A 60,948-nucleotide genomic window follows, 5' to 3' on the forward strand; every position below is an offset into this window, starting at 1 on the left:
ATCTCTCGCTGGACCGGTTAACTAGGGAACACGGGTGTCAAAACTATGCAAAATAAAATCCGTAAATTACGGATATTCGTAATTTTATACAGATTAAGCATTTATTTTGAATTTTTGTTTTTTTTCTGTATATTTTTTTCCCATTAATTTTAAGGAAATATTCTTTTGAAGTTACAGTACATTTCCTATCCTACTAAGCCTTATTTATTTCTGTTATATTATAAAGAATTTTGGCTATGAAACCCCTTTTATTCTTGGAGAGAGAGAGGGGACAATGGGCTGTGAATTACACTAGTCCCCAACGTTTTAAAATAACGTCTTCTTATTCGTTGGATTAACAACTTTGGGGACTTTAATTGAATTTTGATTGGTTGATTTATTAAGTTTAGTGCCCAAACGGTTCAAACATTAATTGTGGTCGACAGAGGGGGTAATTTTTTCTATCATCATTGGGGATGTACATCAATTTATTGGCCATTGTCTTATACCTTTAGATCCCTGATATTCTCTTTTAAAATATGAACTTTAACTGGTCAAAAAAGTATCTTTGAAAACAACAAAATATTTTAAACAGCAAAAACCTTTTTATATTTAGACTAGCGGCTGCGCCCCTAGCCTCTAGGGGCTCTATATTTAAAGGGGTGAGGAGGGGCATATAGCCTAAAACCATCTCAATACCTATTATAAGAAGCTTCCCTGTAAAGGAGAACCATATTAGTTCGGCGGTTAGCTAGATCCTTTGCTACAGACAAAAAAGCTTTCTACTTTATAGTTTACTAGCGGCTACGCCCCTAGCCTCTAGGGGCTTTGCCCCAAGAGGTGATCAAAAAAAAAATTAAGGCGAAATTCGTAAAAAGACCAAGGAAATCTTCACCAAAAAAAAAAAATGGGGGGAATTTTTTTGTTTTTGGGGGGGTTGGAGGTGTCCCATTCCCCAAGAAAATAGCTTAAAACCACCACAGGACTAGTAGGTATATTCCCTGAAGAGTAGAATTCGATCAGTTCAGTGGTTACCGAGATCTTAAGTGACGGACGGACAGACATCGTTCTACTTTGTATTATAGATGTAATCTGTATCTAATCAGAAGATTTAAAAAAAAAGAATTAGAAGATTTTTTCAAAATATTTTAGGAAATTTTTCAAAACAAAACATTTAATTTATCATTAAACAAGGATGACAACATCCATAAAAGCGAAGCAAACAAACATTAACAAATATTAACACTTGTAGAGTGTCAGGACTGAATAAACTTTATATTAAGTCTATACAAAATTATAAGTAGAATTGTTGCAAAACTGATTAAATACACAATACTGTTTAAGGACATACTGACGTTTTTAGGACTCGATTATAGAGATTCTTCGCTTATAATATTGTACCTTGTTGTAATAGGAATCAGTCTTCAAAAAATCAGATGAACAGGATAATTTTAAGATAAAAAAATTTGTTGTCAAAAAAATAAAAAATCTGCTTGTTTTAAATGAATGTAAGGACTTTCTGGTAAGGATTATAGAGTTTCTACGCTTTCTAAGTCGTGCATAACTGTTATAGGAATCAACATGCAAAGTTTGAAATCGATAGACGTTTCTAACCTGTTCAAATTAACGATAAGAGCTAACCGTTACGGACGTACGGACAGACCGACCGACCCTAATTATAGAAAAGCTTCGCTTTCAAAAATACCAATTTTAAACAGCTACTTTCTCAAGTTTCTTACATTTTGTCAAAAGCTTTACATTATACATTAGAAATTTTTACCCAAGAAAACATATATTTAGGGCCCTGTAGGGATAAAACACTGCACTGTAGGAAAATGATCCATGTGACGCCATAAAAATAAGGGAGATGAGAGGAGAAGTGGGAAAGAAAACCCTTAAAAAAGAGATGGACAATCCCTCATTTTTATGATGTCACATGGATCATTTTTGACAAAATTTTGGGCTCTGTCGAAAAGACATCCACAGGGTTTGGTTATATATATTTTTGAAAGTGAGCTTTTATATAATAAGGTTCGGTAAGTGCGTTTGTCCATATTTCATAAAGGTTAGCTCTTTTCGTTAATTTAGACATGTTATAATTACAATTTTTCAACAAATTTGTGTACAGCTTTGTTTCAACTTACAAATTTATGTTCTGACACTCTACAAGAGACATTGTTCGTCTGGTCTTCCTTTTAATTTTAGAGCTTCGCTTTTATGGATGTTGTCATCCTTGTTTTTATTAAGAGAGAAAGAGAGAGACAATGAACTATTTATTACACTAGTCCCCAAAGTTTTATAATAACTTTCTTTTATGCGTTGGCTTAACAAAATTGGTTGATTAATTGAGTTGAGTGCTCAAACTTTTCAACCGATAATTATAATCTACATAAGGGGTAATTTTGGGTATCATCATCATTGGGGATGTACATCAATTTATCGGTCATTGTCTTATCCATTTAGAACACTGTTTTTGTTGGTTTAAGTAAGAATATAATAGTTATTTTTCGCATCGTATTATAAACAGCTTTCCGCGGATATAGAATGTAAAAAAACTGTTTTAATCTTATGATTGTACATTTTATATTCGTAGAAAGCTGGATATTATACGATGCTAGACATAGTTTTTTCGTATGGATGACAACCGGTTCCTATCCAATGGATTCGAATGAATACGAGAAAAGTTTTTTTAAAAATTTTCCCCTTTTTTGGAGGTAAAATAAAAACGTCAATTCTAAGAAAAATAGAAAGTTATAATAGAGAAGATAGATAGATACACAGAATAGATAGACATGATTCTTAGTCATAATGCTACACATATAAAGCTAAGGATCTAAAGGGATAAGACAATGGCCCAAAAATTGATGTACCCAACAATCTATGCAATTAAAGTCCCCAAAGTTAAGTCAACGAATAAGAAAACGTTATAATAAAACTTTGGGGACTAGTGTAATAAACATTCCAGTGTCTCCTCCCTAATTGATAAATCTTGGTGCTGCATATTTTTAAGAAGAGGAGGGTTATTTAATGTTAAAAACGGGGATGATTATGTCGCTTAGCATCTCCGCCATAATAAGAATTTATGTATTAGTGACTAAAAGACAGACAGATAGATATATAGACAGACAGTTAGACAGACAGACATAAAGACAGACATATAGACATACAGACATAAAGATAGACAAACAGACAAATAGATAGATAGAAAGACTGACAAACAGACAGATAGACTGAAAGATAGACAGACAGATCGATAGACAGATAGACACACAGATGTAAAGACAGATAGACAGACATATAGACAGACAGATAGATATACAAACAAACAGACAGTAAGATAGGCAGACAGATAGACAAACAGACTGTCAGATAGACAGACATACAGATATATAGACAAATATACAGACAGACAAACAGATAAATGGACAGACAAGGAGATATACAACAAATAGACAGACTGACAGACAGACAGATAGACAGTTAAACAAAAAGACAGATAGTTACATAGAAAGACAATCAACAGACAACCAGATAAAAGGGCAGACATATAGATAGATAGATAGATAGACAAACATTGTATAACAACCAAATCTAAAATTTTGTTTTCTTTATCTCTATTCATTAATAGCCGTCCAGGGAAGGGAGGAGACATTGGACTGTAAATTATAATGATACCCAAAGTTTTATAAACACGTTATCTTAATATTGGCAAAAAAACTTTGGGTACTTTTAGTTTGTTGGTTCCTGAAGTGTCCAAACTTATCAGCCATAATTGTTATTTACAGGAGGGGTATTTTGTTTATAATCATTATCATTATCATTAGAGAGAAAGAGAGATAGATAGATAGATAGAGGGAGATAGAGAGAGAGAGAGGGGGAGAGAGAGATAAATAGATAGAGAGATAGATAGAGAGAGTTAAATAGATAGATAGAGAGATAGATAGATAGAGAGTTAGATAAATAGATAGAGAGATAGATAGATAAAGAAAGAGAGAGAGAGAGAAAGATAGGGAGAGAGAGATAGATAGAGAGAGAGAGAGAGAGAGAGAGAGAGAGGGAGAGAGAGAAAGAGATATAATCATTAGGGGTATATGTATTTCCAGAGAAGGGAGGAGACATTGTAAATTACAATTGTACCCAAAGTTTTATGACCATAATATCTTATTCGTTCGTGCAAAAACTTTGGGCACTCTTAGTTTGTTCCTGAAGTGTGCAAAAATTGTAATTTACATAAGGGGTATTTTGTTTATAATCATTATCATTACAGAGAGAGAGAAAGAGAGAGAGGTAGAGAGAGAGAGAGAGAAAGAGAGAGATAGATAGATAGAGAGAGATGAGATAGAAAGATAGAGAGAGTGAGAGTAAGATGAGAGAGAGAGAGGAAGAGAGAGAGAGAAAGAGAGAGAGAAAGATGAGAGAGAGAGAGGGAGAGAGAGAGAGAAAGAGAGATAGAGAGAAAGAGAGAGAGAGAGAGAGAGAGAGAGAGAGAGAGAGAGAGAGATAAGAGAGAGAGATAGATAGGGAGAGAGAGATAGATAGATTGAGAGATAGATAGAGAGAGAGATGAGAGAGAGAGATAGATAGGGATTAGTTTGTTGGTTCCTGAAGTGTCCAAACTTATCAGCCAAAAATTGTTATTTACAAGAGGGTTTTTTGTTTATAATTATTACAGGAATTCATATGTGTTAATGACTAAAAAGTAAAATCAACTTTGAAAAATTAGCAGCTTTGCCCCTACTTAAGGTGTTTCATGGTCGGGGTTGTGGGGGTAACTTGACCCTTCACTTTGGATTTAAAAAGAAAAATTGTAGGTACGACTCTAGATCTATCAGCAGTAGGCGTGATCTTATTCAACAGACTGACAGACATATAGACAGACAGATAAACGGGCAGACAAATAGACATGCAGACAAACAGACAGACAAACATCAGACAAACATACACACAAACATACAAACAAACATACAAACAAACAGATAGACAGACAGGTAGACAGATAGATAGATAGACAAACAGAAACAGACAGACAGATATTCAGACAAGGTGTGAGACAGAAAAACAAACAGATAGACAAATGGACAGATACACAGATAGACAAACAGATGGATAGACATACAGACAGACAGAAAGACAAACAGACAGACAGATAAACAACAAATAGACATACAAACAGACAGAAAAATAAACAGACAGATAGATTTTGGTTGGTTAGTTCCTAATTTTTATCTGAAGTGTCAGCCAAAAGAGAGAGAGAGAGAGAGAGAGAGAGAGAGAGAGAGAGAGAGTGTATCGGTAGTATAATAGTATGTTGCGTTTGTGAACTCGAACCTTTATCCTTTTTGTTTTCCTTATCATTATTGGCAGTTTAGAAAGCGCCTATTTTCAAAAAGTTCATAAGTGTGTGCGGCATTCCAAACAATGCTTGCGCAACCAAGCCTAAAACAAAGCCCATGTGGCCATCTTATTTTTTTCCGTTGGACAGTTCTGTGTATGAAAAACTATGTTTCACAATGAAATGTGGTGTTATCCGTGCTGAAAATACCTTGAGTGCTTCCCGGTTTGACATGTTCAATGACCTCAGTAAGAATTCTTTCTTTTAAGCATTTTTAATAGAATAGAATGATATCTTAAAGAAGGCAAATTAATTTCTTTATTTTCATTAAAATTAGACCAAGTAATTAATTTATTTTTGTATCAGAATATTTTAATAGTAGTCTATGATGATTTTATCCATGAATTATAAAGTCGCATTAAGTTTTGATTTAATTTTAAGCAAAAATAACCCTAACTTCTTTTATACATTTTGAAACATAAATTCAAAATCACGAAACCTTTTATAAGGAAAAGACGATTATTCCCAAATGAAAAAGATTTATTTTCTTTTACAAGATTTATTTTCTTTATGATGTATTTAACATTTTAATATTTGATTATTAATTTTGTTATTTTTATTTCAGCGTGACCGTTTTCATACAATAAATTGTATTAGTAACTACGCTGGTTTTGTTCATGTGGGAAGTAGCAGGTTTAGTACGTCTGTACTAAAAGATCTTGTACACGGCCAGGCAAATGCCGTTGTACCGAAACAGAGAGAGAGAGAGAGAGAGAGAGAGAGAGAGAGAGAGAGAGAGAGAGAGAGAGAGAGAGAGGAGAGAGATAAGAGAGAGATATATATAGGGAGTGAGAAATAGATAGATAGAAAGAGAGAGAAAGATAGAGAGTGAGAGAGAGAGAGAGAGAGAGAGAGAGAGAGAGATATATAGGGAGAGAAAAATAGATAGATAGAGAGAGAGAGAAAGATAGAGAGTGAGAGAGAGAGAGAGTGAGAGAGAGAGAGATAGAGAAAGAGATATAATCACTAGAGGTGTGTGTGTATGTATTTCCCATGCATTGTCCTATCCCTTTGGGTCCCTGATAGCCTTCACTTTTAAAATTGATATTTAAGTTTTTTTTTAAAGCAAAGCTTTTCTATTATTAGTGTATGTTTGTGACGGATAGCTCTTATCGTTAATTTAGGCATGTTAGAATTATCCTATCGATTTCAAACTTTGCATGGTGATTCCTGAAGTAGTTAGGTACAATTTAGAAAGCGTAGCAATTCTATCAGAATGTCCATACGTTCATTTTAAACATGTTGATTTTTTAACTTTTTCAGTAGCTAATTTTTAAGTGATATAATTACTCGATTTATTGAAGTACTGATACTCTATAATCAAGTCCTAAAAATGTAAGTATGTCCTTAAACAGTATCCTGTATTTAATTAGTTTTTCAACAAAATTACTTAAAAATTTGTTGAGAAATTAAACATTAATATTCTGATTGTTCAGTTCTGACACTCTACAAGTGTAAATGTTCGTTTGTCCTACCGTTTCAGAGGTTTGCTTTTATGGATGTTGTCATCCTTGTTTGAAAATTTTTTTCTAGAGTAGAATGTCGATGAAAGTAAAACAACAAAACGATTTTTAACAGCGAAGATTTTTCATATTTAGGGTCAGTCAGTACGTCCGTTTGCCCTTCGGTCCGAACGTCCGTTCGCCACTAATGGATAGCTTTTATTGTTAATTTAGGCATGTTGGAATGGTCCTATAAACTTTAAACTTGGTATTATGATTCCTGTAACAGTTAGGTACTAGGGTTAGGCCGGATATCTGGTCTGGCCGGTTATCCGGCCGTATATCCGGTCATTTCCAGTATCCGGCCGGATACCGGAAATTAAAACTATCCGGCTGATTTTTTGACGGAACACAGTAATAGTGTCTGACTGATTATGACGTAACAAAAAAAATTAGCCAATGAGAGGCCACTATAAATTTTACCATTGGTCAATAGCGGCCTCTCATTGGCTAATTTTTTTTGTTACGTCATAATCAGTCAGACACTATTACTGTGTTCTTCATGGTCATACGTCCGTTTGCCCTTCGGTCCGAACGTCCGCCCGTAATGGATAGCTTTTATTGTTAATTTCGACATGTTTGAATTGTCCTATAGACTTTAAATTTGGAATTATGATTCCTGTGAAAGTTAGGTACATTGTTTCTATTTCTATCAACTACAGAATCTTAAAATAGGATGAGATACTCTAACATATGGAACGTACGGATATTTTGGATTCGAAAGTAGTTTTGCTTGTACCTTGTTGTCCTAGGAATCAGTATTCCAAAAATCAGATGAATAGGATGATTATATTATACAAAAATTTGTTGTCAAAACAGTTTTTAAAAATCAGCATGTTTTTAAAGGACATACGGACTTTCTGGTAACTACTATAGAGTTGCTACGCTTCCTAAATCGTACCTAATTGTTATGAGAATCAACATGCAATGTTAAAAATCGATAGAATAATTCTAACATTTTTATATTAACGAAAAGAGCTAACCATTCTGGACGTACAGACCGACCTTAACTATAGAAAAGCTTCGCTTTTAAAAATCGAAAAAAATAGGTAGAAAAAAAGTAGTACAATGAAATTGTTTCATATTATGATTCAATTTCTATGCAGTTAGTATTGCCTGTTCATCTAGGAATTCTAAAAATTTATCAGGGATCTAAAGGGATAAGACAATATGGCCGATAAATTGTTGTACATCCCCAATGATGATAGGTACATAAAATTTGCCCTTCTGTAGATTACAATTAAAGGTTGAAACGTTTGAACACTCAACTTAATGATTTAACCAATCCAAATTCTCCGAAAGTCCTTAAACGTTATTATAAAACTTTGGGGACTAGTGTAATAAACAGCCTATTCACCTATGAATTTTAAAAATTTATCAGGAATCTAAAGGGATAAGACAATGGCCGATAAATTGTTGTACATCCCCAATGATGATACATAGAATTACCCCTTCTGTAGATTACAATTAATGGTTGAATCGTTTGAACACTCAACTTAATGATTCAACCAATCAGAATTATCCGAAAGTCCCCAAAGTTGTTGAGCCAACTAATAAGAAAACTTTTATTATAAAACTTTGGGGACTAGTGTAATAAACAGCCTATTCTTAATTTTTTTCACTTTAATTGCTCTGGTACCCAAAGTTTTAAAACCAAAGGGATGTAATGAAATAACTTTAATAACGTACATCTCTAATGATGGTTAGCAAAACTACCCCGTATGTATATTAAAATTATTGGATGAAATGTTTAGGCAAAATTGAACCAACCAATTAAGTACCTACATTTTTTTTCAAGAAAAATAAAACTTCGAGTTCCAATATAATTATAGTTTTATACTGGTACCCAAGGTTTTATACTGGTACCCAAAGTTTTATACTGGTACCCAAAGTTTTATACTGGTACCCAAAGTTTTATACTGGTACCCAAAGTTTTATACTGGTACCCAAAGTTTTATACTAGTACCCAAAGTTTTATACTAGTACCTAAAGTTTTATACTGGTACCCAAAGTTTTATACTGGTACCCAAAGTTTTATACTAGTACCCAAAGTTTTATACTGGTTCCCAAAGTTTTATACTGGTACCCAAAGTTTTATACTGGTACCCAAAGTTTTATACTGGTTCCCAAAGTTTTATACTGGTACCCAAAGTTTTATACTGGTACCCAAAGTTTTATACTAGTACCCAAAGTTTTATACTGGTACCCAAAGTTTTTTATCCACTATCCCCTTCCTCCCTGCAATCCTAGAATTTTACACTCTTACTCATTCAAACGAATTCTTTGTTGCAGAGCTATTTTGTAATTCACTTTGTCTGTCAGAGAGAGAGAGAGAGAGAGATGATAGAGAGAGGGAGATAGAGGGGGAGAGAGAGAGAGAGAGAGGAAGAGAGAGAGATAGATAGATAGAGAGATAGAAGGAGAGGGAGATAGAATGAGAGGGAGATAGATAGAGAGAGAGTTGAGAGAGAAAGATATGGAGAGAGATGATGAGAGATAAAGAGAGATAGAGGGAGATAGAGAGAAATAGAGGGAATTCTTGACAGGTAAAAACTGAAAATTTTTACTTTTGAAGTTCGAACAAAACTTACTTAATACTTTAAGGATAGTATGAAGTAATTTGAATAAAAATTTAAAATCGGGCTCCAGGTTCAGGTACTGCAGGCCTCCAGGTGGATTCAGTGGTATGAACTAATTTGAAGACAATTTTAAAATCGGGCTCCAGATTCAGGTACTGCAGGCCTCCAGGTGGATCCAGTGGTATGAACTAATTTGAAGACAATTTTAAAATCGGGCTCCAGGTTCAAGTACTGCAGGCCTCCAGGTAGATCCAGTGGTATGAACTAATTTGAAGATAATTTTAAAATCGGGCTCCAGGTTCAGATACTGCAGGCCTCCAGGTTAATCCTGGACAGGTTAAAACTGGAATTTTTTTTCTATTAAAGTTAGTCTGTCTGTCTTGATTCAAAAGATGTAAAAGTTATTATTTTGAGGTTTTGTGATATTTAATTTTTTTTTTGCATATTACGTATCTATTTTCATTATAATGAAAACTGGACATCTGCTCTCACTTTAACTCAGTTTGTTTGTCCATTCTTTTGTGCTTTGCTACTTATGACTGTTGTCATCCTTGTTACAGCATTGGTTTACCCCCGTCAAATTTAATGCATTTGGACTTAATTTAGTGAACCGCATATTTTTTCCTGAGCTGGATCTTTAAATCATTTTAGTGGTGAGCCAGATCGGGGTGCAGGGGCGTCCAAGCTTTTAATTTTGGGGGGGGTAAAAATTTTTTAAGGGGGGGGGGGTAATCGCCCCATTACCCCCCCCCCCCCCCCCTTGGACGCCTATGTCGGGGTGAACCAACTTTCCACCAATGAGAGTACAGCATTTTATGAAATCCCGCGCTGTGATTGGCTGAAATTCGGCGCACCCCAATCTGGCTCACCTCTAAAATGATTTAAAGATCCAGCTCTGGTTAATTGGTTAAACTACATTAATATGGCATATACTTGAAAGAATTTCAATTTTCTACCACGTAGTTTTTAAAATATCAAGTCTTGAAAATCGTCTTTTTAAATTGCATACATCATTAAAAGATGATTTTCAAGTCTTGATATTTTAAAAAACTACGTGGTAAACAATTGAAATTCTTTCAGATACATGCCATATAAATGTAGTTTAGCCCATTAACTAGGAAAAAAATATGCTGTTCACTAAATTAAGTTCAAATGCATTTCGTGTGACTACCCCTTTAAATTTGATAGTATATTCTATTTACGAATTATTAATTTTGAACTTTAGAAATACTTTATTACAAAAATTCATAGATTTTTCACAAAAATTTTAGACGATTTTTTAGACAATATTTAATTTTTTAAAGTGAAGCTTTTCTTTTATTAGGTTAGGTAAGTTTTAAACGGATAGCTTTTATTGCAAATTTTGGCATGTTAGAGTTGTCATATCAATTTCAAACTTAACATGAGGATTTCTGTAACAATTAAGCACTATTTACAGAACGTAGCAAAACATTGAAACCAATTAAAGACGTTTAAGAGGTCTTAAGTTACATTAAAAGATAATTTTTTTTGGATTTAAAAAACACGCAACCTCTCGAATTACTTTTCCAGTATGGCTTCGAAACCGATTGATATCCGCTGGATTTAAACTAGTTTTCAGCCATACTGATATCATGTATCGCATCGTATCACAGACAATTTTCCACGAATATTAAAGTAAAATCTTACAGAATACACGTTTTGTTAGCCCGGGCTAAAAGGACATAGTCCCCCCTTTATAGGATAACAAGGATGACAACATCCATAAAAGCGAAGCACTGAAACGGTAGGACAAACTGACATTAACACTTGTATAATGTCAGAACTGAATAATCATAATATAAATGTATAAGAGTCAAAGCAAAATTGTAAGTAAATTTGTTGAAAAACTGCTTGATTCAGGATAATGTTTATGGACATACTTACATTTTTAGGACTTGATTATAGAGTTGCTTCGCTTATTACATTATACTTTGTTGTCCCAGGAATCAATATACCAAAAATCAGATCAATCGGATGATTAGATCACATAAAAATTTGTTGTTAAAAAAAGTAAAAAAAATCAACATGCTTAAATTAACGAAAAAAGCTATCCGTTACGGACGGACGTACGGACGGACCGACCCTAATTATAGAAAAGCTTCGCTTTTAAATATATTATTTATTGGTTCGATCTAAACTTTAAAACTTTGGGTAGCCAGTTTAAAATAAATTCTAATGTCCCCTCCCTCCCCTAAGCTTCATAGAGCACAGTTTGCTTGCTTTAAAACAAGGATGACAACATCCATAAAAGCGAAGCTCTGAAACGGTTGGACAAACGGACATTAACACTTGTATAGTGTCTGAACTGAATTATCAGAATATAAATGTAAAAGAGTCGAAGCAAAATTGTAAGTAAATTTGTTGAAAAACTGCTAAATACAGAATTATGTTTAAGTGTGGTATCCGCCTAGGTTAAATGGCAGACACCCGAGTTCTAATGACTACGGCAGTGCGAACAGACGTGGACACTTATATTATAGAGAAGCTACGCTTCTCTAGCAATCACTAAATAATAAACAGAGTCTATTCAGATGTTCCTTTATTCAGGGTCTAAGGTTTACTAAAGATGTACAACATAATATAAATACATATGGATTAGGAATAGAGATAGTTAAAGGTAAATCATACAAGTAAAACATAGATAGTTGCAATGGTTAGGTAGATGGCTATCCCTGTCCGGGGGAGGCAGGATAGCCCATGGAACAGCACAATAGGTAGATAAGAATAGAGGGGTTGAGTGGTAGGTCTGGGTACTAAAAGGGAAGGTTTGATGATTACTGTGACAACAACAGTCTGTGTGGGTGGTGAATCTATCGGGTGAAGGAAGGCTTAGAACCTTTATCCTCAGGGCTGAGGTGGTGCTGATAACTTGGTGGTTGAAGGGGAAGGTTCCGGTGCTTAAGAAGGGAGAGGGAGGGGTCACACCCCTCCCTCCACTTGCAGGACAACTGAGAGATGCAATCAATACCGTTATCTTACATATTTGCAGGTGGCTTTACAATTGTAGAATAACAGAATTAGCTGGGTGCGTAGCATCACTATAATGTCTTGGTTTCCGCATGGCCCAGAGTTGCCGAATACCACATAAGAACATTCTTACATTTTTAGGACTTGATTATAGAGTTGCTTTGCTTATAATATTGTACTTTGTTGTCCCAGAAATCAGTATACCAAAAATCAGATCAACCGGATTATTAGATCACATAAAAATTTGTTGTTAAAAAAGTAAAAAAACAACATGTTTAAAATGGACGTACGGACATTCTGGTAATCATTATAAGGTTGCTACGCTTTCTAAATTATACCTAACTACTACAGGAATCATCATGCAAAGTTTGGAATCAATAGAACAATTCTAACATGCCTAAATTAACGAAAAAAGCTATCCGTTTGTGACGGACGGACCGACCCTAATTATAGAAAAGCTTCGCTTTTAAAATGAATTAAAAATTATGAATTTAGAAAAAAAATATATATATTAAATAACAATTTAGTATAAACAAACAATAGGGTGCTTCCCCTCAAAGTGCATAAGAGCACTTAAACCCACTTTCCATTGTTTCTGTTTAAAAATAAATTATTTAATATAATTTTAATATAAAATATTTAACAATTTTTTTGGGTAGGTATAGTCCCTTTCATAACATCGCGCCTTATGGGGCGATTCTTCGTATTTTTCACAGTAGCTTTTCTCCTATTTCTAGCCCCTGCAGGGGGCTCTAACCAAAGGGGGTCAATTACCAAACCCTGTGGGGCAATCACCTAACCCAATATAACCTAACCTAACCTAACCTAAAATAACCTATAAAAAGCCATTTTAAAAATACGACGAAACGCCCCTTATGGGGCGATGTTACGAAAGAGACTATTCCCGAAAAATCTTGTGCAAAATGAACACCCCTGCCTGAATAATAATAACAACCAAAAATAACAACTCCCACTAATCTTATTTTAATAAAGAGAAGGGTAGGTTTCTGGTAGAATCCGTAAATTTAACATAATTTAGGTTAACATAAATTTTTATCATTCTACTAGGTACTGTTTTTACCTTACAACACATAACCTTTATGGATTTTACCAGAAACCTACCCCTCTCTTTTAAAAAAGGGGTTCGCGGGGGGTTTCAGTGTTCGACAAGGCACTTTGAAGGAAATTGTAAACTATTTTCCCGTATCGCATCGAAACCGATTAATATCCGGTGGACTAGAACCGGTTCTCAGCCATACAGAAAGATTATGTCTAGCATCGCATTATATCAGTTTTCTGCGAATATAAAAATGTGTACCATTTTAAGATTAAAACATGTTTTAATCTTATAATTGTAAATTTTATATCCGCGGAAAGATGTTTATAATATGATACGAGAAATAACTATTCTATCACAGGTCGGCTAGCTCTCTTTTTTCAGCATTCTGGCTATCTTCACCATTTTGGGTAGACAATTTAATATCTCCTAAATAAAATGGAATAAATAGTTATTTTTTAAAATAGTGATCATCAGGAATCTAAAGGGATAAGACAATGGCCGATAAATTGATGTACATGCCCATTGATGACAAACAAAGTTACCCCTTCTGTAGGTTACAATCATTGGTTGAAACGATTAGACACTCAATGATCCAACCAATCAAAATTCAGTAAAAGTCCCCAAAGATGTTAAGCCAACGAAAAAGAAAACGTTATTATAAAACTTTGGGGACTAGTGTAATAAACAGCGTATTGTCCACTCTCTCTCTCTCTACATTCTTAGCATCATAGAGATAACCCAATACAATTAGTGGTTGAAACGTATGAATACTAAACTTAATAAACCAACCAATCAAAATTCAGTTAAAGTCCCCAAAGTTGTTAAGCCAACGAATAAGAAATCTTTATTATAAAACTTTGGGGACTAGTGTAATTTAGTCAAATGTCAAATTATTAAGAACAGTTTGACTTAATAATAGCATTTGACTAAGAAGGTTACACTATGGTAGGGCCGGATATCCGGTCATTTTTAATATCCGGTTCGATACTGGATATTAAAATTATCCGGTTACATGATATCCAGATGATTTTTGAAGCCGGATATCCGGCCGGATATCTGGTAATTCGCCGGATATCAAATGTCGGGCAGATGTCCGGCCTGAACCGGCATTAGAAAACAGCCGGATATCCGGTATCCGGCTAAAAAAGTATCCGGCCCAACCCTAGGTTACACCCAAATTAACGGAAAATAAGCGAAGAAAAATGACACCTTCGGGTATTTGGAGAGAGAGAGGGGACAATGGGCTGTTTATTACACTAGTCCCCCAAAGTTTTATAATAACAAGTTCCCAAAGTTGTAAAGCCAACAAAAAAGAAAACAATATTTTAAAACTTTGGGGACTAGTGTAATAAACAGCCCATTGTCCCCTCTCTTTTTAGTGTTTGGCAATACTTAAAATTTCTTGGTCATGTGAAGGAGACGAAGTTGCGGGTTTCGAAGTATTCTTACAATAGCTTTTGAAGGTTATTTTAGGTTAGGTTAGGTGATTGCCCCGCAGGATTAGAGCCGCCGGCAGGGGCTAGAAATTGAAGAAAAGCTACTAAGAAAATATGACGAAACCCGCAACTTCGTTTCCTTCACCCAAATTTCTCTCTCCCCTTTATTTAGGGGATAACGAAGGGGGTAATTTTTTTCGTGAAGTGTGTTAATGGTCTTATTAAGAACAGTTTGACCTAATAAGAGCATTTGACTGTGGGTATTTACAGAGAGAGGGGACAATGGGCTGTTTATTACACTAGTAGTCCCCAAAGTTTTATAATAACGTTTTCTTATTCGTTGGCTTAATAACTTTGGGGACTTTAGAAAATTTTGATTAGGTAGTTTATTAAAGGGACTGTAAGCGAAAAATTTTCTCATCTTAATATCAAATCTTAACATTATCTCATTCATAATATCTCACAGTTAGAGCAAAACGGGCCCTTGTTTACTTAAAAAACGGCTTTTTCCGCCAATTTTTATAAGGTGCAAGGAAAGGAAGAAATTATATAAATGTGCATTAAATTGCTTTTTTCTCCCACTATAGCTAAAATTAAACTTTTTGACATAGTTCTTGATTTTCCCTAACAGTTAAGCTGACTTTTAACATAATCCTTGCTTTAAACAAATGTATAGTTACTTAGAAATTGATAAAATAAGCAATATTTTTTATTGAAAACCAAATACAATAACAAAGCTAGAAACAGGTTTTTTTTTATTAGTATCCAGCCACTTTAGTTGGCCCATCTCTCGCCCACCTTTAATTACAAAGGGGGGGGGGGGGCGAAAGTGACACTTTTTGAAACCAAAACTAAAAGTCAAAGGAACTCAACTAAAAAAAAGAGTTACAGGTCTGAGATTTTGCATGGCAGTTGCTTTAAAGGGGTACAATATGGAACTGTGAAGAAACGGCGGCGCAACCGCCGAAAACCGCCGAGAAAAGGCAAAAATAATTCGGCGGGAAACGGCGGTTTTCGGCGGTTGCGCCGCCGTTTCTTCACAGTTCCAAATTGTACCCCTATAAAGCAACTGCCATGCAAAATCTCAGACCTGTAACTCTTTTTTTTGTTGAGTTCCTTTGTTTACTTTTAGTTTTGGTTTCAAAAAGTGTCACTTTCGTCCCCCCCCTTTGTAAATAATAAAGGTGCACTATTTCTTTATAAACAGTCTGATAAAAGTGTAAACTAATTCTCCTTAGTGGGCTATTTATTGTTCAACAAAATAAAAAAGGATATTATTATTTTAAACCTTTGAGATTCAACCCTTTGTAGACAGTGAGGTATTTTCTTGTCAATAATACAAAGGGGGGGGGGGGCGAAAGTGACACTTTTTGAAACCAAAACTAAAAGTCAACAAAGGAACTCAACTAAAAAAAGAGTTACAGGTCTGAGATTTTGCATGGCAGTTGCTTTATAGGGGTACAATATGGAACTGTGAAGAAACGGCGGCGCAACCGCCGAAAACCGCCGTTTCCCGCCGAAATTTTTTTTGCCTTTTCTCGGTGGTTTTCGGCGTTTGCGACGCCGTTTCTTCACAGTTCCATATTGTACCCCTATAAAGCAACTGCCATGCAAAATGTCAGACCTGTAACTCTTTTTTTTAGTTGAGTTCCTTTGACTTTTAGTTTTGGTTTCAAAAAGTGTCACTTTCGCCCCCCCCCCCCCCCCCTTTGTAAATAATAAAGGTGCACTATTTCTTTATAAACAGTCTGATAAAAGTGTAAACTAATTCTCCTAAGTGGGCTATTTATTGTTCAAAAAAATAAAAAAGGATATTATTATTTTAAATAACCTTTGAGATTCAACCCTTTGTAGACAGTGAGGTATTTTTTTGTCAATAATACAAATTTAAAATAGAACTTTATTACCTTATTACTACATTATTAAAAAACTAATTGGCAATTTTATATCAAAAAATAAATCATTAACAGTAAGTAAATTGTTTCAACTATATATGACAAGTTAAATATCCCTACAAACATTATAAAAACAAAAACGTTTAGACTTTCCCTGTTTTTTCCTTTTTCCCTCCCAAAATATCATAAAATCAAGGCATTATTCCTGGATATTTTTGTTAATAGGACGATTTTGGTTGATCAGTGTAGTGAAATGTGCTTAGAAAATGCTAAGATGAGAAAAGCTTACACGCCCTTTAAGTTGATTGTCCAAATGTTTCAACAACAAATTGTAATCAACAGAAGAGCTTTTTTGTGTATCATCATTGGGGATGTACATCAATTTATCGTCCATTGTCTTATCCCTTCCGACTCCTCCTCACCGATAAAGCCATGTAAATATATTTCCAGTATGGCGTCGAAACCGATTGATATCCGGTGGATTAGAACCGGTTCACAGCAATACTGAAAAACTATGTCTAGCACCGTATTATATCCAGTTTTCTGCGAATATAAAGATGTTCAACTTTAATATTGAAACCAGTTTTTTGTATCCCATGCCTTCGGAATCTTGGGGATCACAAAACTTGTTGTAATCGTATAATTGTACATTTTTATATTCGCGGAAAGCTGTTTATAATACGATGCGATATAAATAACTATTATAGCATCGTATTATAGACAGCTTTCCGCGGACATTATGCGGATAGTAGGGGCTGAGAACCGGTTCTAATCCTGCGGATATTTAACGGTTTTGTGTTTACCTGCATTGACGTTTCGTTCTATTTTTTCTTCCCTCTTCTCGCCGCTAATAGCCTAAACAAGGAAGACGACATTCATAAGTAGCGAAGCTCAAAAACTATGGATGGTGGACTGGACATCTATTATACAAAGGGGGGAGGCGGATGTGCCACTTTTCTTAAACCAAAATCTCAGCCCATAAAAGAGTTACAGATTTAAAATTTGGCACTGCAGTTGCTTTTGTGAAGAACAGTATGGAACTGTGAAGAAATCGCCGTTTCTCCGTTTTATTTTTGCCTTTTTTTCGCCAAATTAGACAGTTCTCAATCATCTGAGATAAACTTTTTTTTTGTCATTAAAATTTCCCTTATATTTTCACTTGACACTTTTAAGATTTTACACTAGCATTTTTTTTGAAAAAAAAGTGTCACGTGAATGAGAAAAAAAAGTTTATCTCAGATGATTGAAAACTGATTTGGCAAAAATAAATTCGACGAGAAACGGCGGTTTTCAGCGGGAGCGGCGGTTCCGCCGCCGTTTCTTCACAGTTCCATATTGTTCTCCACAACAACAGCTGTGCCCAATTTTAGAGCTGTAACTCTTTTATGGGCTGAGATCATGCGTATTTTACTTTTGGTTTTAAAAAGTGACACATCCGCCCCCCCCCCCCACCTTTTTAATACAAACCTCAGATATTGCTTGATTTCCCTCCGAACAAACTTGATTTCCCTCAGAAACAACTCCATTTACCACAGAATTGGCTTGACTTTTTTCAGAACAAACTTGATTTTCCACAGAATTTCCTTGACTTTCTTCAGAACAAACTTGATTTTCCACAGAATTTCCTTGACTTTCTTCAGAACAAACTTGATTTTCTGCAGAATTTCCTTGACTTTCTTCAGAACAAACTTGATTTTCCACAGAATTTCCTTGACTTTCTTCAGAACAAACTTGATTTTCCACAGAATTTCCTTGACTTTCTTCAGAACAAACTTGATTTTCTACAGAATTTCCTTGACTTTCTTCAGAACAAACTTGATTTTCTGCAGAATTTCCTTGACTTTCTTCAGAACAAACTTGATTTTCCACAGAATTTCCTTGACTTTCTTCAGAAACATCTTGAATTCCCTTCCTACCCGGAATGACATGAAAAAACGCCTCCCTCCACGTCTTTCCAAGAGTGACCTAAATAGACAAGGTTGATAATAGGGTTGGGCCGGATATCCAGTCTGGCCGGTTATCCGGCCGGATATCCGGTAATTTTCAATATCCGGCCGGATACCGGATATTAAAACTATCCGCTTACATGATATCCGGCTGATTTTGACGCCGGATATCCGGTAATTTGCCGGATATCGAACGCTAGCCAGATATCCGGCTCAACCCTACTAAATAGACAAGGTTGATAGATTCCATAAGTAGGTACCTAGGGATCTAAAGGGATAAGACGATTAAATTGGTGTAAATCTCAGAAGATTAAGCTTAACTTATAATATTGCACTTTGTTATTCAAGGAAACAGTATACTAAAAATCAGACCAATAGAATAAGGGGGGGGGGGTTAATTGCAACCATCTCGTAAATTTATTTTTAGGGCAAATCTGTCATAAATTGCGTAGGAATCAACTTTTTAAAACATATTTTTGCTTTAGTTCATGTTAAATGATAAAAAAATATTTTTAGAATCCTAGTACTAGCAACTACCGGCTAGAACCGTTTGAAAACGTTATGGAGCGGCAAAGGCCAAAGAGTATTATGTGGAGATAGGTTTCGTGATGGATTTACCAAAATAGCCAAAAAAATGGCTAAACGGCTGAGCCGCCAGCCATTTAGCCTTTACTTTTCCAATTTTTGTTCAATAAAAAAAAAAATATACCTACCAAGGATTACTCATGCAAAATTTCAGATCAAAATTCGAAATCTAAGTGCCATTTACACATTGATTACGAGATGGTTGCATTAAAAACCACCCTTTAATTACAGTACATGATGATGCACATAATTACCCCTTATGTAGGTTGCAATTAGTTGTTGAAATGTTTAGACACATAACTAACCTAATGAACCAACCAATCAAATTTCAAATTTAGTAAAAATGCAGTTTTTTTTAGTGTAGATAACAAAGAGTATTCAGTATACATCTAACTTGGTCTTAAAATAAAGTAACAGGATGTGTGTTTGTCTATACTGAAGGATCTTGCTAACAGGGAAGCTTCTCATAGGTCCCAAGAAGGTTTATAACTATTTTGAGGGAGGGTACCACCACATCCCCAAGAGAAATCACAAAAAATCGATTTAAAAAAAATATTCTCGATTTCTGTAGCAATGTAACTTCAATGCAACATAGACATCATTTCTCAAATTAGATATTTGAAATGAAAAAACAAACATTTAAAGTGCCACTAGAGGCCTCTAGGGGCTTAGCTGCTAGCAGAATTATAATAACAAAAACATACCTGGACCATAATTTCATAGACATGATTGACAGCCAGGATATGCCGAGTCTTCATACACACATACTTGTCTATGGGCAACCTAAAAATTAGGATTGGGCCGGATATCCGGTCATTTTCAATACCGGATATTAAAACTATCCGGTTAAATGAAATCCGGCTGATTTTTGACGCCGGATATCCTGTTATCCGGCCGGATATCCGGATATCTAACGTTGGCCAGATATCCGCCCGGAACCAGATATCCAGCATTAGAAATCATCCGGTTATACGGTATCCGGCCAAAAAAGTATCCGGCCCAACCCTACTTAAAATATGTGCATATGTAGACAGATACACATGGGCGAGGCTGCTGTCCATGACAATTGACACCCTAACGTCATGTCTTAAAACAAATAATAAGTACTACTACTAAGATGGGGAGCCAAATCTCTCCTTTTCCTTTTCCTGGGGAATTAGTTTATGTTGTACCCAACAGACAACCAACTCTTTTGATTGCACAACCTCTGTATGGATGTAATGAGTTGTGCCTGTTTTGGGCCAAGGCTTTTCCACAACTATTAAGGTTGCACAGCAGACATTTCAGCAGTAATAGTTATTTCTCGTATCGTATTATAAACGGCTTTCCGCGGATATAGAGTGTATTATATCCAGTTTTCTACGAATATAGAAATGTACAATCATAAGATTAAAACTAGTTTTTTTAGCCCCGAGGTGCCGGAGGAGACAGATGGATAGATAGACACACACAGAAAGATAGATAGACAGAAAGACAGATGGATAGATACACACACAGAAAGATAGATAGACAGAAAGACAGATAGATAGATAGACACACACAGAAAAAAAGATAGACAGAAAGACAGATGAAAAGATAGATAGATACCTTGCATGTGATATTCCAAGTTCCTGAGCTTTCCGTAAACAAATACCCTTGTGGTTGTTATGATCAACTAATCCACCTTAACATAGATAAGAGGGTGAATAATACAGATGCCCCAGCTACAGTTAACCAGTAATGTGTGTATGTGTGTAGCCATAGTTTCTTAGTGTTTGGACCTAAGTAGTCATGGAGTAGGGCGAGACACTTTAAGCATGCTAGCGTGTGTGTGTAGCCATAGTTTCTTAGTGTTTAGACCTAAGTAGTAATGGAGTAGGACGAGACACTTTTGCATGCTAGCGCGCATGTGTGTGTGTGTGTAGCCATAGTTTCTTAGTGTTTAGACCTAAGTAGTCATGGAGTAGGTCGAGACACTTTTGTATGCTAGCACCAGGGCCAGCTCAAGTACTTGACCTGCTTTCTCAAGGGACCTACTCTACTCTACTCTACTCTACTCATCCTCACCAAGTATGGCACAGGTGTCCCAAATTAAGTCACCATAATGAATGACGCTCTCAAAAGAGGATCTTGGGTAAGGGTTGTACTGATATTATGTACTTGAATATTGAGTATCCAAACTACCCTTCTAAGTTCTTACACAACCAAGGGGAAGTTGCGTGATTGAATTGCAACTGAGAAATTCGAGTTGCCACATGGGGACTTGAACTCAACTCTCACCACAGTAACTCGGTGGGTTACCACTGAGCTATGACTCCCCTTATTAACCAGTAATAAACTTCAATTTAAATAATAAGAAACTTTAAAATTAAATGATTGTTTTCTAGCAGCGAATTCTCTTGGGAGGGCGGTGGTTCCGTAAACCAATACCCTTATAGTTGTTATGGTCCACTAATCCTTATACTAAAGTAACAGGATGTTTGTACTGAAGGATCTCGCTAACCGCTGAACAGATCGGGTTCTCCTTAACAGGGTAGCTTCTCATAGGTCCCGGGAAGGTTTATAAAAATTCAACTATCTCGTCCTCAAGTGCCCCTAGAGGCCTCTAGGGGCGTAGCCGCTAGTAATATAACATAATAAGTAGGGTTGGGCCGGATATCCGATGTGGCCGGATATCCGGCCATTTTCAATATCCGGCCGGATACCGGATATTGAAACTATCCGGCTGGATATCCAGCAATATAATCTTTTATATTTTACAACAAAAAATCTCTGTTTTTTTTAATCTTAAATGGCTGTAATTTTTTTTATTTTTGAAGCTAGAAGACCAATTTTTTCTGAATATGTTTATGTTTATGTAAGTATTATATTAGAAATCTCAAAACATAAATTTTGGCGGTGGCAGCAGTACTTGGCAGCTGCCAGCCGCAAACCGACGTTTGGCAGGTTAACGGCATCGATTTTATGAAATTGTAATATGTCATAAAGATATATAAAAAAGCCTAAGTTTAAAATTTGAAATCTTTAAGTAAAAATTTGCGGTCATAGGAACCGTTAAAAAGATTTCTGGAGACCTGGAGGTTCAGGACTTGCAGGATTATACCTGGAACCTGAAATCGACTTGAACAAAGGATGTACGACTATAGGATATTTTAGTGTTAGAAAACATGAAATGCTTTGTTTAAGTAAAAAAATATTTTTACTTTTTACCTGAATGACCTTACCAGATTTGCTGGCATCCTGTGCCCGCCAGGAAGGAGGTATCAAAAAAATTTCAACTCTCAGTTATGTGTCATACCCATATTTCGAAAGTCACTCAGTTATAGCCCTCTACCTTTTATACACAGAAAATGGGATAGAAAAAAACAGAGGGGGGGGGGGGGGGCAGGCATTCAACGCCACCTCCCCGCCCATCCTCCAACCGTTACATATTACAGATTGAGGGTAGTAATAGCTAATTAGATTTATTTGCTAAGAAGAAAGATCATTTAATAGTTACCTAATTTTTAAGTTTTAACCTTAATTCTATCCTATCATATAAAGTAGTAAGCTTGATTTGTCTGTAGCGAAGGATCTTGCTAACCGCTGAACCGATATGGTTCTCCTTTAGAGTGAAGCTTCTTATAGGTCCCAGGGTGGTTTTAGGCAGTTTAATTTTTAAAAAAAGTCGTTGTAAGGTTTTAAGTTATTTTTCTGCACTTTCATGTCCCTTCTAATATCCCTAGATACTCGGGACGCAGCCACTAGTATAATATAAAAAAACAGTTTATGAAGAAATTTTTTTGCGGGTATAGTCCCTTTCGTGGCAACGCCCCTTAAGGAGCGATTATTCGTATTTTCACAGTAGCTTTCCCCCTATTTCTAGCCCCTCGCGGGGGACTCTAACCTTGCGGGGCCAATTGCCTAACCCTGCGGGGCAATCACCTAACCAAATATAACCTAAAATAACCTATTAAAAGCAATTTTAAAAATACAATGAATCGCCCCTTAAGGTGCGTTGCCACGAAAGGGACTATATCCTTTTGGATACTTTAATATGTAGTAATTTGGCCGGTTATCCGGCCGGATATCCGGTAATTTGGCCGGATAACCGGATATTTGCCGGATACCGGCGTTGGCCAGATATCCGGCCGGATACCGGATATCCGGCATTTGAAATCAGCCGGATATACGGTATCCGGCCAAAAAAATATCCGGCCCAACCCTAATAATAAGAGGTGGTTGTATTATAGCTTCTTATTGGCTGATTTAGAGCAGGGATCGGAAGCCGCGCGTAAGCCGCGTGTAAGCCTCAGTGAAATCGTCATTTTATCACTATAAAATTTAGCTGGATGTATAAAACTGTCTCTTTAGTAAACAATCCTTCTTTCAAAAATTTCTTTTTCTGCTCACAAGCAGGTTTTAAACTGTTTTTAACCTATTTTTAAAACGTATATAAAAAATATACTATGACACCAGTAGAATGAGACTGCAGAGCCTAAATTTGAATTAAGTCCCCAATAAACTTTTTTGGGGGGATTTAAATATTAATTTTTACTGTTGCCGTGATCATTTTGATCCGAGCAAAAGGCCTTTTTTTATTTGGGTAAAATTCGTAGCTTTTAGAATGTTTTGCTTCATAAATATTGTATTCTGGTATAGAGTAAAATTAGGCCTTATGATTTTACTATAAAAGTTCACTAAAAAAGTTAATTCTTTATAATATATCAACGAATTAACATTAACATGATTGTGTTCTCTCACTTATTTTAAAAACATAAAAAATGGCTGTAAAGGGTTAAATGACAACAAATGTTTATGCAATACAACAAATTTATTTTTGTCACATATACAAATGTGTTATAAAATAAGATTATTCAAACTTATCTTTTAAAATAATTTTAAAAAGTATGTATCTTTTATGTGTACGGTTTTCATTCTTTTCATTTTAATTAAATAAAAAATATTTAACTACATTGGAAATAAGTCACTTTGTGAAAACCCCTCTTTTGAATTGTAAAGAATTATATAAAACAAGGCTTCTTATTGGTTAGATTTCAGAATTATTTGTTTATTGTAAATGTTAGATTTTTCAATGAAATTAATTGTTTTGGAAAAAAAAAATATTTCCAATGAACAAAGTAATGTTTTTTTATTGTATCAATATAAAGTGAATTATATAAAAATGTTCTGTAAGCCACAATATTACCCGAAGTAAAAAAAAAGCTTTTGCTTCGGTCAAAATGATTACAGCAACACTAAAAATTAATTTTTAAATCCCCCAAAAAAAGTTTACTAGGGACTTTATTCAAATTTGGGCTCTGCAGTCTGATTCTATAGGTGTCCTAGTATATTTTTGACCCACCATTCAAAAATAGGTTAAAAACAGTTTAAACTTAGGCTTATGCGCGGCTGAGGCGCGGCTTCCGAACCCTGATTTAGAGTGTGTCTCTAGATTATTTAAAGTGCAGTTTAATGTCTCTATTTGCATAACCAACACAATTAGCAAAAGGAACAAAATTAGCGTAATGAACTCAGCAACACACACATCATAAAAGAAGTCCCAAACTGAGAGCATTAAAATAACAAATATTAAATAATTTTTTTTTTTTTTGGGGGGGGGAATAATTTTTTTCTAGTGTCGCTTTCTCTTGAGTAGCAAAGCTTGAAAATTAAGGATGAATATCAGGAAAAAATAGAGCAATAAATAAACATTAAACTGGATAAAATAAATCACAGAACCTTTCAAAAAGTACTATGACAAGAGAGCATGAAATTTTTTTTTTATTGGTGAAAGAAGTTTCTCAATAAGGATTATAGAATTTTTATGGGGGGGATGAATGGTCCACTAAACAACTCACTATGTGCCCAGCCAATGCAAAAACTCCAAGATTCCAAAAAATGCATTTTTGAATATTGACCAATTTTAAAGTTTTAGGTTAATCTTTGTCATATTTGAGAAGGATTCCCAAAGCTAGAGTTGAAAATATCAATTACTTATCATTTTACAGCTTCGAGAAGTAGCCTACCTAGATATTTAGGATTTTGTAATAAAAGCCTGACTATTGAAATTACATTTTATATGCAAACTTTAAATTATTGTCAATCTACAAAAAATTGAGCTACAGTAATATGTTATACCTTTTTTGAAAGCTTATTGAATATACTATTCGATTTAAAATTAGTTTTTATACGTTTACTTATAAAACTTATGAAAAAATTGATGTCAAAGCATTCCCCCTTAAAGAATCAGGAATTATACTATTTTGTAATGATACTCTCAACTTTAAATAGTTTGATCTTTTTTCAGCTAACGATGCCGCATATCAGACCTTTACACATGTTTAACCAAGGCACTCAGTGAATGAATCCCGTTGATTTCAATGGCGGCATCGTTAGCTGAAATTTTTTTTCTGCATTTTTGTAGAAGCGGTCGGACCCATTTTATAACAATTTTTACACAAAAAGACAAATTAAAAAAACCTTTTTTACTAATTATTTTATCGTGATATTTATAGTTCTTGATGCAATTTTTTGATACAATCCCTTATTCTTATTGCTTAAAGTCTTTAAAGTGTGGAGTGTGGGGGAGGCCCCCCATGCACACGCCTAGGAATATTCATTTAAGCTATGTAATCGAAACTGTTGCTTCTAATCAATTACCATTCTTTTTAAATTAAATGAATAATATTCTAAATGTCTCAATTTGATAAAACTAAAACCTATTCCAATCCATATGCACGTCCTAAAGAATTAAAAGAGATAAGCAAACATGTAAAGAAACTAAAAGATTTAAGCAAATTTGTTAAAAAATGTATGAAGGCCTTGGGATCTAAAGGGATAAATGAATGGCAGATAAATTGATGATTACCAATAATGATACACAAACTTACCCTTCTGTAGATTACAATTATTGGTTGAAAAGTTATGACACTCAACTTAATAAACAAACAAGAAAATGTTATTATAAAACTTTGGGGACTAGAGTGATAAACAGCCCAATGTCCTCCTCCTTCCTGATAAAGGCCCTATTGCAGACAATCAATCCTTTGATTGCAAGGCCTTTGGATTAAAGTTTTCAGTGCTTTTGGGGGGATTTGTGATATATTTGCTTTTATTTTCAAAACAAGGATTGTTTTGTCTCTAAGTAGCGCAGCAATAACAGGTCAATTTTTTAATGAAAAAGTACAGTAAAATGGGTTATAGAAAAATAGAAAATTATTTTACAAAATGTTATTAACATGTTTCCTTGTTTATAGTTATTAATGTCAACAAATCCAGGGATCTAAAGGGATAAGTTAATGGCCGATAAATTGATGAACTTACCCAACGATGATACACAAAATTACCCTTTCAGTAGATTACAATTAGTGGTTTAAACGTTTGGACACTCAACATTTGAAAAAAAACAAACAATTAAAATTCAGTAAAAGCCCCTAAAGTTGCTAAACCAATGGATAATAAAACGTTATTATAAAGCTTTGGGGACTAGTGTAATAAACAGCCCATTGTCCCCTCCCTCCCTGAAACAAATCAATTGATATATATGTATTTCATTGATAATTTATTTAAGGGGGGGGGGGGGTAAATGTGGTGACTTGAAACACGACATACCAGCAATTTTATTTTGGGCGCTACTCCCTTAGTTTTAGAAATAATTGGGTAAAATCTTTTGGGTTGTGTCACCAATCACCCCAAGTTTTGGTATCTTTAAAAAAACTGCGGCAGAACCGCCGTTCACGGCCGTTTTCTGCCACCACCAAAATTTTTTTTATTGTATTTCTCGCTGAATTAGGCAATTTGGAATCATGGGGGGACTTCATTTTCAAATTCTCATTTATCAAGGTATATCTTAAATTCAGTGCTTCTCTTGTGCTTTTAAGATATTGGACCCAAATCGTTTTAGGGTGTCACTAAATCACCCCAATTTTTGGTATCTTTAAAAAAAACGGCGGCGGGCCCGCCGCTCCCGCCGTTTTCAGCCGCCGCCGCCAAAATTTTTTTTTTGTATTTCTCGCCGAATTAGGCAATTTGGAATCATTTGAGATAATATTGTTTTTTTTGCGGCGGAAAATGGCGGTTAACGGCGGAAGCGGCGATCCCGCCACCGTTTTTTTAAAGATACCAAAACTTGGGGTAATTAGTGACCCAACCCAAAAGATTTTACCCAATTTGAAGCAAAATTAACAGAACTATGAGTTTTTGTTTTATTTTGGAATTCTGGGCACATAGTGCAACTTCAACATAGATACCAAGGATGACAATATCCATAAGTAGTGAAGCATAAAAAAATCATGGATGGCAATACAAAGCTAGGTATAAAGAGCATTTGTTAAAACCAAAAATCATGAAACCTTACTCACATATTTTTGTAATAATATTTATAATTTATAGCATGAATAACAGACTGACGGGACAAAGTCAATTAAATACTGGATGCTCATAGACATAGGAAATCTTTACATAATCAGCTGTTTATCTTGAAAAACTGCTGAGAAAATCACATTACCCCTCATAGCATTAGGGACTGACTAACTGCTGACTTTTTCTACGGGCGATTTCTCTTGGGAAATCCTTAAAATAGTTATAAACCTTTTCAGGACCTATGAGAAGCTACATTGTAAAGGAGAACCATATAGGTTCATCAGTTAGCAAGATTCTTCAGTAGACAGATAGACAGACTGACAAAGTACTTCATGATAATAAACAAAATCAACTCTTCTGTATATTAAAACTCTTAGCTTAAAAAGTAAGTCAACAACATCAAGATCTAAAAAGTCCCCAAAGTTATAAAGCAAACAAATGAGAGTTCATGTATGAGGTACCAGTATAATTTACAGTCCATTGTTTCGTCCCCCCATGGTATTATTGTACAACTATTTTAGGTTAGGCAAGGGTGCCGAGCGCCGCGACCAGAGTTCAAATATTTCTAAGAGGAGAACACTAATTTTTGGAAGCAAGATTTTTTTTTTTTTTGGGGGGGGGGGGTGTAAAAATTTTCAAAATTGAAAAAAATATTTTTTTTTGCAGTTTCCCTCAAAGTACTTTGTCAAACACAATACCAACCCCTTCACCCCCCCCCCCCCCCACCTCTTTCTTATTAATAAAAAGGTGGGAATTATTTTTTCGGTTATATTGGGTACTGTGTAGTCCCGCAGGGTAAATGCATAGAAGAAAAAAAAAGTATAAGTTTTGTGTTTACCTACCTATAATATAATTCTTATTTTGTTCCAAACTTTGTAACACATTATCTGAGTCTCCAGACAGATAAACCAAAGAATCCTGAAAAAAAAATAATCAGAATATCTGTCTGTACATCTGTCTATCTATCTATCTGTCTGTCCTGTATGTCTAGTTTATCTGTCTCTCTATCTGTCTTTATATCTGTCTGTATATCTGTCTATCTATCTGTATCATATGTCTATCTGTCTGTCTATCAGTCTGTCTATCTGTCTGTCTATCTATCTGTCTGTATATCTGTCTATCTATCTGTATGTCTATCTGTCTGTCTATCAGTCTGTCTATCTGTCTGTCTATATATCTGTCTGTCTATCTGTCTATCTATCTGTCTATCTATCTTCTGTCTATCTATCTGTCTGTCTATCTATAATTCTGTCTATCTGTCTGTATTATAAATCAAGAATGATACCAAGAAAATCATGGAAGAAAATGTGTTTAGATAAAACAAGGATTACAACATCCATAAAAGCAAAGCAATGAAACGGTAGGACAAACGAACATTAACACTTGTATAGTGTCAGAAGAGTCGAAGCAAAATTATAAGTAAATTAGTTGAAAAACTGCTTAAATACAGGATACTGTTTAAATAAAGACACACTTACATGTTAGGACTTGATTACAGAGATGCTTCGATTAAAACAGTGTACTTTGTTGTCACAGGAATCAGTAATCCAAAAATCAAATCAATCGAATAATTTTATCACATAAAAATTAGCTGTTAAAAAAGTTAAAAAATAAACTTGTTTAAAAAGGACGTACTGACATTCTCCTTAACAGACTAGCTTCTCATAGGTCCCGGGAAGGTTTATAACTACAGTGTGTTTTTTATGAGAACTTTTTTGAAAGCAATTTTACCCCACTTTTTTTCATCAGAATTTAATGATTATGGCTTATTTTCTTCGTTTTTTAATGCAATTAATAGAACACCAAAAAAATATTTCAGTTTTTATTTAAAAAGTACAGTAAAATCTAGAATTTAAAACTTAGGTGTCAACATCTAAAAATGGTTTTAGCGCATTTTTCTTATGCCTAAATCTTCTACCCTTTGCAAGAAAAAAAAAATGGATTTTCTGTAGTCGACTTTGGGGGGCCAGTACTCCCTCCCTGGTTGAGATATGACCTTCAAACTTTGATATGTTCTAGTACATGTCCCTAATAGTATCTGTATACATTCTTAGCTCTATATCTCAACTTTGAAGTGTGTAGCAGCCATTCTTGCAAAATGTTGAATATTTGAGCATAAGAAAAATTAGATGTTGACACCTAAGTTTTGAATTTAGATTTTCCTGTACTTTTTAAATAAAAACTAAAATATTTTTTTGGTGTTCTATTAATTGCATTAAAAAACGAAGAAAATAAGCCATAATCACTGTACCCACCTTGGGTAAATTATTGAAGAAGTTGTCCTCGTAGAAATGTATGTCCCAGGCCTTGTAACCATTATGCTAGAAAACAAAAATAAAATTAATATTCATGATTAAATATATTTGCTTTTTTTGATGTTGTCATCCATGTTTAAATAAGGGAAACTACATCCCAAAAGGAAAGTTTTTTTTTCCACAATAGCCTATTCTCTCACTCCTATACTCCCTGTTTACGCAAAAGTGTCAGAACTCTCCCCCCCCCCCGGCCCCCCCCCCCCCCAATGTATTTAAACCTGCTAAAGGGAGGGAGGGGGGGCAAAAAAAATATGTGGTTTGGGGTGAAAAAATGAAAAAATGAAGAGAATTTAATACATTTTTTCCATTTCCACACCCCCTCCTTGGTGAAAAAAAAAACTAAATAAATATGTGGAAAGGGGGATTAAATGATTAAAATATAGAGTTCTCCCCCCCTCTTAATTTTGTGCAGAATGTACGTACACCCCTAACTCGAATCACCCACCCCCCCTTGATACCAGAAATTAAAAATTTGTTTTTTGAACAATCGATTCCAGCAATATTTTATCGTTGAAATAATCGATTCCAGCAAAATTTCTAATTACCTTCTCCATTTCTATGAGAGCCTCGCCACACAAGGAGGATATGTGCAATATTTGGAATAATTGATTCCAGCAATATTTTTAATCATTGAAATAATCGATTCCAGCAACATTTCTAATTAGGTACCTTCTCCATTTCTATGAGAGCCTCATCACACAAGGAGGATATGTGGAATATTTGGAATAATCGATTCCAGCAACATTTTTTAATTTTTGGAATAATCGATTCCAGCAACATTTTAAGATTTTAGAATAATCGATTCCAGCAATATTTAAAATATTTGGATTAATCAATTCCAGCAACATTTTTAATATTTGGAATAATCGATTCCAGCAACATTTTTAGATTTTAGAATTGATTCCAGCAATATTTAAAATCTTTGGATTAATCGATTCCAGCAACATTTTTAATCTTTAATAATCGATTCCAGCAACATTTCTATTTTTTTGTAATAATTGATCCCAGCAACATTTTAAATCTTTGAAATAATCGATTCCAGCAACATTTCTAATTACCTTCTCCATTTCTATGAGAGCCTCACAACACAAGGATGATATGTGCATCTGTAGTGGAGCTTTTAATCTACACATTTATCAAATAGTTTGGGTACCAATATCTATAATTCACTGTGTCTGTCTGTTTGTTTGTTTGTTTGTCTGTCTATTTGTCTGTCTGATCTATTTGTCTGACTGTCCATCTGTTTGTGTGTCCGTATAATCTATTTGTCTGTCTGTCTGTTTGTCCGTCTGTTTGTCTGTCTGTTTGTCTGTCTGTTTGTCTGTCTATTTGTCTATTTGTCTGTCTATTAGTCTGTCTGTTTGTCTGTCTGTCTGTTTGTTTGTCTGTCTGTTTGTCTGTCTGTTTGTCTGTCTGTTTGTCTGTCTGTTTGTCTGTCTGTCTGTTTGTCTGTCTGTTTGTCTGTCTATTTGTCTGTCTATTTGTCTGTCTATTTGTCTGTCTGTTTGTTTGACTGTCTGTTTGATTGTCTGTCTGTCTGTTTGTCCGTCTGTCTGATCTATTTGTCTGTCTGTCTGTTTGTTTGTCTGTCTGTTTGTTTGTCTGTAGGGGAGCTTTTAATCTACAAAAAATTTCAAATAGTTTAAAAACATTGTTTTTGTTTGAGTACCTACATAATATCAGTGTTAATAATAATAATAATAATATCAACTTCATGAATCAACCAATCAGAACTCATAAAAAGTCCCCAAAGTTGTAAAGCCAACAAATAAGAAAACTTTACACTTTGGGGACAAGTGTAGTAATTAACAGTCCATTGTCCCCTCTCTCTCTGGAAGCTACTCTAATATTCACTTTGTATGTCCGTCAGTCAGTCTGTAATGCTATTTTCACAGCTGCTATTCAAGATAAATGACTGAATTTTCTCTGTAATAAAAATTATGACTTCTTAGTAGTGAAGCTACTCTATAATTCACTTTGTATGTCCGTCAGTCAGTCTGTAACGTTATAGGGGAAATGTGATTTTCTCAGGTGCTATTCAAGATAGACGGCTGAATTTTCCCTATAATAAAAAATAAGACTTTTGGTAGAAATGCTACTCTATTATTCACTTTGTCAGTCAGTCCGTAATGCTATTGTGGAAATTCGATTTTCTCAGCTACTATTCAAGATAGACGGCCGAATTTTTTAAAAAGATTTCCTATTCACTTTGTCTTCTAGTCGGTCAGTCTGTCCGTCCGTTTGTCCGTCCGTTTGTCCGTCCGTCCGTCTGTCTGTCTGTCCGTCCGTCCGTCTGTCCGTCCGTTTGTCCGTTTGTCTTTCTGTCCGTCTGTCTGTCCGTCAGTCTGTCCGTCTGTCAGTCATGCTTCAAACTATTTCATAATCCCTGCGATTTTCAGAGTAGCAGCGCAGCATCTGTTTTATACATTTTCCTAAAATATAAAATCTATATAATAAAGTAACAGGATGTCTGTTTATTTGTCTGTTTATATGGGGGGGGGGGTCGTTCTTTTTGCTTCGGATTTTGTTGGTAACCCTTCCAAGGACCTATAAGAAGCTATATTGTAAAGAAGAACCATATGGGTTCTACGTTTTGCGAGATCCTTTGTTACATTCAGACAAAAAGACATCTTGTTACTTTAATACAAGGATTAGATAGACAAACAGGTATGGTATATAAAATATATGCAGATAGATGGACAGACAAACAAACAGACAGACAGACAAACAGACATTACCTAAATCTCTCTGATGCATAAGACTGGCAAACAGAAGGACAAACAGACAGACATACAAACAAACAGACAGACAAACAGACAAGCAAACAGACAGACAAACAAATAGACAAAAAAAACAGACAGACGGACAGACATTACGAAAATCTTTCTGATGCATAAGACTGGCAAACAGACAGACAAAAAGACAAACAAACAGACAAACAGACAGACAGACATTACCTAAATCTCTCTGATGCATAAGACGGACAGACAGACACACAGACGAACATACATACAGTTACACAAACAGACAGACTAACATACAGAAAGACAAACAGACAGACAGACAAACAGAAAGACAGACAGACAAACAGACAGAAAAACAGACATTACCTAAATCTCTCTGATGCTTAAGACTAGCAAACAGACAGACAGACAGACAGATATTACCTAAATCTCTCTGATGCATAAGACTGACAAACAGACATACAGACAAAAAGACAAACAAATAGACAAACAGACAGACAAACAGACAGACAGACAGACGGACAAACATACAGACAAACAGACAGACATATATTACCTAAATCTCTCTGATGCATAAGACGGACAGACAGACAACCCGACAGACAACCCGACAGACAGACAGACATTACCTAAATCTCTCTGATGCATAAGATTAACAAACAGACAGACAAAAAGACAAACAGACAGACATTACCGAAATATCTCTGATGCATAAGACGGACAGACAGACACACAGACAGACAGACAAACAGACAAGCAAACAGACAGACAAACAAATAGACAAAAAAAACAGACAGACGGACAGACAAACAGACATTACGAAAATCTCTCTGATGCATAAGACTGGCAAACAGACAGACAAAAAGACAAACAGACAGACAGACAAACAGACAGACAGACATTACCTAAATCTCTCTGATGCATAAGACGGACAGACAGACACACAGACGGACATACATACAGTTACACAAACAGACAGACTAACATACAGAAAGACAAACAGACAGATAGACATACAGAGCAGACAGACAATCAGACAGACAGACAGACAGATATTACCTAAATCTCTCTGATGCATAAGACGGGCAGACAGACACACAGACGAACATACATACAGTTACACAAACAGACAGACTAACATACAGAAAGACAAACAGACAGACAGATATTACCTAAATCTCGCTGATGCATAAGACTAGCAAACTGAAGGTCAAACACAACACCAATCTTACATTCGCTGTCTCTCATCAACACTAAATAAATAAATTAGGGTTGGGCTGGATACTTTTTTGGCCGGATACCGGATATTTGGCTGATTTCTAATGCCGGATATCTGGTTCCGGCCGGATATCTGGCCATGTTCGATATCCGGCAAATTACCGGATATCCGTTGTCAAAAATCAACCGGATATCATGTAACCGGATAGTTTTAATATCCGGTATCCGGCTGGTTACTGAAAATGACCGGATATTCGCCCGGATAACCGGCCATACCGGATATCCGGCCCAACCCAAAAATAAATGTCAATCTAGGGTATCCAAAGTTTTATAACCATGTTATCTTAATCGTTGGATCAAAAACTTTGGGTACTTTTGTTCAATTTTGATTGGTTGGTTCTAACCTAGAAGAAATTTTCTTGGATTCATTCGAATCCGGTGGATAGGAACCGGTCATCATCCATACGAAAAAAACTATGTCTAGCATCGTATTATATCCAGTTTTCTACGAATATCAAAATGTACAATCATAAGATTAAAACCAGTTTTTTTTAGCCAGTGCCTTCGGCACCTCGGGAATAAAAAAACTGGTTTTAAATAATTGTACATTCTATATCCGCGGAAAGCTGTAATAACGATATAATACGATGAAAGAAATAACTATTCTAGCCTTTCAATTTTAAATATCACCATTTAGGATGTATATCAATTTATCGTCCATTGTCTTATCCCTTTAGATCCATGCTATATAAATGTATCTAAGAAAATCTTGTAAGAATAATTAGAATTTTCTCCCCTTGTAATTAATTTTCCAGTATGGCTTTGAAACCGATTAATATCCGCTGGATTAAAGCCGGTTCTCAGCAATACTGTAAAATCATGTATAGCATCGTATTACAGACAATTTTCCACGAATATTAAAGTAAAATTAATACCTACCAGTTTTGTTAGACCCGAGGGGCTGAATCATATAATTTTTCATTTTAAAATCCGTGGAAAGCTGTCTATAATACGATGCGATTAATAGCTATTTAAATACATTTAAGTTTTGAAAATTTTTTGACTCGTCATATGACATACCAGCATGGGCGCTACTCCCTTATTTTTAAAGATAATTGGGTAAAATATTTTTAGTTGTGTCACTAATTACCCCAAGTTTCGGTATCTTAAAAAAAGTTCCCGCCTTTCACCGCCATTTTCCGCCGCCGCTAAAATAACAACATGTTCTCTAATGATTCCAAATGTAAAAAAAATATTGGCGGCGTCGGCTGAAAACGACGGTCAAATCGCTGTTTTTTATGTTAATCTTTTTTTACTGACCCCCCTTAAAGATTTTGTTACAATCTATAATACAAAGTAGAACGATGTCTGTCTGTCCGTCCATCCGTCTGTCCCTTAAGATCTCGGTAACAACTGAACCGATCGGATTCTACTCTTCAGGGTATATACTTATTGGTCCTGTTGTGGTTTTAAGCTATTTTCTTGGGGGGTGGGACAACCCCAACCCCCAAAAAATGAAATTCCCCCCCCCCCAAAAAAAAAAAAAATTCTGGCGATGCCCATTAATTATGGGCACAACACCAGAATTTTTATTTTTTATTTTTTCTTATTTTTTTTAATTACCTCATGGGGCAAAGCCCCTAGAGGCTAGGGGCGAAGCCGCTAGTATCTTAAAAAGCACAGGAGAAGTACTAAAGGGATAGTTCCACAAAGTGTATTTAAAGAGTTAAGGTACTTGTGTGGTATGCGGCAGCTCTGGACCATGCAGAAACCAAGACATTATAGTGATGCTACGCACCTAGTTAAATCCTGTTATTCTACAATTATGAAGCCACCTGAAAAGATGTCAGATAACGGTACTGATTTTATCCCTCAGTTGTCCTGCAAATGGAGGGAGGGGTGTTAACCCTCCCTCTCCCATCTTAAGCACTGGAACCTTCCCCTTCAACCACCAAGTTATCAGCACCACCTCAACCCTGAGGATAAAGGATCTAAACCTGCCCCCACACAGACTGTTGTTGTCACAAGTAATCATCAAACCTTCCCTCTTTAGTACCCAGACCTACCACTCAACCCCTCTATGCTTATCTACCTATTGTGCTGCTCCATGGGCTATCCTGCCTGCCCCAGACAGGGATAGCCATCTACCTAACCATTGCAATTATCTATGTTTTACTGTATGATTTATCTTTAACCATCTTTATTCCTAATCCATATGTATTTATATTATGGTTAACTGTATTCTTAATCCCCCCCACCCTTTCCAGGGATGGGGAATCATGATTGCCCAAACTGACTATTGTATATGTATTATAATGCTTTTATGTTATGATCATTTATTCCTATCCATGTAGTTATTGTTTGTTGTATATATCTGCAGTATCCTTTACACCTTCAATAAAGTGACAACTGAAATAGATGTTGATTCTTGTCTAGTGAAAGCTAGAGAAGCGTAGCTTCTCTATAGTAAGGTGTCCACGTCTGTTCACACTGCCGTAGTCTTTATTCGAACTCTGGTGTCTGCCATTTACCCTAGGCGGATACCACAACTTTGGTGACAGCTGTGTGAGATTACGGCGAACCACAAGTGTAGAGCAGACGCGCATCTGAGGCTAAGGTACTCCCAGCAGTGAATCTGGCAAAACTGACGCAAGCAACCTGAATTACCCACCCTGGACAGCAAAGTTTAACTCTGCATCCGGCAGTTGTGGAAGCGAGACAGCGAAATTTGACGAATAACCGCGAGCAGCGCTGATATCTAACGGATAATTGAGCGCCAAAAGGGCTGAAACAGGCCTGCGGACCGGCTGAAACAAGCCAAATAAGTGTAAACGGCTGAAAATAGGCCAATTTTACTGCAAGAGATAGCAGGATCCGAACCAGTGGCGCTAGCAGGACGGGACATTCCCTGCCGCCGATAGGCTGAAACATGCCACATAGCTGCAAGCGGCGCTAGCAGGACGGGACATTCCCTGCCGCCGATAGGCTGAAACATGCCACATAGCTGCAAGCTGCGAGCCAACATACGAGTGTAGTGCACCAGAACAGAGAAAAACTACGTCAACTCCAAGTATCCTGAGAGGCTACAACGCAGCCACCCATCTAGAAAAACAGATATTATGTTACATTGCAGGGATTACCACCCTGTTGTGAGGGCTAAACAATAGATTTATGAGCAAAGCTTGGCAAACAAATTGTTGTGTTGTGATAAATCTAAGAATAGAACAGGCTTGGATTATTGTGTATTGTGATAACAGCTAAAAATAGAACAGAGTTGGTAAACAAATCTGTTATGCAATTGTGATAAGGACAAAAAAAATAGAAGCTAGATGTAATATAAATAAAGACCCTGATATACAATCAAAACATCTCAAGCCCACAGCACAATAACAATACACCCCTTATTCCAAGGGAAGGGGAGAAGCCCCTCTCCATTGAAGGCAAATACAATCAGGGTGATATAATAGATAAACCTAGGATTAAGAAGAAAAGGCAATATTACACCAGCCCACAGTTACCCCCCTCCCTCACAGGGGGAACGGACGGAGTTACCCCCGTCCCCTTACGCGCTTCCCCCTTCCTACCCACACTAGACTAAGTCCGTCTGTAGTGTGGGGCTAGCGATCGGACACACAGAGCGCCATTCACGGGTAGCGCAACAGAGTGCGGAAAATATCATAAATCCAACGGATGAAGCTGACCAATGAGAGAGCGAGTTGAGGGGTGAGAGCGCGTTTTCCCCGTGTGCGCGGATTTGACGGTGCGGACGCGCGTTGCAAGGACAGGAGATTTCACGCACACACACACACACACACACCCACACAGGAGAGGGTCCATTCTATAGCATACATCAGAGATATTTTTTTAGGAGAAAAACTTGCAAGCTCCTCCCTCCCTGTCTACAGTGTGATAAGGAAAACTAAACCAGTTCCTTGAACCCGCTCAGACCCTCAACATCTCCTAGCTCTGCCAACCCTACTTCAAAGCTGAGTGGTTAGTAAAACAAATATATGTATATATAAATACCCAAGTGATAAATAATGCTGTTTTTTTGTATCATGGGTACAATCAAGTGAATACTAACCTCACCAAACAACACTGGAAACTGATATGGTAATTGAACGAAAGTACGCCCACCCTGTGGACATAGCCTGACTTGCTGCCCCACACTGGGCAGTGGTGGTGTGTACCTGGACCATCGACCCTCATAGTTGTGAACTATATACAGAGGAAGCGTGATTTTTTTTGGAGCAAGGAGGAAAAGCTAGCTAGCTCTGGGGATATTCCTATACACGTATATATATATATATATGGGCGTGTAGCCATGTATATATATAGATAGCCTACCTATCCATATATCTACTAGTGGAAACGCTCCTAGAGACATCTGTGGATGCCCAACATATTCCCTGTTACCTTTAAAGGGCGAATATAGCTAAGATCCGCTGGTTACCACAGAAATCAAGAGCTATACTGGAAAGGAGAACAACTCAGGCTCAACATTTAAACAAGACGCTGGCACCAACAGACCAACACCCTGCTACTTATCATGGGGGCGCGCCAGCCACAGAAACTCTTGAGCCAGGAGGACCGAGCCTACGGCTACGTGGACTACCACCCTAATTACACAGCTATAGTATTTATACTAGGGGTGAGCCGGCTCGAACCTCCTTGCAGTGCGGCTACTCTACTCTGCTCCTATATCTACAAGATACTGCTTCTGTTATTACTTTGGCCTACTGTGTTGAGTACAGTGAACATCAAACACATGCCAGGTCACAGACCCCTGGTCCCTGAGATGCCCTTGTCTGGAAGGGTGACTGAATGTCCGCTGCACAGCTCCTGTTCAGTTGGTGCTCAACGTACGAGAAATAGCAATACTGGACTGGGGGTTGCTGAACCTGTAGGTGTCCTCCTGGGGGTGTTGAACGATGCAACTGAGCCTAAAGAGAAGGTGACAAGCTTCAGAGACTTAGTGGCCAGCCCCAAGATGGACACTACTACCAGAACTGAGATTTCAAAGGGGCCCAGCCCTAGGGCCAGTACCACCTGTTTCTGGGGTGGAAAGGTCCTCCCTGGCACTGGCCTCACCAATCTGGAGGATGGGGAGCTGTCCCAGGGGAATAGGCTCTTCACCCAGATGCCCGACGCGTACCTGGGGGTGGGGAAGCCGCCACCCAAGCCTCCCTGGGAGCCCCCAGGCATGGAGCGACTGGGGACCGGCCTAAGGATGGGGACTGGTGACCTGCTGCAGTGGAAAACTTTACCCAGCACGGAGGGAGCAGGGTTGACCAGCAGCAGTGAGGCTGTTCCCCCACACTCCAAGACCAGATGCCGCCACTCTGTTGAACCACTGCACATGTCCCAGCCAAGTTCCCCCATGCTGCTGAAGATGGAGGCCCACCAGGATGCAGAGCTCCAACTAGGAAAGCCAATAAGAAGGCCACCCCTTGCCAAAACCAGAACCGCCGCAGGGGTTCCCCACCAGCAGCTGACGGAGCCTGGCAGGGACGCAATACTAGCTGGCAACTCTGGCCCAACTCAGGTGGCTACCAACAGTCTGCTGACAGTCCGGAATACAGTTCAGGCTACCATCAGTATGGCATCTTCTGGGCCTTGCTGGTCCACCTGTGGGTACCTGTCCACACACTGGCCACAGGTACCCCCCAGAGATCATAGCCCCCTTTCCAACTGGCACCATCAACAGCCTTTGCTACCAACCACCTGGCATACCCAGAGGCAGGATCCCTCATGTGGAGAAGCACCTGCAGAAGCTAAGGCCGAGGCTGGCCTCGCCACCCAGGGGAGGAGAGCCGCTGTTGGATGGAAGGAACCTGTGTGTATGGGGAGGAGGCTGAATGTAACCAAGGAGCCACCACAAGCAGCCCAGCACCGCCTGACCCCTAGTAGGGGAGACCCTGTTTGTCAGCTGGTGCCCCAACTGGAGGAGGAGAGACCTGGCAGGTTGAAACACCCTGGGGAAGCCGGCCTGATGGGACCCAGCTGGACGAAGGGGCGCTGCCGCTTCAACGGCCACACAGCCGCCAAGTGTAGAACCGGTTGGGATCGGGCAATGAAGAAACACCAGGCCGCCCAACAACCTGCATGCAACCAGTTTGCCACCCAGGTCCACCTGGAGGGAGATGCCCAGCCGTCACCCCAACTAGCTGCCGCCGCTGGGGCCGCGGCTACCCAGGAGTCTGTGTCTCAGATTGGGACCATGGTGGCCAGGATCAACGTGCTGGGAGGAGCGGCTGAACCCAACCGGGTTGGCCTGGATCTCAGCCGCAACCACAGGGGACCGGTGTCCGTAACCCCTGTCACCCCCAGCAAGAGCCGGGGGGCGCTACCCAGCGCCACCGGGACGGTGTACGGGGAGGCCCTGGCGGCCGCCGAGTGGGAGAGGCAAGAGGCGCTAGCCAGCGAGTCTGAGTCGATGTATGGGACGCCAACCGGCGTCGCCACCTGGAAGGAACGAGAGGTGCTTCCCTGCACCACCAAGCTGATGTCTGGGGCGACAACCGTCGCCGCCACCTGTGAAGACTGGGGGGTGCTATCCAGCGCCCCACGCTGGTGCCTGGGGCGACAACCGTCGCCGCCACCGAGAGACCTGGACCCCTGTGAAGACTGGGGGGTGCTATCCAGCGCCCCCACACTGGTGCCTGGGGCGACAACCGTCGCCGCCACCGAGATACCTGGACCCCGGAATGAGCCCGCAGCCCCAGAGGAAGGGGTGACACCCGTCACCCCCAGCCAGCCAGAGCCCCCAGCCAGCAGGGAGAGTCCAGCTGTCCCTCACCCTCAACTGCATCCAGCTGTCTACCTCCCTCAACCAAGCCAGGGTAATTGTATTGCACTGGTGTACCAGGAAGTTTGGGCTGGGCCAAACTTGCCTGCGCCCCCTGCATCTGCCCCAGGAGCCAGGGTATCAGCCATTACCAGCCAAACTGAAGAAGCTTTGACCGCTGCCTGGGGAGTAACACAACTAGATGCGCCAAGTGCCGAGCCTAACCATAGAAGTAGAGGATCCCCAACAATTATGTCTACCCAAGATGGAGACAATGTGCCTGGACCCCTTCAGGCTAGGGGAGGAAATCCGGAGCCTTGTGCCTCCAGCCCACTAGCAGCCGTGTCCGTGGATGGGCCTGTCTCCCAGCCAACTAGAGCGGAGCCACCCTTGCAGATCCAAAACAGCCTCCGGCATCAAGGGTGGACTGTTACCTGTCCCTACCCCGCAGGTCGGATTGCCATGCACCACCCTGCCAATGTCCAGAATGAGCCTGAAGGAGGCAATGCTCCTACAGTATGGCAACCACCACCTGCCCGCGTTGACAGAGACCCTGGAAGCCGAATGAACCTGACCAGCCCCGAGGGCGAAGAAACTGCGCCTGCATCCAGTAGCCAGCCTGCCAGCAGCAAGGTGACCAACACGAAGGAGACCACCAGCCCAGTGGAGAAACCTGCAGAGGTGTATACCAGGCGGCTGTTGGTCCAAGCCCCCTCATGTGCTGTGCCACCCCTGGAGGTTGCCAGGGTGGCCTCAGAGGTACACATCCAACGGCCAGAAGATCCAACAGGACCAGCTACTCCAGCAGATATAGCCGATTCTGTTAGACCTGGGGAGGGCTGGAGTCCACCACCGTCCAGCAACTGGTATTCTGGTGGACCCATTCCACAAGGACAACAAACTGAAGGCCGCAACCACTGTCGGAAGTCTGGCGGTGCAGACAACCCCTCCAGCCTTCCGAGGGGAGAGTTGTGGTATGCGGCAGCTCTGGACCATGCAGAAACCAAGACATTATAGTGATGCTACGCACCTAGTTAAATCCTGTTATTCTACAATTATGAAGCCACCTGAAAAGATGTCAGATAACGGTACTGATTTTATCCCTCAGTTGTCCTGCAAATGGAGGGAGGGGTGTTAACCCTCCCTCTCCCATCTTAAGCACTGGAACCTTCCCCTTCAACCACCAAGTTATCAGCACCACCTCAACCCTGAGGATAAAGGATCTAAACCTGCCCCCACACAGACTGTTGTTGTCACAAGTAATCATCAAACCTTCCCTCTTTAGTACCCAGACCTACCACTCAACCCCTCTATGCTTATCTACCTATTGTGCTGCTCCATGGGCTATCCTGCCTGCCCCAGACAGGGATAGCCATCTACCTAACCATTGCAATTATCTATGTTTTACTGTATGATTTATCTTTAACCATCTTTATTCCTAATCCATATGTATTTATATTATGGTTAACTGTATTCTTAATCCCCCCCACCCTTTCCAGGGATGGGGAATCATGATTGCCCAAACTGACTATTGTATATGTATTATAATGCTTTTATGTTATGATCATTTATTCCTATCCATGTAGTTATTGTTTGTTGTATATATCTGCAGTATCCTTTACACCTTCAATAAAGTGACAACTGAAATAGATGTTGATTCTTGTCTAGTGAAAGCTAGAGAAGCGTAGCTTCTCTATAGTAAGGTGTCCACGTCTGTTCACACTGCCGTAGTCTTTATTCGAACTCTGGTGTCTGCCATTTACCCTAGGCGGATACCACACTTGGAGTAATGAACTTTTATATGTCTTAGTAGAATATATTAGGCATTGGATAGATATGATTATGTGTTAAAGAATTTTTTAAATTTTTTTCCCTAATATGTATAGCCAAAACACCAGTATTAGAGAATTAATTGCCGCATATTTCACAAGAGTTATAAAAAAAATTTAACAGGGGTTCCCCTTGGGGCAAGTTACTTAAAAAACAGAAAAAATAACGTCCGGTTCTTCATAGGACAGGTTTTCTATAGATACTTTTTAAAAAATTAAGAAAACCGTCCGGTTTACTTACGATATTCAATTATCTCACGCGGAAATACCAACTAACCATACAAACATATATATATATATATATATATATGTGATTTAACATAGAATGAATAACAATAGGTGTTTCGTAATGATACTCTTCAGTTACAATAACATTTTGATACTGACAATAAAATCAAAATTCAAAAGTTTCAAAGATTTTTACAAAAAACATTAGAGGATTTTTCATGACATTGAAATTACAAAATTTAAAAAAAACATATAAATGTATCCAATTATATTATAAAAATCATTAGTATCTTTCTGATGATTGTGAAAGCATGAAACTTTAAGTTAAAGATAAATAAAATTGAAGTAAAAAACGTTGTTTTACTATAAAATATAAATATACAGTGTTTTTTTTTATGAGAACTTATTTGAAAGCAATTAATGGCTTATTTTCTTTGTTTTTTAAGGCAATTAATAGAACAACAAACAAATATTTCAGTTTTTATTTAAAAAGTACAGTAAAATATAAATTTCAAAACTTAGGTGTCAACATACAGCATGACCCTCAAAAAAGTATTTTTAAGCATCTGCAGCCCTTATTTCTCAATGAATTATAAAAAAATGCATATGTCCTTGTTCTCCATAGTATTCCACATAAGTAGATATAAAAAAATTTTTTTTTACCTCCATTAACACCGGAGATTTTTAGAGCTAAAGTTTTGAAAAAGTGACTGAGGAAAAAGTAACTTTTAACATGAAACGACTTTTTTAGCAAAATTAAGGTAAAATCCTTTTATTTTTGTTACTAGCAGAAACTTTATACAAAAATGAAATAAAAAATTTAGTTTTTGAGTAAAAAGCATTTTTTTACACATATTTTTTGAGTCTTTTTAGTTTAATGATATTTTGAAAAACTTACTTATTAGGCAAATTTTTTTAAGATTAAAAAACCAAATAAATCTTTATGAATATAGCAGGAAAATTGTTTTTGTTTCACAATCCTAACTTTAATAACAAAAAAGTTATGAAGAAAATAAAATTAAGACATAATGATTTTTTTGTCTAAAAAGCTTAATTAACCCCCTATTAAATTATTGAGATGTCAGAAAAGTAGGCGGAGCAACTGTCATAATTAATCCTTTTCTCAAATAAGGGTTAATAAATAACCTAAAATTTGCAAACTATCAATTCATTCAGTAGTATTTTTTGCCATTAAAAATTTATATTTTTTGGTGGAATAAAAAAGAAATAATTAGTTAACTTGTTTTTCTTTGTGTCTCATTATTCAGTTGCCAGAAAAACATAATATAACCATCCAAAAAATAAGAGAAACAAAAAAAATTCTTTTTCTCAGTCACTTTTTCAAAACTTTAGCTCTAAAAATCTCCGGTGTTAATGGAGGTAAAAAAAATATTTTTATATCTACTTATGTGGAATACTATGGAGAACAAGGACATATGCATTTTTTTAAATTCATTGAGAAATAAGGGCTGCAGATGCTTAAAAATACTTTTTTGAGGGTCATGCTGTATAAAAATGGTTTTAGCGCATTTTTCTTTAAAAAATGGATTTTCTGTAGTCGACTTTGGGGGGCCAGTACTCCCTCCCTGGTTGAGATATGACCTTCAAACTTTGATATGTTCTAGTACATGTCCCTAATAGTATCTGTATACATTTTTAGCTCTATATCTCAACTTTGAAGTGTTTAGCAGCCATTCTTGCAAAAGGTTGATTATTTGAGCATAAGAAAAATGCGCTAAAACCATTTTTAGATGTTGACACCTAAGTTTTGAATTTTAGATTTTACTGTACTTTTTAAATAAAAACTGAAATATTTTTTGGTTGTTCTATTAATTGCCTTAAAAAACGAAGAAAATAAGCCATTAATCATTAAATTCTGATAACTATAAGTGGGGTAAAATTGCTTTCAAAAAAGTTCTCATAAAAAAAACACACTGTATATACATATATTATATAAATAAAATAGACCATTCTCGTGAAATTTATGTGGCAAATCACTAACTTTTTTAGATATTGTCAAATAAAAAAAACTTCGGTCAGGTCAATGTTAAAATTCTTTATCACATAATCATATCTATCCAATGCCTAATATATTCTACTAAGACATATAAAAAGATCACTACTCTAAGAACTATACTATATATTTGATTGGTCATTCTTTGTTATGTGTATTTTTTTGTATAAAAAGTTTGAAGTTCTATTAACTAGTAAATGCTATCTAAAGTTTTATTTTTCACAAAAAAAGTTTTCGCCATATATAACATGTGATGAAAATAAAAATGAAAAACTCATTTTTTGAGGAAAATCCCTGGTCAAATTTTTTAATTTTAATCAATAACTTTAGGATCTACTGCAGTTCACGGTAAAATATTGCTGGTAACAAATATTGCTAAAAATCTATGAATTTTAAAGGCTGCTAGCTGCCAAACGGCAGTACGTACAGATCATGCCCGCACACTGTTTTAAGCGGCATAAGAAGGCCTACAAATAATCTGGAATAGCCATAAATCAATAATGCATAATTATCTCGCAGTGCAGATAAATGCGCAAAAAAGGCCTATTTTACTCGTTTTTTCTTCAGTGAAGCTTTCCCTGTGCATCATTGGATCTTGGCTATTTCAGATTGTTTGTAGGCCTTCTTATACCGCTTAAAATGGTGTGCGGGTATGATCTGTACGTTCAGCCGTTTGGCAGCTAGCAGCCTTTAAAATTCAAAGATTTTTGGCAATATTCGTTACCAGCAATATTTTACCGTGAACTGCAGTAGATCCTAACTTTATATTATGCATTACTACGTTATTTAAAATAGAAAAAACTTATACAGTTCACTATTTTTTTTTTAAATGCACTTCGTGGTACTTTCCCCTTTTAGTTAAACCTTGATAAACGAGAATTTGAAAAATCCAACTGCAGGGTTAGTTGTAAGGGGAAAATTTTTTTGAACAAAAAATAACATGGTCTCAAATGATTCCAAATTGCCTAATTCGGCGAGAAATGCAATAAAAAATTATTAGGGCGGCGGCGGAGGAAAATAGTTGTGTCAATAATAACCCCAAGTTTTAGTATCTTTTGATTCATAAAAAAATCCATTCAGGGGTGTATATTCTGCACAAGATTATTTTTTTTCCCCGGCGACAATTTTTTTTATTTTTTCCCCCCCCCCCTTGTTTTTTCTCACCTAGTAGGGGGGAAAATGGAAGAATATTTAAAGAACTCTATATTTTATTTATTTTTTCCCTCCTACCACACATTTTTTTAGTTTTTTTTCACCAAGGAGGGGAGAAATGGAAAAAATGTTTTCAGTTTTCTTAATTTTTACATTTTTTTTCCCCTCAAACCACTTATTTTTTATTCCCCCTCCCCCTGAGCCGGGGATCCCATGTAGAATATATACCCCTGAATCCATTTAGAACTTACCTTGTTCTCTCTTTAATCTTTTCCTCGTTGCAGATCTGAATTCTGTAAATATCAGAGGACCTAATAAGCTACCTTGGGGCACTTCATTCAAGAAATATCAGAGGACCTAATAAGCTACCTTGGGGCACTCCATTCTAGAAATATCAGAGGACCTAATATGCTACCTTGGGGCACTCCATTAAGAACTAACCTTGTTCTCTCTTTAATCTTTTCCTTGTGGCAGATCTGGATTCTGTAAATATCAGAGGACCTAATAAGCTACCTTGAGGCACTTCATTCTGTAAATATCAGAGGACCTAATAAGCTACCTTGGGGAACTCCATTAAGAACTAACCTTGTTCTCTTTTTAATCTTTTCCTCGTGGCAGATCTGGATTCTGTAAAAGTTCTTTCCTCTCTCATTCTTAATTGATAGATAGATAGATTAATGGATAGATAGATATATAGATGGATAGATAGATGGATAGATAGATAGGTAAAAGGATAGATAGGCATATCTGGATTCTGTAAAAGTTCTCTCCTCCCTCATTCTTAATAGATAGATTAGTGGATAGATAGATAGATAGATGGATAGATAGATGGATAGATAGATAGATAGATAGGTAAAAGGATAGAAAGGCAGATCTGGATTCTGTAAACGTTCTCTCCTCTCTCATTCTTAATTGATAGATAGATAGATTAGTGGATGGATAGATAGATAGATAGATAGATTAAAGGATGGATAGATAGAAAGATAGATAGGCAGATCTGGATTCTGTAAAAGTTCTCTCCTCTCTCATTCTTAATAGATAGATAGATAGATTAGTGGATAGATAGATAGATAGATAGGTTAGTGGATAGATAGATAGATAGATTAGTGGATAGATATATAGATAGGTAAAAGGATAGAAAGGCAGATCTGGATTCTGTAAACGTTCTCTTCTCTCTCATTCTTAATTGATAGATAGATAGATTAGTGGATAGATGGATAGATAGATAGATAGATATATTAGTGGATAGATAGATAGATAGATTAGTGGATAGATATATAGATAGGTAAAAGGATAGAAAGGCAGATCTGGATTCTGTAAACGTTCTCTTCTCTCTCATTCTTAATTGATAGATAGATAGATTAGTGGATAGATGGATAGATAGATAGATAGATATATTAGTGGATGGATAGATAGATAGGTAAAAGGATAGATAGGCAGATCTGGATTCTGTAAACGTTCTCTCCTCTCTCATTCTTAATAGATAGATAGATAGATTAGTAGATAGATAGATAGATAGATTAGTGGATAGATAGATAGATAGGTAAAAGGATAGATAGGCAGATCTGGATTCTGTAAACGTTCTCTCCTCTCTCATTCTTAATTGATAGATAGATAGATTAGTGGATGGATAGATAGATAGATTAGTGGATAGATAGATAGATAGGTAAAAGGATAGAAAGGCAGATCTGTATTCTGTAAACGTTCTCTCCTCTCTCATTCTTAATTGATAGATAGATAGATTAGTGGATGGATAGATAGATAGATAGATAGATAGATAGATTAAAGGATGGATAGATAGAAAGATAGATAGGCAGATCTGGATTCTGTAAAAGTTCTCTCCTCTCTCATTCTTAATAGATAGATAGATAGATTAGTGGATAGATAGATAGATAGATAGGTTAGTGGATAGATAGATAGATAGATTAGTGGATAGATATATAGATAGGTAAAAGGATAGAAAGGCAGATCTGGATTCTGTAAACGTTCTCTTCTCTCTCATTCTTAATTGATAGATAGATAGATTAGTGGATAGATGGATAGATAGATAGATAGATATATTAGTGGATAGATAGATAGATAGATTAGTGGATAGATATATAGATAGGTAAAAGGATAGAGAGGCAGATCTGGATTCTGTAAACGTTCTCTTCTCTCTCATTCTTAATTGATAGATAGATAGATTAGTGGATAGATGGATAGATAGATAGATAGATATATTAGTGGATGGATAGATAGATAGGTAAAAGGATAGATAGGCAGATCTGGATTCTGTAAACGTTCTCTCCTCTCTCATTCTTAATAGATAGATAGATAGATTAGTAGATAGATAGATAGATAGATTAGTGGATAGATAGATAGATAGGTAAAAGGATAGATAGGCAGATCTGGATTCTGTAAACGTTCTCTCCTCTCTCATTCTTAATTGATAGATAGATAGATTAGTGGATGGATAGATAGATAGATTAGTGGATAGATAGATAGATAGGTAAAAGGATAGATAGGCAGATCTGGATTCTGTAAACGTTCTCTCCTCTCTCATTCTTAATAGATAGATAGATAGATTATTGGATGGATAGATAGATTAATAGATGGATAGATAGATTAGTGGATGGATAGATAGATAGGTAAAAGGGTAGATAGGCAGATCTGGATTCTGTAAACGTTCTCTCCTCTCTCATTCTTAATTGATAGATAGATAGATAAATGGATGGATAGATAGATTAATAGATGGATAGATAGATTAGTGGATGGATAGATAGATAGGTAAAAGGGTAGGGATAGGCAGATCTGGATTCTGTAAACGTTCTCTCCTCCCTCATTCTTAATTGATAGATAGATAGATTAATGGATGGATAGATAGATTAATAGATGGATAGATAGATTAGTGGATGTATAGATAGATAATAGATAGGTAAAAGGGTAGATAGGCAGATCTGGATTCTGTAAATGTTCTCTCCTCTCTCATACTTAATTGATAGATGATAGATTAATGGATGGATAGATAGATTAATAGATGGATAGATAGATTAGTGGATGGATAGATAGATAGGTAGGTAAAAGGGTAGATAGGCAGATCTAGATTCTGTAAACGTTCTCTCCTCTCTCATTCTTAATTGATAGATAGATAGTTTAATGGATGGATAGATAGATTAATAGATGGATAGATAGATTAGTGGATGGATAGATAGATAGATAGGTAAAAAGATAGATAGGCAGATCTGGATTCTGTAAACGTTCTCTCCTCTCTCATTCTTAATAATTAAAAGATAGATAGGTTAATGCAGTGCTTCATTTTTTTAAGGCTCCGGTTCCGGCTTCGCGGAGCCAGCACTGAGTAAAGTGGATCCGGTTACTACCTAAAATTAAAAACACCTGACAAATTAAAACACATAGGTAGGTTTTCTTTCTTTAGCCCATTATCCTTCTTGTACATGGTCGCCGTCATCTGTTGCCAGATTTAGGAATCTGGCTGCGTCAGTTGGATTTGTCCAGAGGCTTTGGACAGTGAGATCTGTGGGGTTACCGGGGCAGTTAAATAGGTGAGCAGAAGTATGGCTGTTGTCACAGTTAGGGCATTTTTCAATGATATTTTGGTCAATTCTGGCCTTGTAGCTGTTAAGGAATTGACTATAACCAGATCTCAGTTGAGCCAATGTTGATCTGGTAGTTCTTGGGAGGTTTTTTTCAGACTCGTTGATAGCAGGTGGACGAGTGTTGAGAATTTTGTTATTAGAAAAGGCTAAAAGTGAGTCCTTCACAGAGTTGGTGTGTATGACTTTGAGCTTTTTCTTGTAGTTGTCCACAGTCAGATTACGAGCAATAGGTTTTACTGCTTGTCCAAACTTAGATAGAAGTGTTTGTTTCATCTGACGAGGTGGAGGTGGTCTGTGTAGGTCAGTGTGGTTAGGGTGGCCCGGAATTTGGGTAGAGAGAAGAAATTGTTTAGAGATCATTTCACAATGATCCTTAACTTTCATGACCTTGGTCTCATCATGTAAATGGTCAATGCTGGTCATTTTATGGCAGCCTGTGGCTATGCGTAGTGCATGGTTTTGGGCTACCTGGAGATCATTCCATGACGTTTTGCTGATGGAGGGTGTCCATAAAGGACAGCAATAGTTCAAGTGGGATTGACCTGTGGCCTTGTAGGTGTTGATGATCACCTCCTTCTCCTTTCCCCAGGTGGATCCAGACAAAGCCTTCAGGATGTTGTTTTGGGCAAGAATCTTGGTCTTGGTGTTGTTGACATGTTGTCTGAAGGACAGAAGGCCATCAAAGGTGACACCTAAGATCTTTGGTTTCTTCTCTGTGGGCACGTCCTCTCCATTTATTTTTACCTCCAGTTCCTGTCCAACTTCATTAGAGAAGGTGGTAAAGATGGTAGCCGAGGATTTGGAAGGTGAAATGAAGAGGTTTCTGGCTTTGAACCATTCATCAAGGGTATTAAGATAAACATTTATCTCCTTGACTATGGGTTCAATCAGTGGACCAGAGTTGAGAATATTACCATCATCAGCGTAAGAAACAAGTTTTATGTTGCCAGGTGGGGATGGCATTTTAGACATATAGAGGTTAAACAGTAGAGGGGATAGGACACCTCCTTGTGGAACACCTTGTTTAACCTTTCTCAGTTTAGATTTCGAATTTCTAAACATGACATATGTCTGTCTTCCACGTAGGTAGGCACACAGAAATCTCTTGATGTAGTCATTAAGGTCCAGTTGGTTTATATCTTCGAGTAGAATTTGATGGTCTACAGTGTCGAAGGCACGGGATAAATCAATGGCTACTGAGATTGTACGATGGACAGGTTTCTTATGGTTTAGACCGGTGTTGATGTGGTCAAGTATGGTCTGGAGGGCAGTGTTGGTGGATCTTCCTTTCCGAAAACCATGCTGGTGGTCAGCAAGTTGGACAGCATCATTAATGACTGGAAGAAGAAGTGCTTCAAGTATCTTGATGGATGGTGACAAGAGAGATACTGGACGGTAACTGGGACCAAGGTCTGATGCTTTGCCAGGTTTCAGAAGAGGAATAATCTTTGCCGTTTTCCAAATGCTGGGTATGATGGATGTTTTCATACATTTGTTGAAAATCTCTGTGAGAAAGTTGATGGCATGAGTACCGAGATTCTTCAGCATAATTGGTGAGAGATCATCAGGTCCAAGTGCTTTAGAACTTTTGGCCTTTTTAATAGCTGCAAGGGTTTGGGCTGGTGTAAAAATCACTGGCTGGTGTCTAGCCTTTCTTTTCATGGAGCGAAGTGTTTTCCTCAGTTGTCGTAGAGGTTTTTTATTTGATGGTGGTGTATATTGATAATTGAACTTGTCAGCAATTTTCTTCGCATCCGTAAAGCCTTTATTGTCAAAGTAAATACCTTGATTATCAGGCTGTTGTGGTTTATTGTTCAGGCTCTTTATGGTTGACCAGAGTTTCTTAGATCCTTGCTTGCAACTGGCAAGATGTTCGTGCCACTTTGACTTACGATGTTGGTTTATCTTCTGGTTAATCTCCTTGTTAATATCAGGGAGTCTTGCATCAGAAGGATTAGCATCGCGGATCTCGTCTCTTTTATCTATCAGCTTGGCAGCTTCTGTGGGCAGCGCATTAAAGGTCTTGGGGATGCGGCCAGCTGGGATGAACTTTTTTGAAGCCTTTAAGACTGTCTGGCGAAAGAATTTCTCCGCTCTGTGGACGTTGTTGACTGGACGGGCATTTGCAAAGATGTTTTCAGTGAATTCTTGAAATTTGGGCCAGTCAGCTTTCGAGAAGTTCATGTAGGTGGTGAATGGTCTCGAGTTAGACTTCTTGAGTTCTGCTGTCAAGCTAATAGTAATGGGCAGATGGTCAGAGCTCAGTTTCCTTTCAACAGACCAGTTAGTGACAGGTATGAGGTTGGATGAGGATATGCTGATGTCTGGCGATGTTGATGCATCATTTGTCACTCTGGTGGGCAGGTCTTCATTAATTATTCCACAATCATGTGCTGCTACTGAATCTGCAAGGGCATTGCCTCTGGTGTTGGGTGTGGATTCACTTAACCAAAGATCATGGTGGGCATTGAGATCGCCGAGGATGTAATAATTATCACCAAGGTCCAGGTAAAGGTCATCAAGGTTAGGTGTATAGCCTTGGGTGCAGCTAGCTTGTGGTGGAATATACACATTTCTGATCTTTAGGGGGGAGTCCTTTCCGTGAATACTGATGGTCATGGTCTCCATGTGTTGGTCACGTTCCAAGCTAGGTGGTGTTTTTTCCAGGGTGAAGGTGATATCCTTATGAATAAGGAAAGCTAGACCTCCACCTTTATTAACACCCCTGTCTTGTCTGATCAGGGTGTAGTTGGGTGTTTTAAGTGACTTTGATTTGTTAGTCAACTTAGTCTCTTGTATTGCAGCTAATAGGAATTTCTTTTTTTCCATGTAATGGAGAAGTTCGTCAATTTTTCCTAGGATTCCATTGATGTTCCATTGCAATATATTGGTGTTGAAGCCTGTGTTGGGTAGGATGTTGGGTTGGGGGGGGTTACGTGGGGGAGGGGGACTACGAGGGGGAGGGGGGTTACGTGGGGGGAGGGGGTTACGAAGGGGAGGGAGATTACGAGGGGGAAGGGGGTTTCAGGGGGGAAGGGGATTTGTGCGGGGAGGGGGTGTTGGAGGTGCAGCATGGTCCTGTCCAGGTGGTGTATTTCCTGCGTTCTTTGGATGTTTTCAGTTTTGAACATTTGACATGGAGCCAAGCCAAGCATTTGGAGCATTGTACTGATGTGGTGCCGATGGGTTTAGTACACACTGGGCAGAACCAAGGTCCTGGATTCTGCTCGATACCAGCTCTGATTAGAAGGAGCCGAATAAGACAGGCTGGATTTATCTTATTCTTTGTCAGGCAAGTTAAAAACACATTTCAGCTGAGGGATTGACCTCGTTGTCGTAGATATTAAAAAACCTCTGGAGTTGACAGTGATGATGACGGCTCCCATATTGAAGGATGGGAGATTTTAAGTGTTGGCTCTTGGCTCCACATCTGCTGCTGATGGTGTTGCTGCTGATGTTGGAGGTAGATGTGCTGCGTAGAAGCGGCCAACATAACATCTCGGCCAACATAACATCAACATAACATAGGTAGGTAACAGAGTTTCTCGTATTCATTCGAATCCAGTGGATAGGAACCGGTTCTCATCCATACGAAAAAACTATGTCTAGCATCGTATTATATCCAGTTTTCTACGAATGTAGAAATGTACGATCATAAGATTAAAACTAGTTTTTTTAGCCTGTGCCTTCGGCATCTCAGGGCTAAATCTTATAATTGTACATTCTATATCCGCGGAAAGCTATTTATAATACGATGAAAGAAATAACTATTCCAAATTATAAAACATTAAGTTTAATCAAGGTATAAAAAATCTTATTTTTTAGATATTTTCAGCGGATCCAGAATTGGATCCGGTTCCGGTGCCAACTCCGATCAAGTACGGCGGCTTCGGCTCCACAACACTGGGTTAATGAAAAGATTAATATTAAATAGACAGACACACACTCACACACACACACACACAAAGATAGATAGATAGATAGGTTAATACGTCCGTTCGCACACGATTCTTGTTGAACACAGATAAACCAACTTTCCCTTATTTTCAAAATAAATAGAAATAAGTGTGTGTGTGGGGAGGGGGGGGGGGGGTAGTTGTTTTTTCCCGTATGCCTGACCCCTGCGGGCCTATGCGGAGACCTAACCCTGCGAGACTACTTAGTTCCCAATATGACCTAAACCTAAACTAAGCTTAACTAACTAAAACTAAGATTTCATTTTTAAAAATTCATTTTCGCATCGCATTGTAGACAGCTTTCCGCGGTTATAGAAATGAAAATTAAAACCAGTTTTGTTATCCCCGAGGAGCCAAATTTTAATATTATGATTTTTTTTCTTTCATATTCGTGGACAAATTGTCTGTAATACGATGCTGTACATAATTTTTCAGTATGGCTGAGAACCGGTTCTAATCCAGCGGATATTAATCGGTTTCGAAGTCATACTGGAAATATATTTCTCCTTGTATGTTTTTTTTTTATTTTCGTATCGTGTTATAGACAGCTTTCCGCGGACATTATGCGGATAGTATGACTGAGGAACCGGTTCTAATCCAGCGGATATTAATCGGATTAGGTACCCACCTTTCCATTTTTCGTTTCCTCCGTTCTTTTTCTTCTTTTCGCCTGAAATAAAACAAGGATGACAACATCCATAAAAGGGAAGCTCTAAAACGGCAGGATAAATGAATATTAACTCTTGTAGAGTGTCATAACTGAATAAGCATAATATAAATGTATTTAAGTTTTAAAAATATTGTACGTAAAATTGTTGCAAAACTGTTAAATACAGGATACTGTTTAAAGGACATAGTTACATTTTTAGGACTTAATTATAGAGATGCTTCGCTCATAATATTGTACTTTGTTGTCCTAGGAATAAGTATTCCAAAAATCACTGGAAAAATTGTCAAATAACTTGTTTCAAATGGACGCACAAACTTTTTGATAACGATTTTATAGTTGCTACACTTTCTAAACTGTACCTTACTGTTATAGGAATCAGCATACAAAGTTTGAAATCGATAGGAAAATTCTAACATGCCTAAAGTAACGAAAAGAGGACGGACTGACCCTAAAGATAGAAAAGCTTCGCTTTTAAAAAGGTTTATATCCTACTATACATAGAAAGTAGTAAGGTTTTTTTTTGACTGTAGCTTAAAATTATGATAAATACTGAACCGATTAAGTTCTCCATTTTATGGAAGCTCCTTAAAGGTCCCGGGATGTTTTAAGGTATTTAATTCTTATACCTATCTACCTAAGTTTAGTTTTAGGCTATTTCCCTACTTTCCTTACTCCTACGAATAAGAGATGCTAGGAGCAAAGTGTATATGAAAGTAACAGGGTGTCTATCTGTCTGTTTGTACTAAAGGATCTCGCTAACCGCTGATCTGATATGATTCTCCTTTACAGGGTAGCTTCTCATTAGTCCTGGGAAGGTTTATAATTATTTTAGGGGGAGATATTACCCCCCCCCCCCCCACCTCTTCCCTTATACTCCCCTAGAGACCACTGTTTGTGCCAAAAGATCTCAGTAACCACTAGACTGACATAGTTCTGTTATGTATAACTAGCGGCTACGCCCCTAGAGGTCTCTAGTGTTACTTTATATGTTTAATTTGTTGCGTTCAAGTCTCTACGATACCTCGTTATGTTGCGTTAAAGTCTCTTGCGTCAAAAAAATTAGATTTTTCTGTGATTTCTCTTGGGAGGGTGGTGGTACCCTCCCCGAAAATAGTTATAAACCTTCCCGGGACCTATGAGATGCTATCCTGTTAAGAAGAGCCTGATCGGTTCAGCAGTTAGCGAGATTCTTGGCGTTATCCTCTTAGAAATTTTTTTTTCATTTTTTTTCAATTTTGTCTATCTCCACATAATACTCTTTGCCGTTCCTAAACGATTTTAAACGGTTCTAGCCGGTGGTTGCTAGTAAGAGAAATTTAAAAAAAAAAGTTCTTGGTATCATTTCACATGATTTAAAGCAAAAATATGTTTCAAAAATTTGATTCCTACGTAATTTATGACAGATTTGCCCTAAAGATGGACAAAAAACGGCTAAACGGCTGTGCTGTTAGCCGTTATTTTTTCAACTTTTTGTTCAATTTAGGGAAATAGACATACCAAGGATTACGAGATGGTTGCATTAACCCCTCCCCCCCTTTTTTTCTGAAGATGTGATTATTCTCATAAAAAAATAGATATTTTTGTCTTAAAACAAAAAACGCCTGGCAAATGTATATTTTTTCTTTAGATTATTTTAATGGGTAATTTATATTCATATTTTATATCATATTCTACAAAAACATTGATAGGTTCACTAAATCAACTAACCAAACCTCTTCAAATGCACTTTATGCACCTATTCCTTTTTCAACCAGTAATTTTAATATACATGAGGGATATCAGTTTTGTTTACTGCCATTGGGGTTGTACAGGTATCAATTTATCATCCATTGTCTTATCCCTTTAAATCCCTGAGTTTTATATATCTATTTATATATCGTATTATAGACAGCTTTCCGCGGACACTATGCGGATAGTAGGACTGCTAACCGGTTCTAATCCAGCGGATATTAAACGGTTTATCCCCTGCCTACCTTTCCGCCTTGGTTTCAATCCATACTCGCCGCTTTTCTGCTTTCTTTAACTGCCGTTTGGACAGCTGACCTATTATTCATGTATCATACTTATCAATTACAGAGAGAGAGGGGACAATGGACTGTTATTTACACTAGTCCCCAAAGTTTTATAAAAACAATTTTTTTTATTCGTTGGCTTAACAACTTTGGGGACATTTGGTCAATTTGGATTGGTTGGTTTATGTAGTTTGAACGACTGATTTTTATCTAAAGAAAGGGTAGTTTTGTGTATAATCATTTGGGATGTACATCAATTCATCGAAACCTTGTAAAATATAAATATACTAACGGCTTCGCCCCTAGCCTCTAGGGGCTTTGTCCCAAGAGTTAATTTTAAAAAAATTAGGTCCCCAAAGTTTATAATAACGTTTCCTTATCCGTGGGCTTAATAAATTTTGGGGACTTTTACTGAATTTTGATTGGTTGGTTTTGCAATGAGTTTCCATATGTTTCAACCACTAATTGTAATCTACAGAAGGTGTAATTTTATGTATTATCATTAGAGATGTACAACAATTAGTCGGCCATTGTCTTATCCCTTTAGATCCCTGAACTCGCCGCTAAAATTTAAGTATAATTTCCTTGAGACTTTGTTGTTTCAATTGTTTCGTTGTTAGAATTTTCTGTTTCCATTTTCTATCTGAAAATTATAAAACACCGCATCATTAAGTAAAGACGTTAAGCATGATTCCTACTGCTGCTATGTCAGATGCGCGAAAAGTAGGGGGGGGGGGGGGGATGATTGATCCAAAACAGATGATTCACTTAGGATTTCAGTTTTAAAACAATGTGTTGTTTCAATTAAGGTAGTGGGGAGGGGGGGGGGGGGGGGGGCGGGTACTTTTTTAGGGCGAATTCTCATGGGAGGGTTAAGATTCCCTACGAAAAATGATTATAAATCTTCCCTAGACCTGTAAGAACCTTTACTGTAAAAAAAACCATATCAGTTCAGCAGTTTTGGAGATCTTTCGATAAATAAAATAAAACTTTTTTATAATAGGATATATGTAATAAGCATAGAAAGCGTAATTCATAAAAATCAGCCGATTGTATAAAAAAAAACAAAATTAGTTCCCGCATTTTTATACAAATATTAATTCGCGCATTTTTTACGAATATTATTTAGCGCATTTTTCATTTTATAAGAATCTTATTAATCTATAAAGTGTTAAGGTTTTTTCCTCTGAAAGTTAGTTATACTTTACATCATGGGGTGGTTTTAGGCTATTTATCAGCCCTCTCAAACATTTTACCCTATAACGTATAAGCTCTGTATTCCAGGGAAGGCAAGGGGACACAGAAAATAGTCAAAAACCATCCTTAAATTTAACCGTTTGTTTGAAATAAATTGTTTACATTTGAGAAGCAGACGAAAATCAATGCATGCAAGATGTTGGACACAATCTTCTGTGTCAAAATTTCCCACAAAGTTAGCTTTTAATTATTTGTTCGTTAAAATCTCGGAAAATGCAAATCATACTTAGTTTTTCTGTAAAGGAAAGGTTTATAAAATTCTTTGGGGGTGGTTTTAGGCCATTTTAATTACCAATTTACAAAGCATATTTAGATTTCCAGTAAGAAAAATAGCTTAAAACCACCATAAGACATTTAAAAAATAAATCCATTTTTTGAACCTACAGTTTTAATAAAAAGGAGGAATTATTTCATCTATACTCATTTGAGTAGAAAATAAATCAAATGACCATTGTCTTTTCCCCAAACATCTCTTAGAAAATGCGGGAAAAAAAAATTTGAGAAAAAATTGGCATAATCAATGAAAGTCAAAGGCTTATAGTAAACAAAAAAAAATTTGGAATCAAGTTCAGTTTACGAATAGTTATTTATCGTGTCGTATTATAGACAGCTTTGCGCGTATATAAGAATGAAAAATTATAAGATGAAAGCCAATTTTGTTAGCCCCGCGGGAATGTTGATTATTAATTAGTGGGGTAAATGTTTGAACACTGAACTTCATAATCCAACCAATCTCTCTCTCTCTCTCTCTCATTATATCTCTCTCTGTCTATCTTTCTCTATCTGTCTCTCTTTCTCATTCTCTCTCTCTGTCTCACTTTCTCTTTTTCTCTCTCTATCTTTCTCTCTCTCCCCCCCCCTCTCTCTCTCTCTCTCTCTCTCTCTGTCATATTCACTCCCTTTCTCTCTCTCTCTCTCTCTCTCTGTCATATTTTCTCCCTCTCTCTCTCTCTCTCTCTCTCTCTCTCTCTCATTCTCTCTCTGTCTCACTCTCTCTCTCTCTGTCTCACTTTCTCTTTTTTTCTCTCTCTCTTTCTCTCTCTCTCTCTCTCTGTCTTTCTCTCTCTTTTTCTCTCTTTGACATTTTACCATGAACTAGACTTGATCCAAAAATTGTGGTAAAAAAAATTAAAAATATTCTAATTTTACTAAAAGCCACTCAGAGGTAAATAATAAATAAAAATGACATCGACATGAAATGTTTTTATGAAAAAAATAAATTTTATATCAATTTTAGTTATTTTAATCATGTTTATAGTTGTAGGATTCCCCACGATAAGATAATGGACGATAAAAATTATATTCCCAATTGCATTATACAAAATTAACCCTTCTTAGCTTAAATCAATTATTGGTTGAAAAGTTTGTACATAATTATTATGGAACTACCACATATGGGCCCAAACAAAGTTCGATAAAAGTACCCAAAGCCAACGAAAATAAGATGAATAATAAGTGGTTATAAAACTTTGGGTACCAGTAAAATTTACAGTTAAATATATATGATCGAATTTAATTAAAGTTTCTTAAATAATTAATTAGTTTTTTATATAATTATTTTTTATATCTTCATTGTAAGCATTTTTTGTCTGTAGCGAAGGATCTCGCTGCAACCACTGAACCGATATGGTTCTCCGCCTTCACAATCAAGCTTCTTGTAAAGGTCCTGGAAAGGTTCTTAAATAGCTATTTTGGAGGGAGGATATCTCACACACATTAATAGCCCTTAAAGGCTTCTATAGGGGCGTAGCCGCTATTATATATAATGCTATATATATAGGTTATTATCTAACTTATTTTTATTGTAATCGATAAACAAACAACGTATGACCTTTGTTAGGAAGTCCTTAAACTATGTGTTTAGTTATTGAGTTAATTTCGCCTGTTTTGGACGTACTAAGGCTCCCCCCCCCCCCCACTCATACAATGTATGATGACGTTCTTTTTCATCTGAAGCTTTCAACGTCTTTAGTAATGACGTGGATTGGGCCGAAATTCGAACCCAACACCCCCCCACCCTTTTTAAATTTTAGTTTTCAAAAGAAACAGGGTTGATTTTTCTTTGGAGGGTTGTGCTCTACCCTCCCCCAAAATAATTAAAAACCTTCCCTGGACCTTTAAGAAGCTTCACTGTAAAAGAGAACCATATCGGTTCAGCGGTTAGCGAGATCTCTCCCTACGTGTTATTTAAAGATATTTAAATGGATATTGACAAAAGAAAATTTATCATCAATTTAGCTTACTCATATCTATGGACCTCATTTAATTGGTCAGTTCGTTCATCCATTAGGCCGGAGGGGAGGGGAATGGGGGTATCTTTATTTTAGCCAGCTGTGTGCATTACTTTATCAACGTACATGAAAATCTGGTGCAAAATATAATGGCTTCAAACCGATTAATATCCTCTGGATTAGAACCGGTTCTCAGCCATACTAAAAAATCATGTATAGCATCGTATTTTTGACATTTTTCTACAAATAGTTAAATGAAAAATCACAATATTACTAGTTTTGTTTGCCCAGTCCTTTCGGCCCATAACAAAACCGTAATTAATCCTTCAATTTATCAATTTGCTATCCGCGGAAAGCTGTCTAGGATACAATGCGATTAATAACTAATACCTATTTATTTCAGATTTACAAAATGTAGTCAAAAGATTCTATCCACGAGTTTTAGAGACAAAAATAAAAACACTTTTTAGTGAATTTTATAGAAAAAATTGCATAATTCTCTCTAAAAAAAAGTGATTTACAGTGTGTTTTTTATAAAGAGACAAAAGTATCTACCTATGGGTCATGGAAAGAAAACAAAGTAGCGGGTTTCATCGTATTTTCACTGTAGCTTTTGAAAGGTTATTTTAGGTTAGGTTAAGAAAATGTTAATGATTGCCCCGCAGGGCTAGAGCTAGAAATAGGAGAAAAGCTACTGTAAAAATACTGACGAAACCCGCAACTTCGTTTTCTTTCCATGATCCGTACCTATTGCTTTATTCAACCCACTTACCATTAACAGAAGTAAATTATCAATATCTCTTAGGTATTCTTCATTAATGTGTATCAAAAAACATTTCATGGTTTTCAACAAATTATGCCTTAAAAAGTGCCTTATTTTTTAAAGATAAATGGACCATGACCAAGGGGGAGGTAGGTTGTGCTAAAATTCCGTAAAGGTGTGAGTTTTAAGGCTAAAAAACAGTAGGTAGTAGAACGATGATATTAACTAAATATTTAAAAAGCGAAGCTTTTCTATAATTAGGGTCAGTCCGTCCGTACGTCCGTCCGTAACGGATAGCTTTTTTCGTTAATTTAGACATGTTAGTCTTTTCCTATCGATTTTAAATTTTGCATGGTGATTCCTTTAGTAGTTTAGTTAGGTACGATTTAGAAAGCGTAGCAACTCTATAATCATTAACAAAATGTCCGTACGTCCATTTTAAACATGTTGATTTTTTTACTTCTTTAAATAGTTTTTTTCTCGTTAATTTAG

General features: G+C 37.0%; 1 protein-coding gene across 4 annotated transcripts; it reads right to left on the bottom strand.

Moving 5' to 3' along the window:
* Window positions 1-13,574: 13,574 nt before the first annotated feature.
* On the bottom strand, window positions 13,575-56,854 carry LOC145307606 (uncharacterized). Of its 4 annotated transcripts, none has more exons than XM_080150063.1 (16): window positions 56,789-56,854; window positions 56,167-56,235; window positions 54,152-54,193; window positions 46,557-46,624; window positions 33,916-33,996; window positions 32,386-32,431; window positions 31,601-31,620; window positions 31,058-31,104; window positions 29,940-30,005; window positions 28,527-28,602; window positions 20,950-21,025; window positions 20,067-20,145; window positions 18,284-18,796; window positions 17,635-17,686; window positions 13,836-13,926; window positions 13,584-13,712 (listed from the first exon to the last, which is right to left on the bottom strand). In XM_080150063.1, the coding sequence occupies exons 1-15, from the start codon at window positions 56,839-56,841 to the stop codon at window positions 13,853-13,855; spliced, it is 1,362 nt and encodes a 453-aa protein (XP_080006189.1). In that variant the 5' UTR covers window positions 56,842-56,854; the 3' UTR covers window positions 13,584-13,712; window positions 13,836-13,852. The 4 variants fall into 4 exon arrangements, with proteins under 4 accessions (XP_080006190.1, XP_080006189.1, XP_080006188.1 ...); XM_080150062.1 differs by lacking the exon at window positions 31,058-31,104 and adding an exon at window positions 30,545-30,591 and having other exon boundaries at window positions 13,585-13,712; XM_080150064.1 differs by lacking the exon at window positions 31,601-31,620 and having other exon boundaries at window positions 13,575-13,712; window positions 18,299-18,796; window positions 31,058-31,124.
* Between the last annotated feature and the right edge of the window lie 4,094 nt (window positions 56,855-60,948).

The sequence above is a fragment of the Acartia tonsa genome, chromosome 15 (assembly GCF_053477335.1).
Source record: "Acartia tonsa isolate MP-2025a chromosome 15, ASM5347733v1, whole genome shotgun sequence".
Classification (NCBI taxonomy): domain Eukaryota; kingdom Metazoa; phylum Arthropoda; class Copepoda; order Calanoida; family Acartiidae; genus Acartia; species Acartia tonsa.

Bases quoted from the DNA above. Each gene is read 5' to 3' on its own strand.
- LOC145307606 (XM_080150063.1), bottom strand. From the start codon at position 56,841: ATGGAAACAGAAAATTCTAACAACGAAACAATTGAAACAACAAAGTCT. The intron at 46,625-54,151 runs GTGGGTACCTAA...CTATCAATTAAG, and splicing joins AGGAAACGAAAAATGGAAAG to AATGAGAGAGGAAAGAACTT. The intron at 30,006-31,057 runs GTAATTAGAAAT...TTTGTTTTCTAG, and splicing joins CTCTCATAGAAATGGAGAAG to CATAATGGTTACAAGGCCTG.